We start from the raw sequence: 72,089 nt of genomic DNA, 5'->3' as shown, positions 1-72,089 counted from the left end.
ACAGTAATGAACACTTTACAAATAAACTAAATATAAATGGCATTGTATTGAATGCTCAATCGAGATTATAAACTTATTGAAATAGAAGTGAGACCTATCCACGGCGATGAAAGAAAAAATGTCCAGTACCAAAAAAATCGAATACTTTTAATTATAGCTCGAAAACGCAGGCACATACACACGTCGTTCCTTGTCGAGCCTTTCGACGTTACTTATATGCAACGTTTAAGGCACAACGGGAGCGACACAAAACGTTAGAATACGCAATATTCTCAAATATGTTTAGGACATGGCGATGAAAGGTAGTTCGGGGACAAACGGTTTTTTATTAACCATAAGTTGTATTGTTTAAATATTTGAATAAATGTATTCCGAGACAATACTTTAACTATTCACGAATCAAATAAAACCAAGTTTTAATATAAATAACGATACATTTTTGATCAATGACGTATTTAATACATCAAGGTGACGTGTGGACAAACACGGCGATGAAAGATTATGTGGTTTAACTTTTTTTTTTGGAAAACCTATTAATTCTATTAATAAAATATTTAGTGCTACAGATAGATTTTTATGTCATCTACCTAAAAAAAAATGTTAGAACATTATAACAATGCTTTTTAGTACCGATTTCATCGATGCCACGCAATTTTTGGGTCCGGGAAATTCACTCAAACGCGACATCAAAAACATTAGGCTTGTATTGGCTTTGTCAGCAGGATACTTTATCTTTTTCAATTCACATTGAAGTTCAATGTGAATTGAAAAAGATGAGAAGGTTACCAAGCGCCATATTCTCTCCGTTATAACCCAAATATTCGACCCATTAGGCCTTGTTGGGCCATGCGTTGTCGAAGCTAAGTTAATTATGCAGAAATTATGGGTCAATAAATGCTCTTGGGACGAAGAAGTGCCGTCAGATATTTTACATCTCTGGTCTTCTTTTGCTAACACATTACCCTGTCTTAATAAGTTACAAATTCCTCGTTGGGTTCTTAGTGATCTCTGTGTTAAGATTGAAATCCATATATTCACAGATGCTTCTCAAAATGCGTATGGAGCATGCGTCTATACAGGGTGTAAGGAACTCCGTACCACCAAAGTCGCATAATGACTTTAAAATAACGTGTTAATTAATATGAAAGAAGTCGCTACCGTCGGAGATTAATATTTATAGATTTAGTCATTTTTGAGCACGCAATGAATTGGTTACCGCGCGATCCTTACGCTCAGCGTACGTACTTACACGAACGGTAATGTGGTAGGAGGGCGACACTCGGCGACACGATCGAAACATTCGAAACGCGCGCGCATTTTATAAAAATGTTGTGATGTAACGAAAAACAATCACAAAAAAAATATCAATCAATTTACACTATTCTGACTTCAATCTGTGTCTTGTGTATTATTAAATCAAACCTACTCTTACCTTAATCTCGCTCACTTCTAACCAGATAAGGTTAGAAATGTCCGCCATCTACGTGCACACAAATTTTGGCGCGGCGAAAAATCTGCTGCTGAACCCGGGGCAAAAAGTACCGCGTCCAGTAAATGTTCATCGCGAGACTTGCATTGCCACGTGCTTCGCCATAACACATTAGCATGTTGCCATTCTCCCGGGCGGTAAAATAACCTATCAAGCTACTAGGATCGTAATTTAAATAATACACACACAACACACGCACTTATATCACTTAACACAATAAAATTGTCTGCCTACACGATAATTAGTCCGCGAATTACCCGATTGCACATGCACATTCGATTAGCGTAAGGAACCAACTGAGTAAAAATAGGTACTATTTTGAAAAAAGCCGAACTTTCGGTTTTACCTTTGAGTAGTGTTGGACCTAGGTACCTATGATTCTTTATCGATAAATTACATGAGGTCGAAGTGAATATCGTAAAATTATTCTTGACAATAAAGTACTTAACTTAAACCTTTAAAATTGATTAATCACAAAATGTACTTTTGTGTAAGAACATAATTGTTTTATGTGACTGGAATAATTATTCAGCAGTTCGTAGGAAAAAAAATGATAAAAATTTTTAGGCAGGAATTTCATTAGTAGATGATGGATATTAGTAACAAAACAGAGTTTAATTTTAGAAAAAAATAAATTATTGTTATGTTTTAGAACTACAGAATTCTAAACAATAACAAACTGTTAATAATAAAAGGTTTTAATAAATTTCGTAGTACGATAAGTTGATAAACGCTGAGAAAGTGATTTTTTATTTTATAATATGGAACCCGTGTAACAAAAATCGATGTACTATTTTATCCAGTGTCACAGGTACGTCACTCGCCGATACCGCTGTAGGTGTTTGTCGGCGCGCTGGCGGTGTCGACAAAGGCGGCTAGCGGTGCCTACAAAGCGCGCGGCTTTTTTTAAAGGAATAGTAGGCAGGATTACGAATAATGAGTGCGAGTGCGCGCGCAATAGTTGCACTATCTCTTACGGTTGACGCTCATGTATTGGTTCGGTTTTGACGTCACTTTCGGTTAGATTTGCGAGAGAGCGATGACCGACGAGTACCTTTACGAATCAGCTGATCGGGAGCAGTTTTTAGTGTTTCATTTACATTGCCTTTTTTCGTGAAAACGGCTTAATAATTACTTTCGTTATGAAAATATTATTGAAATACGTAGGAAAAATGATTTTATGACACATAAAATTAAAAAAACGCGAAAAAAAAATGCAATTTTCATGAAAAGACCGATGAAAAATTCCAACGCAGGGGGGTCTGGAATCATGTCTAGAACTCCACGTCCCCATAACCGACACGATGTTCCTTACACCCTGTATTAGGTCTGTGCGAAACTCAGGGATTGTGCGTGTTCAGCTCTTAGTCTCGAAAAACAAGATTGCGCCGATTAAACCTACAACTATCCCACGTCTTGAGCTGTGTGGGGCCTTATTGGGTGCAAGACTGTGTACGAAGGTGCAAAATTCACTTAAATTGAACGTTAACATGTGCCGTTTTTGGTGCGATTCCACGATTGTACTAGGGTGGTTGTCCACTCCCTCTATTCAACTTAATCAATTCGTACGTAATCGCGTTAATGAAATCAAGGAAAGCACTAGTGGTCACACGTGGAGCTACGTGCCGTCCAAGGAGAACCCGGCAGATCTCGTTTCTCGCGGGGTGAGGGCTGATGCGATCAGCGACGCCTCGTTGTGGTGGTCGGGTCCATCATTTCTACTCGAATCAGAGCACAGTTGGCCACAAATTCCTAATGAGACCTAGAAACGGGACCTACCGGATCTTCAACCTTGTCTTATAATAAATAATGATGTTAACAAAAACGATGATGATAAACTATTTACAAAACTTATACTTAAATATTCACAACTAGCTGTTGCCCGCGACTTCGTCTGCGTGGTAAGAAGATATAAGTTATGACTTTTTCTTCGCTCCTATTGGTCGCAGCGTGATGATATATAGCCTAAAACCTTCCGCGATGAATGGTCTATTCAACACAAAATATTTTTCAATTTGGACCAGTAGTTCCTGAGATTAGCGCGTTCAAACAAACAAACAATCAAACAAACAAACTCTTCAGCTTTATATATTAGTATATAGATGCCAACGATATCTTCGCTACGTTTCATCGATTTTTAATTTCTCGCGCGGAGATTTTAATATTACGATAACTCATTACCTATTAACTTTTTTGGTGTAGTGTAAAAGGCAATTTTGTTCTATATTACATGCATAATATATCTAACTTATTTATTTGGATAAGGATTAATACTGTATTGTTAAAAATAGGTTCGTAAATAACCCATAATTTTACTGTATTAAGAAAACACATAAAAATGGTTATTGTGGGTTATCCTTGGAAGATAGACATATACCACCGCGGACTTTTTTGTAGATCTATTAGAGAGGTACAAACCCGCCATACATTGTTTTGTTGTAACTATAAAAGGTTTTGGCAGCGTTCTCGAGGAAAGCTCTCGAATGGCTTAATTTTTTCCGACATGTTTAACTAATATCGTTGTAATATCGTCAGTTTACACAAAACCTAAACTTATTATACACTAAAACCTTCCTCAAGAATTGCTCTATCTATTGTTGGAAACCGCATAAAAATCTGTTCAGTACTTTTCTAGTTTATCGCGAACAGACAGACAGACAGACGCGGCGGGGGACTTTGTTTTATAATATGTAAGGATAAGGATTTACACGTTTACAAAGAGTTATAGCCTATCTATACAGATTTATCCATAATTGCAAAACTAAAACAAACAGACTTCGCGATCACCTTTCTTGTGAAGAATTGCAACGGTCATTCAATTTTATTATACATATTGCTCAGTTAGAAATGTTCCCAAATGAATATCTTATCTTAAAATCAGGTCATTCATTACCGAAGAAAAATAAATTAATATCATTGACTCCATTCATCGATTCAAATGATATTATGAGAGTAGGCGGTAGGCTTGATAATTCACCTTATAGCTATGACACAAAGCATCCTATTTTATTATGTGGAAAACATCATTTAACTAAAATTATATTTCACATGCATCACTTGAAACTTCTACATGCAGGACCTCAGTTATTGTTGTCCAGTATTCGTCAAACTTATTGGCCTTTGGGAGGAAGGAATCTGTCTAAATCCATAACAAAGAGTTGCATAAAATGTTTCAGATTTAAGGCCAGCAATGTTCAACCCATTATGGGGCAGTTACCAGAATTCAGAACTACACTGTAGTTTCCTTTTTTACATTGTTCGGTGGATTATGCGGGCCCGATCATGATAGCTAACCGTAAAGGTCGAGGTTGCCAACTAATAAAATCTTACTTGTCCATTTTCGTCTGCTTAGCTACAAGGGCCGTGCACCTAGAACTCGACACAGATCTGACTAAAGAGGGATTCATGGCCGCTCTAAATCGGTTTGTGGCTCGTCGAGGGAAGCCTCAAAGTATAACCTCAGACAACGGGACTAATTTTGTAGGCACATGTAATGAGTTACACCGTTTCTTACAGGACTCAAGTTCCCAAATCAGTTCCGCAGTCGCTCAAGAGGGTATAGATTTCCTCTTCATTCCGAGCTACACACCCCATTTCAACGGTATAGCTGAATCTGCAGTCCGTTCCACTAAATATCATCTTCGTAGGCTTCTCCAACTTACGCATTTCACGTACGAAGAAATGCACACTTGTCTGACTCAGGTGGAAGCCATTCTTAATTCTCGTCCTATAACTGCCTTAAACTCTGATCCTACAGACTTCACACCTTTGACACCCGCACACTTCCTAATAGGACGATCACTTATGTCAGTTCCACATCCACAGCTGTCAGAAAGGATAACAAGTCTTGAGCGATACAAACGAATCGAGTTCGTCAAGCAACATTTTTGGAATCGATTCTCCAACGAGTATGTCACCACTCTGCAGCAGAAGACAAAGTGGCCTACTGCATCAAGCGAACTCAAAGTAGGTTCTTTAGTCCTTATAAAGGACAAAGCGCTTCCTCCCCTACGTTGGGCCCTGGGTCGCTGTGTGGCCGTTTTCCCAGGACCTCAGGATCAAGTCGCTCGAGTCGCCGATATAAGGATCAAAGGAGGAACCATTATTCGAAGGGCGTTTAATAACATTTGTCCCCTTCCAGAACCTGATTGTTGAACCAGCAGCCTTCCTGCTTCCTTCAACCCGGGGAGTATGTTGGTGACAAAACGTACATTGCACCGTGAGCTACTGCGACGACCGGAGCAAGACATCGGCTTGCGGGGAGCGGGGGACGAGGCGCCGCGAGTTGCCGCCGCCCGCGCCGCGACCTTTCACTGATTTCGCTTATACGACACGGACCATACGCGCGCGTTCTTATTATCCCAATATACGAACCTACAATAGTTACAGTCCGCTATTTTATTTCTACCACATCTGAGTATCGCCAACAATGAGTGTGTCCCAATGCTCAGTTGGCTGTCCCAAGCTGGACAACGCTCTTAAATTTTTGATAACGTGGTCAACTAAAAACCTGAGTGATTTTTCAGACTCTTTATTAAATTGATGGATATTGAACAGTGAATTTAAATGATGATTTACGAGGAGTCTTTTATTATCGTATCGATCACAAAATAATTTCCAAGCCTCCTTATAGTTTTCGGAAGACACTTCAAGATTGGAAATTATTCGCGCCGCTTCCCCTTCCAGGTATGCAATTAAGCAGTGGAATTTATGTATGGAGGTTATTTGTTTATTACCGTCAACTAAACTCAAAAATGTATTTCTGAATTCGAGCCATTTAAAATACGCACCATCAAACTTTGAAATTTGTATACGCGGCAGCCTGATACCAGAATCATTAGATTCATTTCTAGCGTCCTGAGTACGTGAGGCGCAATCTATACTAATATATAAAGCTGAAGAGTTTGTTTGTTTGTTTGTTTGAACGCGCTAATCTCTGGAACTACTGGTCCAAATTGAAAAATTCTTTTTGAGTTGAATAGACCATTCATCGAGGAAGGCTTTAGGCTATAAATCATCACGCTGCGACTAATAGGAGCGAAGATACAATGGAAAATGTGAAAAAACCAGGGCAGGTAAAAATCATAACTTATATCTTCTACCCACGGGAACGAAGTCGCGGGCAACAGCTAGTTGTCTAATAAACCCTTGGCAATGGCAATCGCACTTACCATATCACCTTCGATTTTATCCCGTTCCTCAAGCTCTGATGCCAGGTTCCCACTATTTACGACCTCAATTTGACTTTGCAGCTCATCAAACTTGGCTGATAACTGCTCAAATTTACCAAGCTTAATAGTCAATTCAGCAATCTCCACATTTGATAAAGTTGCCGACGGTGATATTCTGTCTAAATAGTTTTTAAGCTTGGTAATTTGGCCTTTGATTAAGCTACGCCGAAAAGATAAGTCACGTAATGTTTTAGAATCAACTTCTTGCATAATTTTAACTGATTAAGTTGGATTACGGAATAAGAGTGATAATCACAGGCTACCAACGGAATAGCCCAACCTTGTATCAGCGTTAACTAAAAATATATATTATGTATATTTTTTATGTTTTACATAATATAATATTTATTTAATATAATGAAATAATCTCACGCTTCTCAAACCGACGACACCTGCCGACCAGGAAACCGGAATAAGCCGTGAAGCTTGAAATGCCAGACTCTGCCTCTACTCTCGAAGGTTGCTGGCGTGATGTTTCACAGATCTGGAAATTTCAGCGAGTTATGTCAATAACTGAGCGTATCTAATTAACCTTTTCTAGAAAAGTGTGAGAAAAAAACCTTATGTTGGTAGATTGAGTATTCTATAAAAGAAATACAGGTAGTTAATAACTTAAAATTAAGATTAATTGACCGAATTGGCTTATAATAATTATTATAACTTATGCTTCACACTCAAACATTCATTCACAAATGTAAATAAGGTCGTTATAATTTAGCCAGCCAGCCTAGCTCGTTAGTGCAGGGCAAGCGCAAGGTCAACCAATAAATTGAAATTAAGCACAAGTAGAAGGCGAATTTCTTAAACATTCACCAGTACAATCAGACGGGACTTAGGATAACTGACAAGAAATAAGATTTGATGGTAAAATTTGGTAAGAATGAGGAAGGAAGGGCACTTAACTTATGTTGGTCCGTTGTCCGATCCGCGAGAATATAACTTATTGTTGGCGTTCTTCAATAATTCTGGGTCGATACTTAAGCTGCATCAATGCTCCAGACCGCTTACGATTGCTTCCTGTAGATTCACAACGGGTTTCGGCCTTATGTGGTCATGATGAACTCGCAGCGAAGGGCAGGTTCGGCGAACAAATTTTGTATATTTCGTACCGCGCCCACCCGGGGGCGCCAATTTTTCAGACACAAGACAGAGACTTATTTTCTTGAATAAAACGGCTGATTACTCCAATTACAACGTATATTAGGAACAAAATTTTTAGCTACAATGCTCTCGACGGAACGTAGGTGACAGCGAGCGAGTTCTGATAGATATTTTTCTAGTGGTTTCTTAGGTTTACGCGAATGTTAGACATTGAAATGAAACGAATTTTACGGATTTTATCGCGGTTTAATTTTTGGTTTTAGTTCCCGACGTTTCGACACCTTTGCACGTATCATGGTCACGGGCAGACTGAGACGGTGTTCGTCTTGACAGAAGATGTTGCTCGTTCTACCTTCATATTTTTAATTAATTATTTATGGTCCGACCTACGCAGTATGAGCTCACTGTGTCGTGATGTCTTGCAGCGCTGCTCTTGGGTTTAGCCTTGAGTTTTTGTATTATTGGGTCCCAAGTAGGTGATATCTTCCAGCCATCTTCTCTATTGAAATTAGGGTGTTTTTTAATCTCAATAGCCTCGCGAAACATCCTTGGTAGGAACTTGGATTCTTTAGCGAGGAACACATCGCTGACGTCAAACACCGCCGCTCAACGAAGTCTGCAGTCGCTGAACATGCTGAAGGCTCCAGCCATTATATTAGATTTGATCAACCACAGATCCTCGCTAAAGAATCCAAGTTCCTACCAAGGATGTTTCGCGAGGCTATTGAGATTAAAAAACACCCTAATTTCAATAGAGAAGATGGCTGGAAGATATCACCTACTTGGGACCCAATAATACAAAAACTCAAGGCTAAACCCAAGAGCAGCGCTGCAAGACATCACGACACAGTGAGCTCATACTGCGTAGGTCGGACCATAAATAATTAATTAAAAATATGAAGGTAGAACGAGCAACATCTTCTGTCAAGACGAACACCATCTCAGTCTGCCCGTGACCATGATACCTGCAAAGGTGTCGAAACGTCGGGAACTAAAACCAAAAATTAAACCGCGATAAAATCCGTAAAATTCGTTTCATTTCAAAGATATTTTTCTAATTAATTTTACAACCACCGTCATTAGGTAGCGCCTGATACTATTATAATAATAGTTCAAATTATTTGTAACTTATTGCTATTAGGGAACAGTAGGTCGCAGCCGAAACACATGGTTACTCTTTTTCAGTGCCACACAATAATTATCTGGGTTATAATATTAATATGGTTGCATTATATGAGAACCAATATTCGGCAAACAAACAGAAAAAAAAAATAACCAAGAAGGACGCACAAACAATAAATTGTACAGCCAAGAGCTGACCAGTCCCAATTGACGGCGCCCGTTCACGAGCATAGCACGCACACCGGAACCGCTCAACTCAACCATATCACAGGGAATCGAACGATCCAATGCCCCTGCCGCCACCAACGAGACTTTTGAGTGAGCATGACAACTCCAAGCCGAGACAAGTACATTCTACTAGTCTAACTTTATATTAATTGGTAATATGGTACTGACATTTACAATAACAACAATTATATCCATACTTATATAATATACTAGTGGAAAATCCGGCTTCGCTCGGGTGAAATTTGACTCATAATACACGTCTAGTTGCAAAATACAAAAATACAAAAAATACAAAAATGCTTTATTTAGTACCATAAAGTTTACATGACCTTGATTTGTGATAGGCGCCTCCCTTTAAGCAAGTAATGCCTGTGTTAGGAGACGCCGCTCTTTCATATCTAAAAATAAATACATTTATTTAACAATCTTATATGTATGGTGGGTTACATTATAATGTATCGTTTTTATGTTTATTATTTTTACATTTATATATTTTGTTTGCCTTTCATTATACTACGTTAGTTGCGTGTTAGTGTGTGTCATTGTATGTGTGTGTATGAGTGTTGTGTGTATGTCAGAGTGTTATGATGGTGTCAGATATATGTGAGCAGTGTGTTATATGAGTGTGTGTAATATATGTGAATGTGTGAAAGTCTAGATTAAGTCTAAAGAAATTTCATTATATGTAAGTGGTTTTATCCAGTCGGTTATATGTTTTTTACATTCACGTAGTTTTTTAGGATATATGTATATTACTCTATTTACCCTATTATATAATTGTGCAGATCGTTTATTATACTGCATAGTAGCGAATTTTGTATTAGTGTGTGGTAGTGTAGTTATCAAGTCTTTCCGTCTTTTTGATATTATGTTTATATCATATGGAGTTGATTTATGCTTTTTGAGAATAGTGTGTATTATATACAATTGTCTAACCGTAAGCAGGCCACTGATTTCATATAGCTTCTCAGTTGAATATCTTTTTTTTTTAAAGTACATTATTTTTATTAGGGATCGTTGAGCGCGCTCTACATTTATGAATTTTGATTTCCCTGCACCGCCCCAGACTGGGATACAGTAAATCAAGACAGACTGCGCAAGTGCAATATATATTTCATTAAGGATATTTCTATGTGCGCTTGAGTTTTCACTATAATAATTTGTTGGAACAATATGTCTTAAAGATTTAAATATCCAGCCTAGTTTCCTAAGTCTTGCAGAGACGTGTTCGAGATGATCATACCATGTTAATTTTTGATCGATTACTACACCTAAATATTTTGTCTGTGATACTTTCATAATTATAGGGCAGTTACAGTTATTATTAGAAACATTATTACAGGAGTGTATTTTAATTTTAAAGGCTTCATCCGGTTGTGAACGATTTGAGATGGAGAAACATATATAGTTAGTTTTTGTTGCATTTAAAGTGAGTAAATTATTGTTTAACCATTTAGCAATATGGTTCATACCCTCCTCTGCTTTAAGTTTAACATCGGCCCAGCTGTTCCCGGAAAACACGACAGCGGTGTCATCAGCATAGGCAAAGATTTTAGCATTATTAACTTTAAGGCTACAAAGATCGTTTATATACGCAAGAAATAATGTAGGGCCTAGAACGCTTCCTTGTGGTACACCAAAAGATATGTCAGCGTCTCCGCTGGTATACGCGCCAATCTTAACTCTTTGTTTTCTGTTTGCTATGTAATCTTTGAAAAAGTTAAGCGGAGTTCCCCTTATTCCCATTTTTTCAAGCTTTGCCACAAGGATAGGAACAGAAACGGTGTCGAAAGCTTCTTAAGATCAAGGAATATTGTTAGGCACTTTTTTCCTGTATCAAGATGTTGGGTTACTAACGAGCTAAGGGCAGATATTGCGTCCTCAGTGGATACCCCTTGCCTAAAGCCAAATTGTGTATCAGAAAGTATATTATATTTATTAAAGTAATTTACAAGTCTCGTATTAGTTAACTTTTCTATGATCTTAGATAAGGCTGGTAACACTGATATAGGTCTATAATTATTGACATCGTCTCTGCTCCCACCCTTGTGTACCGGAGTTATGATGGATTTTTTTAGTAGGGCTGGAAAAATTCCAGTTCTAAAACATACGTTAGAAAGGTGAGTAATGATGGGAACGACTACTACGTTACAATACTTCAAGAAACTAGTTGAGATACTGTCCCATCCGGGAGCACTGGAAGATTTCAAATTCATAAAGTTTTTTCGACTTCCTTGTGGTCAGTTTCTAAGAGAACAAAGGAATTAATTTGTGTATTTACAGGGCATTGGTGATTAGAGGGATTTTCGTTATTATTAGGTTGAATTTCAATTTGTTGTGCTAATTGTTTTCCAATATTCGCGAAATAATCATTTACAAAATTAACAGATTCCATCGGAGATTGTCTAATATTTAATAACTCAATGCTTTGATTTTTAGGCTGATTTGTATAGGTTATCGATTTTATGTTTTTCCATAAAAGTTTAGTATTTGTAACAGATTTAGTAATTAGTTCTCGTTCGTACTTTTTTTTTAGTTTTTTAATGAGATTATTGCAGTAGTTTCTGTAACGACAGTACGTAATTTTTAGAATTGTATTATGTGGGTCAGCACGTGAATTTTTTTGTAATTTGTTTCGGTTTTTAATGCAGCGCATTATTCCCTGGGTTATCCACGGCTTGATTATACGTTTACTGTTTGGGATGTTTTTAGTTATTGTATTGTTTATAATACAATCGGTCAGTTTTTGAATAAGTAGTTCGGGTAAAAGATTTGGGTCGTGACAAAACAATAACTCTGCGATATTTTTTTCCTGTAGGTATTTTAGTGCTTGTTCATAGTTTAAAGTAGTAACAGTTTTGCTTGTGACTTCACTATTTTTTATTTTAGAAAGTTTTAAAAATGTAGTGTAGTGATCAGTGATTGTGGTCTGGAGAATAGCAATCGAAGCAGATGTCTTTTTTTTATGAAAACGTAACATAAAGTGGTCCAAACAGTTTTGTTCTCTAGTGGGTAGTGTGTGTCCAGGTAAAATACCAAAGGCCGATAACATATTGAGGTAGTTATTCCGGTTTCTTTGCTCAAAAGATGTTTCTCTGTCTTTGGGTCTAATATTAATATTAATATCTCCCGCTATTATTATATTTTTCTGTGGCGCTAGTGTGTCTAAGTGTAAAGTGAGTGAGTCAAGGAATTTGTCATGATTCGTGTTCGACGGGGAACGGTAAATACCCAGGACTGTGTTATTTAGTATATCTACCTGGAGACAGGATGCCTGAGACAATTGTATTTCAAGAACTTTTGGTTTTAGCGATTTTTTAACATAAATAACTATTCCATCATTTTGGTTCATTTGTCGCGTTGTAACATGAGAATGATAATTTGGAATCTGTGGTATAGGTTTGTTGGTATTTAATCTGCATTCTGTTAGTATTATTAAATCTGCTTCGAATTTGAAACTAGAGAGCATGACAATAAAGTTATCAAAATTGGCATATATGCTCCTAATATTTTGTGAGATAATAGTCAAGTCATTTTTTTTAATATAAATATGTTCCGACAGGTTTGAGCAATCACAAGCAATGGATGATGCAATTTCTATGTTGTCTATATCGTTCACAGTTTGCAGTGTGTTATCCATTAAAACTTTTTTCTAATAGAATATAAGTCACATCTAGATAGTCGTAAGTATCATCACTAGGCCCATTAACAATATTTATTTTATATCTGAGTAACTGATATATTAATAAATGACATTTTAATTCGGTAAGAATGAAAGTGATTATACACTAACATAACCCCGTCTGGGTTATGTTAGTGTATAATTTTGAGTTCATTAAGTTTTGAATGCTGGGTATGTGTTTATTATCGCAAATCTGCGAGTTGATGTTAACCTCGTGGGGTATATATATGCAAGGGTATGTGTCTGTTTTTAAAAAATATGTTATATGCCGACTGAACGAATGAGAATTTTCTATGTTATGTGTTTGTGTTGAGCGGTTAGTGGAAAATTTGTGTATGAGTGTATCTGAGAAAAACAATATGTATATAATACAAATTAAATAGTACCTTATTTCTATATCCATGCGATTGTGGTAAAATGTAGGTAGAAATTTCTGTAGTCATCGGTTCTCAAGGAATATTAAAGGAATAAGCAAGGCATAGATATGTATAGCTTCGTTCGTTATGTTTAATAAATATAATAAATAAAAACTCCAAAAGTTTTTACACAAATTATTTTTATTTCAAATTAACATTCAAAACAAACTAACACAAATTAACAAAACATATCATTTTTAAGGTTTACTCTGTGTAAACCTCTTTGTTTTAAGCACTCAGTCTTTTTCTCTACTATGACAGGTAGATAAGTACTTACTAATTTTAAAAATAAAAAATGAAGTTGTGGTTTTTATCCAAATTGGCTAAATCAAGAATAATATTAGGAAGTATGTAAACTGTAATTTTACAATGAGTACTTATCCGAGAATTTGGCAAAGGTACTTATAAAAAAATATTCTCTATTATACATCACAAGTTGATTATGACAAAATTTCTCTATATATAACATTTTTCGATAATTATTTATCACCTTTCAAGCCTTGTTCAGTGGTATTGATAATTTGAATTTTTACATCATCGAATCTTCGAACTCGAGAGAAGGCAACATAGAGCTGTCCATGGGTGAACACAGGATTAGGTAAAAATATACCGATTTTGTCGAAAGTTTGTCCCTGACATTTGTTGATTGTCATAGCGAACGCTATGCGAATGGGAATCTGAAGCCGACAAAATTTAAAAGGCAGTTGACTGTTAGATGGCTGGAGACGAATTCGAGGAATAAAAACTCTGGTTCCCACATGGCTACCACATATAATTTCGGCATCAATGACACGTGAAGCTAACGCTCTAACAATAAGACGGATTCCATTGCACAACCCATCAGTCGGGTTTACATTTCTCAAAAGCATTACTTTTAATTTTAGAATGTGTGGTGGTAGTCCTGCAGGCGTTATAGTATTTAGAAATTCTACGGGATAGTTTAAAACATCATTATGGTCGTCCTCAACCACAGCGTCAGAACTTTCATAAATTTTAAGCAGGCCGGGGATTTTTTCGACAACTTGGTCGTTCAATTGAAAACAATCATCGTTTTTGTGAGTAAGGATAGCTTTCATTGAATAACTTTTATAATCATTTGTGTTCAGGGAAACACCAAAAATATGGAATTATCCACAATGCATCGTTGAGGCAGTTCAATGTGGTCGTCATCATCTTCATTAGCTGATCCATCGCCTACCTTTAATATCCATTGAGCAAACTCTAAATCATCGTGCGCTCTCATATTATGAGCCAATTGGAGTTGAGTAAAGTTTGGCCACATTGAAAATTGCTTAATTGAAGCTTTTATAATATCATTTCGTGGCCCATTAACTACAACTGGTAAAATCTGACGAAAATCTCCTGCGAATATCAAAGTTTTGCCTCCAAAAGGAAATTTATTTTTCATTTCATCAACTACAACAATATCATGACATGTAGTCATGGGTGCTTCATCCCAAATGATTAAATGAGTTTCCTTCAATAAATTAGCTGCTGGTGACCCTAACGACATATGAGACGTAGAATTTACATCTGAATTAATTGGAATTTTGAATCGCGAGTGAGCTGTTCTACCACCATCTAACAGAGTTGCTGCAATACCGGAAAACGCTATGGGTAGGCAAATTTTATTTCCAGGTCTTAAAATATGTAAAATAGTTGTAAATACGAAAGTCTTTCCAGTTCCTCCTGGGCCGTCAAGGTAAAACAGCTTTCTCTCTGTGGGATTATTCACAGCGTTTAGTATTGTATCGACCACACATTTTGTTCGGTGTTCAATTTTTGGTATTTTTCATAGCCATTTGCTTTTTCAATTTCACAGTCATAAACGGGATCAGATAAGAAAACATTATTTTCACCAATATCTGGTTCCGGAAGTCCGAAACCTGTTAGTCTCTTTCCATGGAGTTTCAATGTTTCATCAATTTCTTGTAAAGCCAACTGTTTGGATAATATTTCAGGGCGTGATCTTGTAAAGTCTTCGATAAAATGTGATGCAAACTTTTCCCAAAGAGCATTAGGATCAGTTACTTCACAAAATACGCAAAAAACCGCAAACAGCTGTCGTAATTGCCGAGGAAGTTTAAAATCAATTGCTTCATTCAAACATCTTTCCCATTCTTGATCGTCAAAAAGGAGCCCTCATGCTTGAGCAGATTCTCGAAATGAGTTGTAAATAATATTTTCATAAGTTCTAACATCTCTGAAGAAAGTTGGCCCTTTGACGTGAAGAAGTAATAGCCGGAGATAATATCGTTCCCGATCAGAAAAGGAATAATTATACATTCTTGCAATTACTTTATCAGCCGGTGACTGAGATATTCGTGGTTGCCACTGTCCATGGATAAATCTGAAACGTGTCGGAATTTCAGGTTAAAGATATTGTCGAGCACTTTCTTCTGTTCTGTTTAGTTCAAAAAATGCTAATAATGTTGATTTTTCAGCTGATCTAGCTGCTGCTTCATGAACATTCTGATCTGTAAATGCGACAGTTTGTTGGTATAATTGTGTGACTCATTTTGTATATTTCACACTTTTGACACTTGAACAAATTTCCACATTTATGTGAGCATTAATTTTTTTACATAGATAGGGATTGTAGTACCCATCCGTTATCACACTCGAAATCCTTCTTTTTTATTGTTCGTCCGTCGTCTCTTCTTCTCATTATAGCATAACCTCCATTTTGGGTACCATCTCTAGTTTCTCCGCAAAATGTCTTTGGGTAGTTTTTAGAACATTTAGAGGCAGTTCCATCATTTTTCATGCAGGGTGAATTCATATATCCAGGGCCACATGGTCCCCCGCGGTCGGTGTATGAAGGATTGCAACGCATTGCCATACACCGACACAAAAACGCGGATGACGTAGCACGGCGGTTCAGGTTTAGTCAGTAAAAGTCTGACGCTAACCATTTCCTCCCCCGAGGGAGTGGGTGTCCATGAGGATTCCGCCGCCTTAACAAAAAAAAAAGGGCCACATGGCCCATGGATCATGTTTTTTGACACTGTCTGAAAAAGTTCCTGGTCTTTTTCTGGATCAGGTATTTCTGCACACACAATTTTAACGTAATCTACTACTATCTTGGTTTATCTTCATTTCTTAGAATAATAAGCATATGCGCATGTGGAAGCCCACGTTTCTAAAATTCAATGGTGTAAAACCACGCACTCGGTATTCCAAAAATATGTTTCCTTGTAATGTCATCTAAAAGTTCCTCCAATTTTAGTTAAAGAATTCTGCCAATTAAATCGGGTCTATGTTCTTTTTTAGTGCCTTGTAAATTATCTAAGATTTTCTGCCAACTGGGATTGCACGTAAAAGTTATAAATAAGTCTGGTTTACCATACTTGCATACAATTGCCATGGAATCCTGATAATTTTGCACCATATGCCTAGGACTTCCCACATAAGTTGATGGCAATATTATCATTTTACCAATGCCTTGACCCATTTCTCTATCATTATTGTACAGGCTATCCATTAAATTGTTATAATTGTCAGCTCTGAGCTGTTTTTGATTCAATCGACACAATATTCATGAAAAAGTTTTTCGGCGTAAAATAATGGGCTAAATTTTTTACGAACAGCAAGTCTAAACTGATAAAATTGTAACATTGTAAGACGGCTTCGAGCAGTTCGACTCTCTTCTCTGTGTTGAAGATTTTCATGCCATCCGAGTTCTCCATTAGGAAAAAGTAAAGGAAAGGCTAAAGGGTCAATATTGGGACTGGTTGATTTGAGTGAAGTTAAATGTTGAGAATATTCTTGTACAAAGAAGTCTATATTTAATGGAGGTTCACCGTTTTCTCCTACAAAGATGACCGCTACCTCATTATTTGATGGTGTGTTATACCGACGTAACTCAAGAGATTTACGTTTACAAAAATGCATTGATACCGAATATTTGGGTCGATTTTCTGAGGCTGCTTTTAACTCCTCTTCAGCTAAAATTGCAGCCACTCTTTTGTATATTTTGACAAAAGGATTGGATTCATTGAGCATTCTTTGTAAAGACCTCATTATATTGCTTCTACATATGTTATTTCTAGAATCAGATAATCGTTCATTTAATGCTGCTTTATCTTCAATTATATACAATTGGTTGTATTGTGGTTTATGACCTTGCAACGGAAACAAAGATCCAGTTTTTATACACACTTGCCCTTGTACCCTTGTATAAGTGAAAAATCCTGGAGGGAGTGTGTTCAAGTTTGAATTTATGGATGCCATTGCAAATACTGAATTATACTGTCGTATATTAGCTTTACAATAATTAGCATCAGACGTATTGCCTTCGTATAAATCTAATAATATATCTGGAATTGGCTTTAATGTTTTATCTGGGTCTATGTATACCTTCCCATTATGACAACAATTTTTAAAATGATTTTTAATTTTTTCACCTAAAAACTGAAGTGCTTGACATTGAACACATTCATAAATCATAGAACCAACTGAATGTACTGATACTTGAATCGTGTTATTTGAAAGTGCTAAATATACATAGTTAGTCCTGGGGGGCTGATGTTCTGTACTGAACCTGCTTGAATATTTACGCTTTTTCGGGGGTCTGCCCGCCATTTGATATATTTTCTTTCTCTTCTTCTTCTAAAGAAATAAAATCACTGCAGACTGACAGCATTGATTTTTGTTTTTTCTCGTTGTCCGAAGAAACATCATCAGTCACCAGCGACTTTTCGACTATCGTCAACTCTTCGTTATCGACCTAACTTAAAGGAGAAAATATATTAGATAAATATTCAAATAATAATAACTATTGTGAATGTAAGTAGGTATATCCTCACATCTCTATCTGGTAATAAGTATTATTTTTCATTTTACTGTACTCAGTGACCTACACCATTAACTTACCCAAAAGTCATTATCAAATAAATCTTGGGAATTGTCAGGTTGTATTGTAGAGGCAGCTAGTGATTCAACAGATGCAACAGGAGCAGTTTGATTTTTTGGAAAAAGGTTTGAAAATGTCCGAGCTATGGTTATTCTTAACTGCCTAATTGTTTCTAGGCCACAGCACTCGCAATAATTGAAATTATCTGCAAAAATATATTATACAATTAATAATGTCTATTGTATAATAAGAGGAGCTCGTGGCTAAGCTATAATCACATAAGTGATTCGATCACAGGTTAAGCTATGCTTGACGCGGTTGGTCCGTAGATGGGTGACTATCTTTGTCATAACGAGTTCCTCCGTGTTTCGGAAGGCACGTTAAATTGTGGGTCCCGGCTGTTATTCCTACATCTTTGACAGTCGTTACAGGTAGTCAGAAGCTTGAAAAAGTCTGACAGCCAGTCTAACCAAGGGGTATCGTATTGCCCAGGTAACTGGGTTAAGGAGGTCAGATAGGCAGTCGCTCCTTGTAAAACACTGGTACTTAGCTGAAACCGGTTGGACTGGTAGCCGACCCCAACATATGTAGTTGGGAAAAGGATAGGCCAATGATATTGTATAATAAGAGCCAGCCAAGTTCAAGTAGAACTTGCGCATGAAGGGGTTCATTTAATTATCGAGAAAAACGGTGAAAAAATCGTGTCTGTTTCTGTATGTGTTCATGACACCTCAACAGAACACATGTGGTCATTTATTATTATTTGTCAAATTATATAGAAAAAATATTGAGCCGCTTACCGAGTATAATGTTGTCGCATTCCACACATCGATTGCACATTTGCTTTTGTTTGCCATCTCTTGCAAATATTTTGCCATTACAAAAATTGCATGTCACTGGAAGTAAATAAGTACTTATTTTATTTTTAAATGCAGAAGGCTTACAATCCACACTTTAAGAAAAAAACAAAACAAATTTGAACAACTAAATGACATTTGAACTAAAATTTCGACTTTAAGGTTATGGTTAGTATTCTTCTTTCTATGGTTTTTATCGCAATCGGCCAATCTTAGGTTTAAAGAAAAAACATAACAAAAAGTATATCATAAAAAAGTGTCAAAAACAATATTTTCGCGAAACGTCAACGACTGACGAAAAGTATTTTTTGTTATGATTTACTAAACGTTGGCGTGGCGTATCTAAGCGCTAGTGTGAAACGGAACGTTTATTAACTACCCAAGATGGCGACTGTGGTTTGCTTGTCAGTGCAAACGAAATTCTCCATAATCTGAATTTTGCGGATTTATGTTGTCGACTCAAAATTAATATTTTTTTATGTTTTGTTATTCATATAAGGTTTCGATCGAGTCTACTGTACCCTTTGACGAAATTATTAATATAGATTCAAGATAAATTTTAAAATTCCGCCATGAATTTGGTCATAACTAAGAAAGAAGTAGAGAACGTTAAGGATTATTTAAGACAACAAGAGCTTATTCGTAATTACCACGAAGGAAAAACCAATCACCGCGGTATTACAGAATGTTTTCTTGCTTTGTCTCACTATTATTATTTGCCTAAAATGAAAGAAAGTATTACATCGAGTGCCGGACCCTGTATCCGGCACTCGAAGTGTAACCAATTTCTGACCGCTCGCGCAGCTGACGCATGCGCATTAGCTATCTGTTACCTGAATGACAGTTCAGAGTATTGTTTACAAGCGCGCGAAAGCATTTTGCCGAGACTGAACACGAAAAAAGAAATCAGTAAAGGATTTTAAACGTAATAGTGTAATTGCATTGTAGTTAGCTGGAAAATCACAACCAGAGATTATTCGAGAGCTTAAACACCTTAAAGTGAATAAAGTTTTCGTTTATCGCACCATAACTCGTTACGATGATACTGGTAGCATTGCAAAACGTCATGGAGGTGGTCATCAAAAGATTGCAACATCACGTGAGATGGTTCAGAAAGTGAAGAAGCGACTTGAGCGTAATCCTCGACGAAGTGTCAATCAAATGGCAAAAGAATTGAAAATATCTGACCGTAGTATCCGCCGCATACTGAAAAATGTTCTCAAGATCAAGCCATATAAGATCCAAAAGGCGCGAGACATCACGCCGAAGCAGCAACAAGTCAGCCTTGAGAGAGCGAAGGAGTTGTTTCGCTTGGCCGAAAGTGGTCAATTTTCGAACATTGTGTTTTCTGACGAGAAAATTTTTACAATTGATCAATTCGTAAACTCTCAAAACGATAGGGTTTACTTGACCGACCGTTTATAGGAGAATTTGTGTCATCGATTGGCCACCAGGAGGCAGCAACCGCCACAGATAATGGTTTGGGCCGGTGTAACCGCAGATCTCAGAGCTCTCCAATCGTTTTCATCGATCCTGTCGTCAAAGTAAATGCGCAATATTATCGGGACAATATTCTGGAGGTTGCTTTGAAGCCGTGGGCAGACGAACATCTCGGTGACGGACCATGGACGTTTCAACAGGACTCGGCACCGTCTTATAAAGCTCGAGTGAACCAAGAATGGCTGAAAAACAACGTTCCGAACTTCATAACGCCCACACAATGGCTCTCAAATTCACCAGACGCGAATCCGATGGATTATCCTCTTTGAGCCATTTTGGAGAGCAAGGTCCGAGCTAAAAGATACACCAGCCTTGAGGCGTTGAAAAAAGCCATTGTCCGCGAGTGTGCCTAAATACCTGTAAGTCACATTCGGGCAGCTTGCGATTCCTTTTTTGACCGTCTCAAGGCCATAGTCAAGGCAAAAGGTGGTCATATCGAGCAAAAGTAAATTGTTTCTGAATTTTGTATGAAGTAATTTATGACCTTTTTAATTGGTTACACTTCGAGTGCCGGACCCTGTATATAAATGAGTGTAACATCTGTGCACAAGCGAAATATGACAGGAACCCTATTAAACAAAAATTCTCTATAGTTCCCCCTCCAACCAAACCCTTTGAAATTATACATCTTGATCTTTTTACAGCTCAGAATGAGAAATTTCTTACCCTAGTAGATGCCTTCTCGAAATATGCACAAGCATATCATCTCAGGGATGGCACAGCTTTAAGCGTCGTTCAAGCTCTTCTAACGTTTTGCACCCATCAGGCGTTCCATGCACTATTATTACAGACCAAGGATCTGAATTTACTAACGCACTTTTCTCAGAATTTCTACGTCTTCATAAAATACTGCATCACAAGATCCTTGCGCATACTCCAAAAGATAATGGCATAGTAGAACGATTTCACTCCACTATTTTGGAACACTTGAGAATTCTGAAATTAGAAAAACGCAAAGAACCTGTCATCAATTCAAGCCCTACGGAATATTAGGTTATAACAGTTCCATACACAGCTTCACTAAATATAGACCTTTAGATTTAACTAGCTTGTGCCCGCGACTTCGTCCGCGTGGAATAGTGACTTCCGGCAGAAAAGTATAGATAGCTGTGTCCGCGACTCCGTCAGCGTGTAACTCCTTGTGTATTAAGTTAATGTATTGGTAATATTTATTATTATTATTTATATTGGTAATATTGTTTAGATCACGTTCACATAAGGCTTAACCCTTTATAAGACACAGAACTTAAAAATATTTATAGCTTTTAAACTTTATAATAATGTGTTAAGGTTCAAATTCTGGTGGCAATATAAGTACCACTGCCTTATAAAGGTAAGGTAAAGGTACCTATAAAACGAAAATACTTTAGTGCAAAGCTTCCGGGTAAACTATATTGAAAGTTGACCCGTCCGGCACGTGAACATAAAGACTTTTAGAACTGCTAACACGGGAAAGAGCAACATACAACTGACCATGTGAGAAACAACTGACACTGAGATCTACTCCAGCAACACGAAAAGTCTGCCCTTGAGCCTTGTTAATTGTCATTGCATAACACACCGATACTGGGAATTGCGTCCTTTTAAATTGGAATGGAAAATTATTTGGTATTAAGGGTATTCTGGGAATAAAGACGGTTTCTCCTGCACCGCAACCTGTTAAAATTTGAGCCTCGATTATATTTTGTTGCAACTGGGTTACTTTTAGTCGAGTTCCATTGCAAAGTTGTGGTGGTTTTAAATTTCGGAGCATAATAATCGGTATCCCAATTTTTAAACAAATTTCATGAGAGGGAAGTCCGGGCATATTTAAAGAATTTAAAAATTCTATCGGGTAATTAGTGGCTTCTTGTTCATCGACCATTCTATTTATTGATCTATAAACTTTGCTTTCCCCCTGTATATTCGACAGTATTTTGTTATTGATCTCAGATGCCTGGTCATTGCGAGGAGTTAAAATAGATCTTTCGCATAGCCAAGAATTGTCCCTATTTAATATATTTGTTACGTCACCGTAAACCGACGATATAAGATGTGGTTGAGATTGCACCATACAACATAATTCAGGCGTCAGTATAAGTTTTCCTTGGTGTAGTTGTGGATAGGTACCTTCACCAATCTTTAATAATGTGTCAGAAAATTGACTATCATCCGGGTTATCTCCAGTTCTCACTCGCATATTTATAGTCAAATGCACCGATTGTATATCTCGCCATAAATAAGAGCTTTTCAGGCAAGCCCTAACCTCATCAGCTCGGGTTCCCCGTGGTATTACCGGTAAGGTTTGTCGGAAATCACCACAAAATAAAACCGTGATACCGCCCATTGGTCGATCATTTTATCTTATATCCCTTAAAGTTCTGTCTACCGCTTCTACTCCTTTTCGATGGGCCATCGTACATTCATCCCATATGATTAAACTACACTCGCGTAATACCTTAGCTTTGTCGCTATTTCTTGAAATACTACAGGTTGGATTTTCCGTGCGATCTAAATCAATTGGTATTTTAAACATACTGTGAGCAGTTTTACCTCCTGGTAGCAATGTTGCAGCTATCCCTGATGAAGCTACGGCAAGAGCAATTTTACGCTGATTTCGAACATAAGCCAATATTAATTTAGTCAAAAAGGTTTTTCCAGTTCCTCCAGGTGCATCTAAAAACCATATTGTTCCCAAATTATTTTGAACACTATTGCACACGCGGTCATAAACTGAACGTTGTTCTGCAGTCATCATTGGGACACCGTTTTCTAATGTTGTCAGCAGTTCCGTTAAATTGTAACCAATCTCTGCGGAATATTCCCTATTAGTTACCTCTCCGACTGAGGTTGGTGTTGGCAAACCATATTCACAGAGTGATTTACCGCCTACTGCTGTTAAGTCATCCTGAAGAGCTAATAAGCACTGATTTATGGCAAGATCACGGAAATTATCATTAGTTGTGCCTTCATCATTGTTAGGTATATTTCTAAGAAAGTCTTCTGAAAATTTTTCTTTATATTTTTCCCATAATGTTACAGCATCTGACAAATTACAAAATGTGAGTAATGTTACAAATAAATGGCGTAACCGTCGTGGATTATCACTAACACAGGATTCTGCTAAAGCGTCATCCCAATGCTGATCATTTTCAAGCAAATGACGCGCTTGGCAAGCTGTTTGATAAGTGGGATAAACAACATCGTCTACTTTTCTCAAATCTATAAATGAGGTTGGTCCTCGCACGGTATGTAATAATAATCGCAAATAGAAACACTCAGCGTTGTTAGGATGAACGGTGTACACTCTACCAAGAACATGTTCTTTAAAAATACCTGACTCGCCATCTACAGGCCTGCCACGGCGTCTTCGATTAAAGACACCCCGTTGCTTATCGTAGGTATAATACGATGGAACTTCCTCATACAAAAGAGATTTTGCAAAATCATCAGTTTGGCAAAGTCGAAAGAATGCTAATAAACTTGTTTGTCTAGGGTTCTCTAACCGTTCTGTGACATTTTCGGCGTTGAAATATATACGTTGGCCGCCTTCAAGATGAACATCCAGATGAGTCACAGGTGGATATCTTTCGTGAATGTTGAAACTTAAGATCCGCCACACAGCTTCTGAAGAACTTATATATCTGCCTGACTGAAATCTTGTAACTTCATCATGTTCATTTCTCAAAGCAAATGTAGCTTGGTCACTGCCCTTATTAATATACTTACAAATATATTTTATTGACTCTACACTATTACACATTTCAACATTTATGTGAGCTTGAAATGCTCTGGACAACACAGGAGAATACGGAACGACCCACCTATTATCTAAAGTAACTTGTTGTCCAGACACTCGTTTTTCAACAGTAAAACCATCATTATCTCTTGAACGGCGACGATATAATGGGTATCCATCATGTCCTGTTACAGTGCCATCCACTAAGGCTTTTGGATATCTTTTAGTGCAACGACCGTCTTGCATGCAAGGAGAATTCCCGTTAAACGAACCACATGGACCATGTATCATATGAGTTTTAACAATGTCGTATAACACGGGATCTGCAATCGGACTTGGAATTTCAGCACTGATTAAACTGTCTACATCATTAGGTCGAACCTTATCTTTTAACCAAAGCAGGATATGTGCGTGAGGTAAGCCGCGTTTTTGCCATTCAATACTATACATATAACACAATACTTCTCCAAAAATTTTATCTTTGGTAAGTAGATCTATCATTGATTTTAATTTTAAATGAAAAACTCTTGCTATGATATCATGGCGGTCATGCGGTGCTTGACCCTCAAGAAGCTCCCGAGTAATTTCATCCCACTTAGGATTGGTAGTTACTGTAATAAATAAGTCGGGACGTCCATATTTTCTTACGTAACAAAAAGCATCTTGAGTACGTTCGTGCATGTATCGTGGACCACCAGTAAAAGAAGAGGGCAAAATAACTAAACGACCCATATTCACCGTATCGTTATCTTGCTGCATGGCGTCGCGAAGGTGCACGTATTCTTCAACGCGCAGCTGCCTTTGATTAGATCGTATATAAACTAATCTTTCGGTTTCAATTTTTGCGTACATGTCTACAATAAACTGATTGAATAAGCCACGAAAACGTTGAAAGTATACAAACCTATTCCGTCTTACTTGCAAGTGGTAACAGTAAAATTGAAGGCATGAAATCTTTTTATTATAATTAGGTGCGCCTGTACGCGGATCAGTTTGGTATAAAGCAAAATTATAACCATCTTCCCCTCGACAGTATATCAAAGGATATTGCAAACTGTCGTAAGCCCTGTGGGTTTCATAAATACGTTGCAAACGATTATCTCTGGAACGGATAACGATATCACGCCTATCACATTCCTGGTCGACCAATACCACAGCAACTTCATTCGTGGATGGAGCATTATAACGCCCAGGGTGTTCCTGAGTTGGACGCCTATCGGCATTTATAACAATTTTATAATTGTTATCATCATCTCGAGGAAGAGCTTCTAATGCCGATTTAAAACTGCATACATACGAATTAACCTGATGCAACATGTTCTGAAGTTGTGATATGAGTTCAGTATTTAAATTCGGGAAATATTGATTTCTTATATTCGACTGTTCGTTGTAGTCGGATACAAAATATATTTGAAGAAACTTAGGTTGGTTTTCAGGCAAAAGGGATCCTATCAAATGGTAAACCTGACCTTGTATCTTAAAAGTAGGCATGAAATGACCTTCTGAGATTTGTTGAGCGCCAAAGGATGTCATTTGAAATGCACTATTATAAGTGCGAATATTATCTAAAAACTGTTTAGATTGTATATGTTCCCCTAAAAGTAGTGATTTCAAAGGTTCCGGTGGGTCTTCGAATGAAGGCAAATTTATTTTACCTGTAGAACAACAGAAACCAGCTGACTCCTTACTCCACTTTGAAGCATTACAAAAACGACATACCACGTTCATATCGCCTATTACAGAAGATGATCCATAATCAATTGTGAGGTTATAAGCAAACCCACTTTTATATTTGTCGGACCAAGCCACCGAATTTCTAGATTGATCTTCTATGTGTACATCTAAGTTATTAAGGCTATGTCGAAATCTGTCTGCAGTAAGACGGGCCTCTCGCTGTTCGTCCGTTTCAAGAGACCGAATATTTTCGATTCTTAATCTTTCATTAGACAAACTTACTGATCGTTCTTGTCTCAAAGAATTATAATATTCGCGTACCGACTCTAGTCGTTGTTCATGCTCATGTGCGTCTTCGAGAGATCGAATAACATTATGGTGCACCCTATCATTTGTCAAACGGTCTTCATATTGAGTTAAAGTTTCAGATTCTCGAGATAAAATATGACGTTCGCGGTCAGCTGTGAGACGCAATTCCCTCTCAGTGTAGGTTTCTGACTCGCGAGACAATATATGACGTTCGCGGTCAGCTGTGAGACGCAATTCCCTCTCAGTGTAGGTTTCTGACTCGCGAGACAATATATGACGTTCGCGGTCAGCTGTGAGACGCAATTCCCTCTCAGTGTAGGTTTCTGACTCGCGAGACAATATATGACGTTCGCGGTCAGCTGTGAGACGCAATTCCCTCTCAGTGTAGGTTTCTGACTCGCGAGACAATATATGACGTTCGCGGTCAGCTGTGAGACGCAATTCTCTGTCAGTGAAGGTTTCTGACTCGCGAGACAATATATGACGTTCGCGGTCAGCTGTGAGACGTAATTCCCTCTCAGTGTAGGTTTCTGACTCGCGAGACAATGTATGCCGTTCGCGGTCAGCAGTGAGACGCAATTCTCGTTGTGACGCAGTTTCAGCATCTCGGGATAACACATGTTGTTCTCGGTCAATGGTAAGCCTCAGCTCTCGTTGAGAAGAGCTTTGAGACGCCCGTGATGTAGCTCGTCTCGCTCTGTCAGCTGCTAATCGCATCTCTCTCTCTGGAGAGCTTTCATTGGCTCGAGAGGTTGAGGCACTAACTCTCATAGAGTTTAACCGATGTGCTCTTTCCTCTGCCGATTCTTGAGAACGCGCATTTCTCATCCTTTTAGCATCTCTCGAATTTCGAGATAAAGATGGTCGTTTTTTAGGTGGCATTGTGTATTTTTAATCGACGGTAACTGAAGCTACCTTACACTTACAATTATATATAGTTATTATGTAATAATTACGAAAATAAACTATTAATATAATAAAACACTACCAATTACGAAAATAAACTATTAATACAATTAAACACTACCAAAATAACTAATATAATAATAACGAAAATAAACTATTAATATAATTAAACACTACCAATTACGAAAATAAACTATTAATTTAATTAAACACTACCAATTACGAAAATAAACTATTAATTTAATTAAACACTACCAAATTACGAAAATAAACTATTAATACAATTAAACACTACCAAAATAAATAATATAAAAATTACGAAAATAAACTATTAATATAATTAAACACTACCAATTACGAAAATAAACTATTAATACAATTAAACACTACCAAAATAACTAATAGGTGTACCTACTACTAATACTATTAATCTAATACCTATTATATAAACTAACAACAAAACAATTCTAAAAATAAACTATTCAAGTCGTGCTGATAAGCACGGTTTGCAAATAACAATTATTGATTGTCAATAAGGTCGAACAGTCTGAACGTCTATTCGCATCAACAGCCAAATATTGTATGACGCTCGAGCGCGGACCCCCCGCCTTTTTACACCTCCCGCCACGACGCGCGTCGAGCGCGGCAACCGATACACAAAAATAATCCTTATAGCATGACTCTGTATTCACGCGCGATTTCTTATTATTTCATGTATAACTTTGGTGTTTCTACACCGATTTACATGATTCTTTTTTTATTGAATAGGTAATAATGTTAACTTTTTTAATTGGGGATGAGTGATAGTGTTGTAAACGTTAGAGTAGACAAATACAATCAGAAATCTCCGAATTGCTAAGCTATCGGGAGTTTCACGTGTTATTGTGAGTCAACCATAAAAGTTAGACATATGCTGTCGAGGAATATTTTTTATATAATTTTAGGGAGAATATTTCCGTCATACATGATTTCTATGTAGCTTTAACCTATAAGCCTGCACACGTGACGGAAGCTTAAAAAATGGAGTAACTTACCCCGTTTTCCCAATATTTCCCTTCACTGCTCTGCTCCTATTGGTCGTAGCGTAATGAAAAGTATACTATAACCTGCCCAAGAGTATGAAGAATAATTGTGCCAAATTTCGTTAAAATCCGTCGAGTAGTTTTTGTTTCTATAACGAATATACAGACAGACAGACAGACAGACAGACAGACAGACAAAAATTTTACTGATTGCATTTTTGGCATCAGTAGCGATCCCTAACCACCCCTTGATAGTTATTTTTTAAATATATTTTATGTACAGAATTGACCTCTCTACAGATTTATTATAAGTATAGATATAGAAGTATAGATATAGATAGATTACAGGACACTTTGATCCCCGCGACTCGTTAGACGTTAACATGTCCTAGCACTTACTGCAACAGTATTTACAGAATCATAAAAAGCGATTAACCCAAGTTTATGAAATAATTAATGAAACCCCTCTCCATAACCGTACTGAACTTACTAAGAATAAAAATAAAGACCGCGAGACTGAAAAGGAATACAGCCCTGACCAAGAAATATTTGTTCGCAATCCTTTAGCTAATAGGCAAAAATTAGCACCGCGTTTTACTCAGGATACAGTTCTGGCCGATCTTCCTATTCACATATATACTAGAAAGAAACGTGGTCCTGTTGCAAAGTCTCGTCTTAAGAGGAGCTCTAAAGATTCCGTATTGTAGTAGCAATAGTAGCATCCTGTAGATCTAAAGCGAAGTACAGAACTCAAAACGAACCAGACTGCATCCATCCTGTAGATGCTACTATTGCTACTACTCCAAGTGATTCGAGGACAAGAAGTAACGATTGAATCTCTAGAAAATGGCTCTGGTTTGCTCCCGTTTAACTTAGGATCAACACGCATCGTCTCTCATTATCATTCCTTTCTTAACTATGTTGATCTCGACGGTATTCAATCTCAAATCAATTAAGTTAGCGGTAAGTTAGCTGAAATTAGGCCTGAACTAAATAATAAAACGACTTTTTTATTTGAGACACATATTCATTATCTTACGTCAAAATTAACTAAAATATCTATTCAACTAGAGTCATTTGAACAACACCGTAATAAAAGAGGACTAGTTGATGGACTCGGTTCAGTTATTAAGAGTATATATGGTAATTTGGACCAAACTGATGCATTTAAATACAATAACGCTATAAAGATCCTTCAAGAAAATGAACATAAATTAGAGTTACAAATAAATGAACGTGCTAGCATATCGAAAATTAAAGACTTTAAATAAAATGTTAATATTAAAAAATAATGCGGATTTATTAACTAATATATCTAAAAATCAAAAACGAATAAGACACATGTATTAAATCAGATAATTAAAAATAAAAACTCACTCCTTCACTATGCCCATATGGCTCAATACCTTATTATCCTAGGTGACAATATAGATAATTTATTTGAAGAACTTCTTAAACTAGAATATACTTTGGCTTTTATTGAATATTTATTGGCTTTTATTTGGCTATTATTGTATTATTATTTATAAAATATATAATAATGCATTTAATCGAAAGTTTTTGACATGTGAGAAAATACCATAATTATTTCCAATAACATGAAGTCTACAATTAGAAAGTTTAATATTTTTGTCCAAAAACATGTGTCGACGACTGTACCCCATTTTACGTTAGTATGTAGAAGTTTACAATCAAATTTAATGGTTTTCTAAGTCAAAAGTCAAGCAAAAATTGGACTGATATTGGGCACTATTTCAAGCACAATTTTTTGAGACGTAAATTATACCTATAGCTCGTTCGATATTCGCGCACTGAGGTGAGTATGCTGGGCGTAGAACCTACGCCCAGCATACTCACTGAACGAAGCCTATAACTCCGAAGTTATTCGAGCACTGTTTTTTCTTTTTGGGCACCGTTTGGCACTATTTGGGAACTATTTTTTGAAGTATGAATTATGTTTGAAGCGTATACAGATTCTCCGGACGGAGGTGAGTATGCTGGGCGAAACCTTCGTCCAGCATACTCATCGAACTATGGCTATAACTTCGCAAGTACAAGAGCACTATTTTTTTCCTTTGGGCACTATTTAGCACTATTTCAGAACAGTTTTTTGACATTCATGAAATATCAGGATTCCATGGTGAGTATGCTGGACGAAGGGACACTGCAATGCGGCTCTAGATTTTTATCGATAGATTTTTTATATTTTTATTTTAGAAAGGTAGATGCAAGCACTATAAAAATATATAAATAAAATAGATTTTAATAAAGCACCTGGAATAGATAGAATTAGAGTACAGGATATTAAACAGGTCATAAAACAAATATGCCCAGTATTAGCGAAATTTATAAACATGTGTGTGGATAAAAGAATGAACCCGGATATTTTAAAGAAATCTATCATACGTCCAATATATAAACAGGGGAGCCACATAGACTATGACAACTATAGGCCAGTCGCGATATTATCTGTATTACATAAAATAACAGAAAAAGTAATTTTTAATGAAATAAGTAGGTACTTAGAACAAAATAATATAATATCAGAAGCACAGCACGGGTTCCGGCGCGGACGCAGCACCGCCACCGCGCTCACGCAGTTCACAGACTACGTCAACAACAGTCTCAACGAGGGTAAGTTTGTTGCTGCTCTGTTTATTGATTATAAAAAGGCCTTCGACACTCTGGACCACGAGGTGCTGCTACGAGCAATGGATGAATGTGGCATCAGAGGCCCCCTCAGCAGGTGGTTCAAGTGTTATCTAGAGAATAGGACTATCCGCACCTCGATAGACGGAACCACAGGAGAAGAGGTAAGCGTGAGTCTCGGTGTGCCGACCGGCTCCGTGTACGGCCCCGTTGGCTATATTATGAATATCAATAGTGTCACTAACGTAATAAAGCATTGTAAGATGTTCATGTACGCGGAGGACATGTGTTTAATGTATTCGTCCAATAACACAAAAGGTGCACAAATGCATATACAGGAAGATTTTGAAAATATCGCCATAATATTTAATTTCGCTAAGACAAAGGTAATGTACATCAGTTCCCCGTACAGTCACTACAATAAACAAGGTAAGTTAAGTATACCTATCTACGGATATACTTACGAATGTCTGCACCACAACAAAATAGGATGCCAGTGCGTAGCTATAGACGTAGTAGATAAATTCCGGTACCTAGGTTTGACAGTGGATAGTGAACTTAACTGGAAACTTCACGTTAATGATGTGAAAAACTCAGAAGGGAAAGGTCGGAAATCAAACACGGAACACATTAAAATCAATATATTAACAATTAAATCACAGAAAACATTACTTACGTTATTGCACGTTCGACGGCGTCAACGAAACTGAGTCTTATTCAAATTGACAATTGACGTTACATTGACATGACAGATTTGACACATGAGAAATATGACATTAGGGATGAACGAATGATTGACTGTTGGGATCGATATGCTAATCGATACCAACTTAACGTAACTTTGGATATAAAACTATAACCCTAAAACATAATGCATTTTACAGTCGGCCATCCTTCACAAAACGTGTCCTCACGTTAACTAAAATATATGTATAATTTGCTATGAAAGAAACTGTTTAACACTAAGGGAATCAATACAGAATAATATAAATTCTTTGACATGTACTTGAGATCCTATTATATTCATAAGTTATTACTGCCGTAGTGCTGTGCAACAACTCCTGGGCGGCAAGATCATATGCCTCTCATGCCCGCTACACAACACATCACTATAGTGGTGCGGGAAGGCAGCTACTTCTTTCCCAGCCAGCCCGCTGTCACTGCGAAGTCACGCAACAACTCCTGGGCGGCAAGTTCATATGCCTCTCATGCCCGCTACGTGACCCCCGTCCTACTTATCTATAGTGGTGCGGGATGACAGCTACTTCCTTCACCATCACCAAACTACCACTGCGATGCCACGCAACATCTCCTGGGCGGCAAGTTCATATGCCTCTCATGCCCGCTGTGCGACACCCTCACTTGGTAAGTTCACATAATATATTTTATGCTCAAATCAGTAATGTAGGTACATAATTATATTGTTTATTCGTAATCAAATCACTTGATGTACCTATACATTCAAATCAATCATTTTAAACTCTTTCACTCATTTTTGCCTATCTAATTTAAATTTATGTTTTCACAATTACAATCAATAATGTAATCAACTATTTAATCAGACTATAATTATATAATGTTTTTTTTTTTGTTGTATTCACTTTTTACCATTTATTTTAGGCCTTTGTGTATTCTATCATGATTGATTTAATAATTTAAAATTATAGACCTTATTCTTATTACCTAGTACTTTTATTTACTCAATCGAACCCCTCATTATCACTACAATCACTACTTTCATGTGAATGACAAGCAGCTTCATCAAAGCTCAACCATGGAAATATTTTGTCAGCTGCAACGACATTTTCATATCGTTGTCCCTTCCTGGTCAACGGGGTATCCTCCACTAAATAGCGGTCATTCGGTAAAACCCTTTTAATTCTATAAGGTCCTTGACATTTTGCTTCTAGCTTTTTGGATTGACCTGGGGTAGTCACAACTGCTCTGGCTATACGGACTAGATCGCCTTCTTTATACTTTCTACTATCCTTCCTACGTTTATCAAACCTACTTTTCATAATTTGTTGATTTTTTTTAATAAGTTCACTAGCCTCAGAACGGATGTTATCTAATGTCTTACTATTTGTTCCTTCGTCTATATCATCAACTATACCATTAAGTAAACCTTGAGCTGGGTTACCGACTTTCCTACCGAAAAGTAGTTCGGTTGGCGTTTTCTTAGTAATTTCGTGTACAGTCGAATTGATACCGAGCTGTACATCAGGCAATAATTCGTCCCAAGTACTGTTGCCTTTTCCGTGAGCCATTGATCCTAGAGAAGCCAGAATCGTACGGTTGTACCGCTCGACTTGGCCATTTGCCCGGGGAGTAGCCACAGAGTTCAAGGTATGCTTAGTTCCGATTGAATTTACAAATGACTTGAAGTTTTTACTGGTGAAGCTGGTGCCTCTATCAGTAATAATGCGCGTGGGACTACCAAAGTAGCTGAAGAGATTCTTAAATGCTTTAATGGTCTCTTTGGATTTTGTGCTTTTGACGGGAGTCAGACTCACATACTTGGTGTACGCATCGACAATGACTAATATATATGCATTACGGCGTTTGCTTCGTGGGAAGGGGCCAAGATGATCCGCATGTAGTGTGTGAAATGGGATCTCGATCTTGGGTATTGGGTGGAGAAACCCTTCCTTCGCTCCTGATGGGAGTTTGTGATGGGCACACTGAAGACAAGCCCCGACGTATTTCTTAATAAATTTACGCATCTTCGGGAACCAAAAGTGTGACCTCACTCTTTCCAGGGTTTTCTCAAACCCAAAATGTCCAACGTCATCATGGTTAGCCTTCAGTATTTGCCATCGAACCCCACAGGGTACCAACCACCTCAACGTCCCATCGCCAAGGATGCGGAACACCCGGCCATTTTTGATTTTGTATTCTCTATAAACATCCGCAATCTTAGGGGTTTCAGGATCCTCTAGGATGTCCTTAATACGCCTAACTTCTTCATCGGATGACTGCACTGTAGCGATCCAATCTTCGGAGCCCACTGAGAGAATGTCAAGTGTATGCACAGTCTCGGCACACTCACCTTTGATAGGGCCTCTGCTGAGTGCATCCACGTGAGACATTCTCTCTCCTGGACGGTATTCAATGTCGCAATCGAACTCCAAGAATTGAATCCACCACCTAGATATCCGGGGAACTAAGTCTCTCTTGGTGAATGTAGACCGGAGAGCGTTACAGTCCGTAACAATAGTAAATTTAATTCCGATGAGGTAAGTGCGAAACTTACTGAGTGTACTAACGACTGCCAACGTCTCCAGTTCAAACGAATGGAGTTTCATTTCTTCTATGGTCGTCTGTCTGCTAAAGTACGCTACTGGGCGCCACGGGTCATCTCTAGTTCTTTGGAGCAATATCCCGGCTACTCCAAATTTGCTGGCGTCCGTGTGAACTTGTGTTTGTGCACCATGGTTATAAAGGGCTAGTACGGGTCTAATGATTAAACAGCTCTTGCGGGTTTCAAAGGCATCAGTCTCCGTGGTTCCCCATTTCCACTGCACGTCCCTTCTCAGGAGATTTGTTGAGGGCCTAGCTATCATCGCAAATCCCTTGACAAACCTCCTAAAGAAACTGGCTAGGCCAATGAACCGCCTAACTTCGTGCTGATTTCGAGGTTCAGAAAACTTAGCGACAGCCTCAACCTTTTGAATCCCTGGTCTAACACCGGTTCCATCTATTTGAAAGCCAAGGAACTCTATCTGCTCCTGGAAGAAACTACACTTCTCTAATTTTAAAGTAAGCCCAGCCTGTTTAAGGAGGTCCAAAACCTCTTCAATTCGTAATAATCCCTCTTCGAAATCTTTGGAGGGGATTAAGATGTCATCCATATATATAATGACATAACCGGTTTTGGATTTACTTAAGATTTTTTGAATTGCACGTTGAAAGACTGCAGGGGCATTTGCCAACCCAAAAGGCATACGTGTACTCGTACTGGCCATCGGGTGTGACGAATGCCGTCTTTTCACGAGATTGCTCCGCTATCGGTATCTGATGATATCCCGATGCCAAATCTAAAGATGTGAACAAGCAACTTCCCGATAGTTGGTCCAGCAAATCCTCTATCCGAGGCAGCGGGTAATGGTCTCGTTTGGTGCGACTAATTAGGGCCCTATAGTCGACACAAAGCCGTTTTTCTCCTGACTTCTTCTGTACCAGCACTATGGGGCTAGCATACGGGGAGCTTGATTCACGAATAATACCATGGGTCATCATGTCACTCACCATATCTCGAACCAATTTACGCATGTTGAGGCATATTTCCATCTCGGTCACGGTTGTAAATCCTAGATCGTGCATACCATTGGAAAAACAAGATTTATATTTAGCTAACAACTCGGTAAATTGTTGGACTTGTATATCAGTTAATTGTTGGCCATATTTAATAGTTGCGATTTCAGAATTACTTTCATCCATTGGATACTCCATAAATAGATATATCAGATTCAATAAAGCGTGCTCTAGTGATGAGCGTACCTTCGCGGTTTACCACCAATATTTTGCAGTAACAATCGGCAAGTGCCGTCAATTATGTGGTACTCCCCTGGCAAGAGATAATATTCGTTGTCTTCACTGCCCCTAACAGTACCATATACATAAACGTTTCCACTGAGATTTGACAGAGACACATCCCATCTGGCTTATACCTATTTCTGCGTCGCTTTCGGACGAAAGAGGTACTTTAATTGGTGGCTCCTTATAAACACGTTCAAACTTGAGGTCCGCAGTTGTCTTTGTGATTTGTACGTGAGGCCTTTCAGTAAAACTGTGCCCAAGTAATACACTATGGCTGATTAATGCGTCATCTATACCCTGAACTTCAATATCTACTCTAGTACTACCTCTAGGTAAGTATGGGATATTTCCTAACCCGCGTAAGAATGGACCGTCGACATTTTTCCATTGTAACCCTATCATTTTAGCGTCACTCTCGCGTATAACTGTCGCTTCACTACCTAGATCCACTAAACAATCAATAGGACTCCCGTTGACCTTTATGATTAATTTGTATTTGTCACTAGACTCGTTTTGAAGTGAAACCTTAAGGACACTCTTGTCTTTCTCACTCAACTGTTGATCCTTAATTTTATTAGTACAATTAGTAGACGTGTGGCCCATAAAGTTGCACTTTGTACATTTAATTATTGGTTTTGGGCACTTAAAACTCGGATGCCCTATCTCCCGACAATTAAAGCAGGTCATAGTGTTCGGTTTACGACTGTTTTTGTTCAATGTAGTATCTCCAGAATTGTTAGTACTATTCGGTAAGCGGGTGTCACGATTATTACGTCCTTTGGACTCCCATCTGTTCTCGCGAAAAGGGCTTAATAGTTTTGAAAAATTCATGTATCTCCTCAGGTTTTTCAAATTTAGCTACTTGGGCCCATACTCTAACACTTCTATCATCAATTCCATGGACAAGACAGTCCACTGCTTGTTTATCAAAGATCTTACAGCGATTTAGAATGTCCGTATGGATTGAGGAGCCACTTTCGATTTAAAAAGGAAGCTCGCCCCCTTATTTAGCAGGGAAATCAATAATTTTGTAGACCGAATTCTGAAATTTGTAGTATAATATGTCTAAAGTTATGTAACTGTGAATGTGGCTCCTCAATCCAAACATCTGAATTGAGGAGCCACCTGAAACACGGAAAGTATTCAATGTATATTTTTGAAAATAATCAAAAATATACATGGAATACTCCTCAATTCAGATGTTTGGATTGAGGAGCCACATTCACAGTTACATAACTTTAGACATATTATACTACAAATTTCAGAATTCGGTCTACAAAATTATTTACTTTCCTACTAAATAAGGGGGCGAGCTTCCTTTTTAAATCGAAAGTGGCTCCTCAATCCATACGGACATGATTTAGAAGGTTTATTTTCGCGAAATAATAAACTTCCAAAGATTCTCCGGGTCGTGCTCTCCTATTAAGCATTTCCATTAGTAAATCTGCGTAGTTCTCGGTTGCCGGGAAGGAATCTTTGAGCATTACTTTCCATTCGCTCCACGTATGCTTTATAGAAGGCAACCCTTGATACCACGTACGAGCATGTCCAGTAAGCTTAGGCAGGGCATAGTGAATTTTCTGTTTTTCATTCCAACTGTAAAGGATTTGGCCGGATTCTGCCCCAGAATGTACAAGAACCAAAATAAAACCAATAATTATAAAAAAACGAATAAGGAATTTTGAAAATAGCTCAATGTACTGTAGCAGCGGGAGAAAAAAACATACAATTAAAAGATTTTCTTCGTTTGTACTCCACTCAAAAGTACCCTTAATGTTGCCATATAATATTCACAAAGAACAAAGTAGGGAAAGTCCGTCACTATAATCATCGAGCTTAAAATGTAAAATGTTCATAATTAATTATAACTTACATAACATATACATTTTTTTAAGCTTACTGATTTATTTAAATAAATGAAACCATAAATATTATTAATTAAATAAAACTAAGTTCGCGTACAAAGGTAGATAGTCACTTTTGTGCTGACAACATTGAAGTGATGAATATCGAGCGTCTAATGTCAATGTCAAATCACATTGTCACTTTGTAAACAATAAACTGTCATTGCGCCGGTTTGTTTTTTCGTTTATAATATGTTTTAGAATAATAATATGTCGTAGCCCCACGCGAGTGCTCCACTAACTAGTCGTACTGTGTATACTTAAGGAAAATGGCCCTTTTACAACCGGATCACAATCGGAGAACGTATCAGGAGACATGTTTTATCATCATTACCTCCCGATATGACTGTTCTTTTACCGGAGTGGTTAACATTCGAGGTATGTTGTAGTATCATTAAATCTTTTTTATACCTACAGCATTCATATTATTCAAATACCTATTTACAATTTCAAGACTAATAAAGATACTTATTTTACCTTCACAGTTATCATCTCATAGCCATGTCTGTGGTGCGTGTTATGACAAGATATCAAGATGTCTTGCAATGAACTCCAGGGAAAGACAACTCGGTCATATCAATGTTTGTTGTGGTAAATCAGTTACACATGAAATTCTGGAGGGAAGCCCTCTCGCCTCACTTGTATCACTGTGGCAGTACTTACATGATGACATGTAAGTAGTACGTTTTTAAATATCTACATGTGAATAATTGTTACAGTTTTTATAGTGCAGTCAAGACATTAAATAATTTAAACTTATTTGAAGTTCTAATTCAAAATGTTACAGGCGAGTCAATATAGTTACTATAAAGTAATATTTAATGCTGATTTAATATTAATTATTATTAATGAGGAATATTTTTAATTAAGAATCAGTTAGGACAAGTCTTTACTTGCCTTATTTAGATAACTAGTGATTTACTCTGACTCCACATGGATTTTACAAATCTTTGGAACTCACTGTATTTCTATGCTATAATATGGATGTATAATATACTTTCACCTTCCACATTAATCACTCTATATATTGGTAAAAACTGTATGAGTATCTGTTTGATTGACAGGGATGAGATGGGGTATTTTATTTTGTAATATGTGTCTTGCTTTGATGTTGGCAATAAAATAATAATATTGTTATGTACATACATTTGAGTTTACAAATATAGCAAGTTAAGCTATTGATTGTCAAGTGTGAGTGGTATTAGTTTCATCTTTTTTTTTCAGGTTAGAGCAGCCAACTTGTTATGTCATGGTTGTTACATGAGAGCTAACAGAGAAATGAGCCGAAGAATTATTACTGATTCCAACCGTTTTGACGCCTTAGAAGATCACCAACCTGATCAAAATATCCAAATACCGATTCCTCCACCACTTGCCCCACAACTTCATCTTGGCCCAGGTCAAGATGTTTCATCAATTGCCCTACCTAATTATTGATGTTGTGCTAATACATCTAGGCGATGCATATTTGATGGATGTCAGCAAAGTGCAGATTATTTAGTGCCTACCTTAATTAAATCAGCCTTGCTGTTTTATAATAAGCTTTATGCGCATTCTAATGAATGGGAGTTATTATTGGAGAGCTCAAGTTTAACAAATACTTTCGCAGCACTTGAAATTGAAGGAAATCATCCTTTTCTATTAAGAGGACGTATTAAATCGAGACATACGTCCAGGCGTGAATTTTACACGTATTTTTTATATGACGAGCTTCCCTCATTTGAAGACCAACCTAGAAATGGTATCTTAAGTTATTGGTGTAATTGTGTATCTGGCAACCGGACTGTTGGATGTTGTGCTCACATTATGATAATTCTTTGGTACTTGGTATGGACGAGATACCAAGAATCTGTCTTTTCACCAGCCGCATTTTATAATGTTTTATTAATATTAAATGTTTCAACAATTTAATTTCTTTTATTTGCTGTCTAATCCAAAATGTTATCAGTAGAATAATATTGTTCTAACTTCTAATCAATTAGATTTACTCAAATTGGAACATAATGCTGTTTTCAGTGTTCAAGTGATTGTATTATGAATATTAAATGTCTAGATTAAATATTTATATACCAGGAACATAAAAGTGCTTTAACCATAGTTTAACTTTCAACCTAACCTTACTTAACTTTCAACCTTCATAACTCTTGTCAGCGACTGCTGAGCAAAATAAATCTTTTTTATTCTTGTTTCTGACGATGTTTGCTATTAATTGACGTAGATTTTATTCGTATACATGCTGAGTCACAGGTTCATACAATTTCCGGCCATGTCCTTTGGAAACGCGATATAACCGACCTCGACGCGGGCGAAAAGCTGGTAAAGAATAATACTACCTACGAGAAGTTGCACTTCTTTGATTTCGAAGAAAGCCGCCATTATAAAGACGTAAAAAAATCCCATCGCACCTGGTACATTTTAAACCGCACCTTATCTATTCTATATCTATACTAATACTAGCTGTTGCCCGCGACTTCGTCCGCGTGGTTACTCTACTAAGATATTAGTCATAATTTATACCTGGCGTCTATCTATCTATCGGCCTTCTATCTATCTTGTAGGATTCAGTCAGTGTTTGCAATGTAAGCGCAAAAAATGTGTTTTTTTACGACCTCACATTAGAAACCTCAAATTTTTTTGCCTATGTGTTATTCTGATGTATAAGCTATATTGTGGTAAAGTTTCATTCAAATCCATTCAGTAGTTTTTACGTGAAAGAGTAACAAACATCCATACATCCATACTTACAAACTTTCGCCTTTATAATAGTAGTAGGTTATAAAGCTGAAGAGTTTGTTTGTTTGAACGCGCTAATCTCAGAAACTACTGGTCCAAATTGAAAAATTCTTTTTGTGTTGAATAGACCATTCATCGAGGAAGGCTTTAGGCTATAAACCATCACGTTGCGAGTAATAGGAGCTAAGATACAATGAAAAATGTGAAAGAAAACCGGGCAGGTATAGGTACCTAAATCATAACTTATTATTACTTCTTCTTCCCACGGGGACGAAGTCGCGGGCAACAGCTAGTGATTACATACATAAAAAGGCAATTCCTTTGTGTTCAGAATTTACCTACGCTCCGTCACAGTTCAATCGTACTATAGTCCACAGACTCCACAGTACCTACTACGTAGTACGTACCTACAAGCAAAGTAAAATTTTAACAAGGTAGGTATTAAAAAAAAAGTTTTAATCCCTACTAATATTCCCTACTATACCTAATATTATAAATGCGAAAGTAACTCTGTCTGTTACGCTTTCACGTCTAAACCACCGAACTGATTTTAATGAAATTTGGTACAGAGATAGATTTGACCTTGAGAAAGAACATAGGACAGTTTTTATTCCGGACTTTTGAAGAGTTCTCTTTCTCGGAAACGCGATATAACCGACATCGACGCGGGCGAAGCCGCGGGCGAAAAGCTAGTAATAAATATATTTTTTATTAACTAACTATTTACTTACGAAATATTACCTAACCTTAATGTATGTACTGTTTAATATAATCTATACTCTATACTACTATACTAATATATAAAGCTGAAGAGTTTGTTTGTTTGAACGCGCTAATCTCAGGAACTACTGGTCCAAATTGAAAAATTATTTTTGTGTTGAATAGACCATTCATGAAGGAAGGCTTTAGGCTATAAACCATCACGCTGGGACTAATAGGCGCGAAGATACAATGGAAAATGTAAAAAAACAGGGCAGGTATGAATCATAACTTATATCTTCTACCCACGGGGACGAAGTCGCGGGCAACAGCTATAGTAGATACGAATATTAGTTTTTTGGTAGTGTTTAATTACATTAGTAGTTTTCATTATATTTCCTTATAGTTGAAGTAATAGTGGATACGAATATTAGTTTTTTGAAGTGTTTTATTATATCAGTAGTTTAGATTCTATTTATTTATAGTTGAAATAATAGTAGGTACGAATATTAGTTACCTTGGTAGTGTTTAATTATATTTAATATACCGTTAATTAAAAATACAAAATGCCACCTAAAAAACGACCATCTTTATCTCGAAATTCGAGATGCTAAGAGGATGAGAAATGCGCATTCTCAAGAATCAGCAGAGGAAAGAGCACATCGATTAAACTCTATGAGAGTTAGTGCCTCAACTTCCCGAGCCAATGCAAGCTCTCCAGAGAGAGAGATGCAATTAGCAGCTGACAGAGCGAGACGAGCTACATCACGTGCGTCTCAAAGCTTTTCTTGACGAGAACTTAGGCTTACTACTGACCGAGAACAACATGTGTTATCCCGAGGTGCTGAAACTGCTTCACAACGAGAACTACGGCTCACAGGTGACTAAGAACGTCATACATTGTCTCGCGAGTCAGAAACCTTCACTGAAAGGGAACTACGGCTTACAGCTGATCGCGAACATCATATTTTATCTCGAGAATTCACAAATGATAGGGTGCACCATAATATTATTCGATCTCTTGAAGATGAACATGAGCATGTACAACGAATAGAGTCGGTACGCGAACATTACAATTCTTTGAGACAAGATCGATTAATAAGTTTGTCTAATGAAAGATTAAGAATCGAAAATATTCGGTCTCTTGAAGCGGACGAACAGCGAGAGGCCCGTCTTACCTCAGACAGATTTCGACATAGTCTTAATAACTTAGATTTACACATAGATGATCAATCTAGAATTTCGGTGGCGTGGTCCGACAAATATAAAATATGCTTATACCTCGCAATTGACTACAGATCATTTTCTTTAATGGGCAATATGAATGTAGTATGTGTTTTTTGTAATGCTTCAAAGTGGAGTAAGGAGTCGGCTGGTTTCTGTTGTTCTGGAGGCAAAATAAATTTGCCTTCTTTCGCAGACCCGCCGGAACCATTGAAATCACTACTTTTAGGGGAACATGTGCAATCTAAACAGTTCTTAGACAATATTCGCACTTATAAAAGTGCGTTTCAAATGACATCCTTTGGTGCTCAACAAATCTCAAAAGGTCCTTTCATGCCTACTTTTAAGGTACAAGGTCATGTTTACCATTTGATAGGATCCCTTTTGCCTGAAGACCAACCTAAGTTTCTTCGAATATATTTCGTATCCGACTACAACGAACAGTCGAATATAAGAAATCAATATTTCCCGAATTTAAATACTGAACTAATTTCACAACTTCAAGACATGTTGCATCAGGTTAATTCATATGTATGCAGTTTTAAATCGGCACAAGAAGCTCTTCCTCAATATGACGATAGCAATTATAAAATTGTTATAAATGCCGATAGGCGTCCAACTCAGGAACATCCTAGGCGTTATAATGCTCCATCCAAAAATGAAGTTGCTGTGGTATTGGTCGACCAAGAATGTGATAGGCGTGATATTGTTATCCGGTCCAGAGACAATCGTTTGCAACGTATTTACGAAACCCACAGGGCTTATGACAGTTTGCAATATCGTCTGATATGTTGTCGAGGGGAAGATGGTTATTATACCAAACTGATCCGCATACAGGTGCACCTAATTATAATAAAAAGATTTCATGCCTTCAATTTTATTGTTACCACTTGCAAGTGAGACGGAATAGGTTTGTATACTTTCAACATTTGCGTGGCTTCTTCAATCAGTTTATTGTTGACATGTACGCAAAAATTGAAACCGAAAGGTTAGTTTACATACGATCTAATCAAAGGCAGCTACGCGCTGAAGAATACGTACACCTTCGCGACGCCATGCAGCAATATAATGATACGGTGAATATGGGCCGCTTAGTTATTTTACCCTCTTCTTTTACTGGTGGTCCACGGTACATGCACGAACGTACTCAAGATGCTTTTTGTTACGTAAGAAAATATGGACGTCCCGACTTATTTATTACAGTAACTGAAATGAAACTACTTTTACGGATTTTATCGCGGTTTAATTTTAGATTTTAGTTCCCGACGTTTCGAAACCTTTGCAGGTATCATGGTCACGGGCAGACTGAGATGGCGTTCGTCTTGACAGAAGATGTTGCTCGTTCTACCTTCATATTTTAATTAATTATTTGTGGTCCGACCTACGCAGTATGAGCTCACTGTGTCTTGATGTCTTGCAGCGCTGCTCTTGGGTTTGGCCTTGAGTTTATTTATTATTGGATCCCAAGTAGGTGATATCTTCCAGCCATCTTCTCTATTGAAATTAGGGTGTTTTTTAATCTCAATAGCCTCGCGAAACATCCTAGGTAGGAATTTGGATTCTTTAGCGAGGATCTGTGGTTGGTCAAATCTAATATAATGGCTGGAACCTTCAGCATGTTCGGCGACTGCAGACTTCGTTGAGCGGCGGTGTTTGACGTCAGCTATGTGTTCTTTAACGCGGGTCCCTATGCTTCGTTTGGTTTGACCGATGTAAGAGAGGCCGCAGTCACAATCTAGTTTGTATACTCCTGCATCTTGTAGAGGTATGTGACACTTGACAGATGGTAAGGACTGGCTAATCTTCTTGGGCGGCTTGAAGTATGTTTTAATTGAAGCTCGCTTCAGGATGTAACCAATCTTGTCAGTGACTCCTCTGACATATGGTAGTACAGCAGGCAAACGATCAACAGTGGCTGGCTTCACTCGGTTTCTGTGACGGGGCCGTGGAACTTGGAGCTTGTTGTCTCGCAGTACTTGCTTGACGTGTTGAAGCTCAGCGGCAAGGTGTCTGTCATCACAGAGTCCGTGTGCTCTCTGAAACAAAGATTTTCCCACGGTAGCTAACTGTTTAGGGTGGTGGTGAGATGCACCGTTTAAGTACCTATCTGTATGGGTCTTCTTTCGATACACGGTGTGACTTATGGTCTGATCAGGATTCCTTTTAACTAATGTCTAAGAAGGCAAGAGATTTATTATCCTCCAACTCCATAGTGAATTGAATTTTGTTATTGATGGAGTTGAGATGTTTTAAAAATGCATTTACTTGACTAGATGGTAAAACTGTGAAAGTATCATCTACGTACCGTTTGTAGAACCTGGGAGTGAAAGGAGCTGTTTTTAAGGCTGTCTCCTCGAAGTCTTCCATGAATATATCGGCGACTACAGGGGATACAGGCGAGCCCATCGCTACACCATCTACTTGTACATAGAATTTATTGTTCCACAGTAGGTAGCCAGATGTGAGGCAGTGCTCGAGAAGTTCTGCATATTCTAGAGGTAGATTGTTCTCTGCTAGCTTCTTGGAAACAATTTCAATACAATCCTTAACTGGTAGGCATGTAAACAAGGACTGTACGTCGAAATTAACCATAAAACATCTCAACTCCATCAATAACAAAATTCAATTCACTATGGAGTTGGAGGATAATAAATCTCTTGCCTTCTTAGACATATTAGTTAAAAGGAATCCTGATCAGACCATAAGTCACACCGTGTATCGAAAGAAGACCCATACAGATAGGTACTTAAACGGTGAATCTCACCACCACCCTAAACAGTTAGCTACCGTGGGAAAATCTTTGTTTCAGAGAGCACACGGACTCTGTGATGACAGACACCTTGCCGCTGAGCTTCAACACGTCAAGCAAGTACTGCGAGACAACAAGCTCCAAGTTCCACGGCCCCGTCACAGAAACCGAGTGAAGCCAGCCACTGTTGATCGTTTGCCTGCTGTACTACCATATGTCAGAGGAGTCACTGACAAGATTGGTTACATCCTGAAGCGAGCTTCAATTAAAACATACTTCAAGCCGCCCAAGAAGATTAGCCAGTCCTTACCATCTGTCAAGTGTCACATACCTCTACAAGATGCAGGAGTATACAAACTAGATTGTGACTGCGGCCTCTCTTACATCGGTCAAACCAAACGAAGCATAGGGACCCGCGTTAAAGAACACATAGCTGACGTCAAACACCGCCGCTCAACGAAGTCTGCAGTCGCCGAACATGCTGAAGGTTCCAGCCATTATATTAGATTTGACCAACCACAGATCCTCGCTAAAGAATCCAAATTCCTACCTAGGATGTTTCGCGAGGCTATTGAGATTAAAAACACCCTAATTTCAATAGAGAAGATGGCTGGAAGATATCACCTACTTGGGATCCAATAATAAATAAACTCAAGGCCAAACCCAAGAGCAGCGCTGCAAGACATCAAGACACAGTGAGCTCATACTGCGTAGGTCGGACCACAAATAATTAATTAAAATATGAAGGTAGAACGAGCAACATCTTCTGTCAAGACGAACGCCATCTCAGTCTGCCCGTGACCATGATACCTGCAAAGGTTTCGAAACGTCGGGAACTAAAATCTAAAATTAAACCGCGATAAAATCCGTAAAAGTAGTTTCATTTCAATGTCTAACATTCGCGTAAACCTAAGAAACCACTATATTACAGTAACTATCAATCCTAAGTGGGATGAAATCACTCGGGAGCTTCTTGAGGGTCAAGCACCGCATGACCGCCATGATATCATCGCAAGAGTTTTTCATTTAAAATTAAAATTAATGATAGATCTACTTACCAAAGAAAACATTTTTGGAGAAGTATTGTGTTATATGTATAGTGTTGAATGGCAAACACGCGGCTTACCTCACGCACATATCCTGCTCTGGTTAAAAGATGAGGTTCGACCTAATGATGTAGACAGTTTAATCAGTGCTGAAATTCCAAGTCCGAATGCAGATCGCGTGCTATACGACATTGTTAAAACCCATATGATACATGGTCCATGTGGTGCATTTAACGGGAATCCTACTTGCATGCAAGACGGTCGTTGCACTAAAAGATTTCCAAAATGCAGATTTAAAACTAAAGAAGTAAATGAATGTTATACGGATAAAAACCCTCAAGGTCAACGACCTCTACTTGTATCAACAACTGCAACAACTAAAGGCTACGTTACCCTGAGTGCATCATCTCACACCGGTGGAATTACCAGCACGGGTTGCAATGCGGATAGCGGCGCGCAAGCGTCCGCGCCCGTGCTTGCGCCCGCGTTGCCGAAACCAGCGGTAACCAGTTACGCATCGGTGGCCAGTAAAGTAGCGGATACGGGAGTCGGCGATATTAATGACAGCGACTGGATCGAGGTTCGAAGAAATAACAAGAGGAGTAACCCTATATAAAGAGGCGGTAATAAAACCATCTCTTCTCTTAAAGCAGTAGAACGGAGAAAATTTTTACATGTATGGAGGCTAGATAAATCCACAACTGTCGACAATTTAAAGGAATACATCAAGCAGTAGTAACTGTTGAGCAATTAACACCGAAAACGGAACGAGATTACGCCTCGTTCAAGATTGGGGTTACAGTGAGTAATTTTGAAAAACTCTGTGATCCAGAGGTATGGCCAGTAAATGTCGAATTCAGCGAATGGATTTGGTTTCGTCGCGGAACCACGCCAAACAATTTGCAACTGCCAACAGAGTAGACTTAGGATCAAGGCTGCACAATTACCGTCACCAAAAAACAATTTGATAACTAACACAACTATTCAAATTTACTACCAAAACGTGATAGGTCTACGTACAAAGTTAGAAGAGTTTTGTGCAGGTGTGTCATCATCTGAAGCAGATTTATTTGTCATTACTGAAACAGGGTGCAACAAATCTATTCATGACGCAGAAATAGTTCCACCCGGGTATACAATATTGCGTTGTGACCGAGCGGACGGGAGAAAGCAAGGCGGTGCGTGTCTCGTGGCCACACCGCGTTTTGAGCTGCGACGACTGTCCGGCCCGAGTGACGTAAACATTGACGATAAGGTGTTCGAATTGGTCTGTGCTACCGTCTATTTACAAAGTAGAATTTTATTTTTACTGTGTGTTGTTTACATTCCGCCAAACAGTTGCGAGAATGAGTACATGATATTGTTTAGAATAATAGAACAGCTGTGTAGTAAATACAAAGATTTCGTCGTAATTGGTTAATATGCATTCCTGTTCGATAAATGTATGTAATTATTTTGAATATTTCTCATCATATTGTGGATTTACTCAGTGCAACACGATCGTAAATTGTAATGAACGATGTCTAGATTTAGTGCTAAGTACGCTTCCGAAGGGAGAGAGTGTGAATGTGTGTGCGGCGGGGGCCCCCCTCGTGCCTGTGGATGCGTACCATCCACCGCTCGATGTGTTGATCGAACTGCGAGTCGCAGTTCCCGTGCAAGTCGAGTACTGTACCCACAGGTTGGAATTTTAATAAAGCTGATTTTTTAAAATTGTACTTATCTATAGCGGCAATAGATTGGCGTGATATCTACGAACTTGATTTGGAAATGAGTTTAAATTATTTTTATGAAACAATTAATGCAAAAATAGATGACTGCGTCCCCAGAAAACAGCGGAAGTGTGTAAGCTCGAAGTACGTTTACCCCGAGTTTTACACTGCTGAAATTATTCGCAACATACGGTATAAAGCTTTTCACCACAAACGGTATAAGGTAAGTAAGAACCCGGGTGATTACGGGGCGTTTGCTCTGTATAGGACTAACGTAAAACAGTTGACTAAATTAGCACAAGAACAACATATTAACAGGGTACAAAATCAATTGAAAAAAGACCCCAAATCATTTTGGAATCATGTAAACGCTAAAAGGTGTAGTCGAAATCCACAAGATATTTTAAAAGACAGGGCGGTCTTGTCTAATGAGCAATGCGTGGAAGAGTTTGCTCAGTATTTTCACTTTGTCTATAGCACGAGACGGGCTGAGTTAAATGTTACCACGGCGATAGAAGAGGCGGGTGATGAGAATGGAGCTGCTCGGATTCACCTGCAGGAATTACAGTTAGAAGAGGAGCGAACTGCGCTTGCACAACTTAAGCCGAAGAGATCAGCAGGGCCAGACGGTATTCCGCCTTACATATTCAGAGACTGTAGACGTGTGTTAGCTGAGCCGCTGCTACATATATTTAATAAGTGTTTCAAGACAGCAGTATTTCCAGAGAGATGGAAAACGACTCGTGTCGTACCCGTACCGAAAGGCACTGGAAATATAAATAATGTCAGTGGGTACAGACCAATTGCAGTACTATCATCACCGGCCAAAGTGTTAGAGAGCGCTATTCATAGCAAAATTTTTATGCAAGTGAAAACGCAACTCTCAGATGCGCAGCACGGCTTTCCACCAATGAAGAGCACCACCAGTAACTTACTGAGTTACATGGCTCATGTAGTGCCGATTGTAGACGGTGGGGGTCAAGCTGACGCTGCATATTTTGACTTCAAAAAAGCATTCGACCTGGTCGACAATGACGTGTTGCTCAAGAAGTTAGCAGCTGTTGGCTTCACTCCGCATTTACTTCAATTCTTTGCTAGTTACATGAGGGACAGGCAGCAATACGTAGAGTATGGGGGACTCAAGTCAAAGCCCTACTTTACATGGTCTGGAGTAAGTCAAGGAAGCAACCTTGGACCTATGCAGTTCATAATTATGATAAACGATTTGTCCAAAGTCGTTAAAGACGCAAATTGTTTATTATTTGCAGACGATCTAAAACTATCCCTGGTGGTGAGAAGTGATGACGACTGTAAACGTTTACAGAAGGACATTGATAGTGTAGTTACTTGGAGCAAGGAAAATCTCCTACAATTCAATATCCAAAAATGTATCACCATTACCTTCACGCGTGTACGTAGGCCTATTGTACATAATTATAATATTGATGGACTGCCGATGAATAGGGTCACAGAAGTAAGGGACTTAGGAGTTGGTCTTAACACGGAGCTGACGTTTCGTGATCACATAGACAAGTGCTGTAAAAAATCCTACAGGAATTTAGGGTTTTTATTACGTACTGTTCGTGGTTTCACAAATGTATCAGCAATTATTATATAACACTTTGATGAGAAGCCGATTAGAATTTAATGCAGTCATCTGGGCTCCACATGAGACTAAATATAGTCTTATGTTGGAGCGAATACAGAATAAGTTTGTTCGGTTTTTATATTTGAGGCTCTATGGAGTATATCCCTTTTACCCGTTTATGTATCCAACCCTGTTTATATTGGGCATGGTTGGATACAATGAGCTTAGAGTTAGGCGTGAATTCGCATTGGTGTCATATTTATTTAAATTAATTAGAGGCAAAATACATAACGCCAACATATTAAATTTAGTGTGTCTGAATGTGCCGGATAGGCACGTGTGGCGGCGACGTCGACCTCATCTATTGGCCGTACCTTGTGGCCGAACTAATCTATTGCACGAGGCGCCACTGACGCGAGCGCTTCGCACTCTTAACCTGGTAGCAGAGGAGATTGACATTTTTGCGTGTGCATTGAGTGAATTCACAAAAATAACATTCCATGTAATTAGTTATAACATTTAAGTTTAGAATTAGGATGGCTCCACTATTGTATTGGGTTATACCTGTAAAAATTGTGTAAGTTTTGGTTGAAAAATAAATAAAAAAAATAAAAATTTACTTACCGATAGTATGTTATCTATTTATTTATGTTATTACACGATGCAGATGAATTTCCAGCCTGAGAAACGCCGCAAAACACCATTTTTAGTGGTTCTTGCTGTGACAACGTTCCGCGAGCGACTGAGCGTAAGTTCGCACGTTGGTGTCGTCCGAGACACCAGTGTGGCGACAAGGTCACGCAGCGTTGGCACTTCTATTACCTTATTATTTAGATTTCTATGGTTATCATAATAGTATTGTTATCATAATAGTATTTATAGTAGCCCGACTAGTTTCGGACCCAACCGGTTCGACTCGCGATCCCACCGCGTCTGTTCATGATTAAGGACTCCGGTTGGGTCCGAAACTAGTCGGGCTACCCCGATAAATACGCGTGAGTAAACCGTTACATCATTTAATAATTTCACGTATTACTAAAAGAAAGCGGTAGCAATGGCTACCGTTTACTTTGGCTGATTGCATTGGTTGACTAACGGTCGTTTTCTATAACTATTCAATTTATTGATGGATTTGGATGCTGGAGATAGAATTATTACATTAAAATTTTGTATAGAGATTATGTCAAAATTACATCTCTAGTGGCCAAATCCAGGGATAGATTGAATATGTTTCCATATTCAATCTATCCCTGGATTTGGAAAGTGAAATTTATATTATCACCCCTTAGATCAAATTTGAGTCGAAGTACTCTAGAAAACATTATAGTGATTAGATATAATCAGGATTTGTTTGATTAAAATTTGACTAACAACATTTATACATTTCTTTAAAATAAGAGTCTTAGAGACTACAATTGCCAGCGGGCGTTTTCCATATTCAATCTATCCCTGGATTTGGCCACTAGAGATGTTATTTTGAAGAACTATGTTTTGTTTACCGAATAAAATAGCATCAATAAAGTCTCTAAGACTGAAATTGAGTATCATCAAGGAACTTTCGAGAGCGCTAAATGTCATTAATAAGTGAGTTATTTTTTCTAATTTATTGGCATTAGCTGAAACAGTGTCTGAAATCTTACCTAAGTTCTTAATATTGTCATTAAGAATGTATTCGTTTTGATTTAGTTTAGAAATAGTATTGTTAAATGATGAAATAGTAGAAGTCAATACGTGGACATTATCTTTCATGATTGAGGCTAGATGTCTTTGATCATCTTGGATAGCATTAATGGCATCCGTGAATGTTTTAGCATCATCTTCGTCAAGTGAACCAAACACTTTTTTTAACATACTACCTCCTACTCCGATCCAAGCGGATCTTTAACCTATCTTTATGTATCGTTAAAATTAGTTAAATGAGAGAGAGACATGTAATTATTTTCAACATTGATAATTATAAACAGAGTTTCTAAAGGACTTAGAAACTCTGTTTATAATTCCAACAATCGGTTTTGACCTTAGTAGATTGATGATTATTACAAATATGTTTGCATGTTTCTAAAACATTTTTAAGCGAATTAAAATGAGGCTGGATATAAGATAAATCAGAGAAAGTTACAATATTCCAATAGTCATCATAATATTTTAGAGTTCCTAAAGCGTCATAAAAGAGACCAGTACTATTAACTATAGGTGTTGTGAAGTTGGTTCTTGAAAGGCAGAGGGCTGGCGCGATGGCCCTGCAAGAGAATTATCATGAGCCAATTTTATTTCATCAAAATGATATCTGACATGTCTACGATTCATAAAGACAGTGACATTGTTATTATTATGAACCATAATTACTTTATAGGGCCCTTTCCAGATATTAGAAAGATCTTTGCGTAATCTATGGTATTGTTTTATGTACACCATTATAAGATTTGGCTCTAGCGTTTTTATCGTAATATGTGTACGGTTTCACAACCGCACAGCGCATGTTTGGTTGACGCAGCAATATCGAATGCGCGTCAGCCAATGCATAGTATATAATTTAACTTATTATAGCAATTAAGTCATTAGTACTTTTTCAACCGTGAAAACGTCAAGTAAAGAAACACTGCAAACTTTGCTTGTAACTCTTACGAATCTTAATTTACGCAACTAAAAACCATAACTTGTGATCTTTCCGTGTGCTACTCCAACTTCTACTACTAAAAACTTTCAGTGTAAGGATCTAACTGGACCTTACATTTTATGGTCCTTCGAGCCGGATACTCAGTGTACAGAGTTTCTATTTAAAATAGCGAATCGGTTCAGCTGGTCTCCCACAAGCGGGTCGCCCCAGTTGGATTGAGAAGGCGCATATATTGTAAGTAGTTACGAGGATACTGAGTATCGAGAAGTGACTGGAAGAAGGTTGCAAACTGCGATCTTCTAGTCGCGAACCAACGCTATACTCAACTACTAAATATCAACTGACTACGTGAGTGATATCGTGAACTATAACTATGGAAAAACTTCAACTTCAATCAACGTACTTTGAAAGCATCAAGAACCTGTGCAGTAACTACAAAAAGGATAGCCTATCACGTAAGAGCTTGGACTACTTGATTAAACGACTCGATTCTTTGGAAAACCAATGGAGTGATTTTGCCGAGAGAATCTTGTATTGTTACAAGAATTTGAGGACAAAACTATCACCTATTTCAGTGAAGATATTTTCGGGAAAACTAAAGCAATGTACGAAGCAACGAAGCAGGATATGTTGGCTTTGCGATTCCGTCTTCAGCAACAGCAAGAAATTGAAGTTAAGTTCGACTTATCTGGAATTGAAGAAAACGCCGATGATTACATCAAACGCATGCAAGCTCGGCAAGAAATGAACTTCAAAGCGATAGATAGAGCTATGTCTAAAATAGAAATCCATCAAATTCAGGAAAAATGGGAACTAGAAGATCATCTGTCCATACTTAAATCGAAATGGGAGACGATTGACAAACTACATTGGGAATTGGAACCCTTACTAAAGGGCTCAGAGGGCGAGAACTATTACTCTATGTTTTTAGACATTGAGCACAAATATGACGAGCTGAGAAGAGAGCTTAACTTGTTACTTAAGTTTTTGCGAACATCAACATGGTTTCTTGAGAGGCCGGTCTACCACAACTAATCTCATAATCTGTAGTAACTTCTTATCAGAATGCATGGCTCAGCGGTCTCAGGTCGACGTTGTTTACACTGACTTTAGCAAGTGTTTTGACCGGATAGATCATTTTATTCTTATTAAAAAAATATTTTTAATGGGGATAAGGGGTAATCTTTTTCGCTGGTTCTCCTCCTATGTTGAGAACAGATGTCAAATCGTTGTGTTAAACGGTTACTCCTCTAGAGTCATGCACATTCCATCTGGCGTGCCTCAGGGCTCGCTGCTCGGGCCACTGTTATTCAACATCTTCATCAACGACGTTGCTTCCTGTTTCAGTTACTCCAAAATTTTGCTTTATGCGGACGACATGAAGATAATGAAACAGGTTTCCACTACATTCGACGCGCTTCTCCTACAACGAGACTTAGATAGGTTTCAACTATATTGTGAAGCTAATAAATTGGAACTGAACGTCGCTAAATGTTATGTGTGCTCCTTCACTCGCAAACCAAAACCTATTTGCTTCACATATAAGTTCTTGGATACTAACTTAGCCAGAGTATCCAGTATTAGGGACTTAGGAGTAACTTTTGATTCGAAACTTATCTTTGACACTCATATAGATAACATAGTCAAAAAGGCTTCGAAAGCGTTAGGTTTCATCTTTAGAATCTCGTCGGAGTTCAAAAACATTAAGACAATCAAAATACTATATTGTTCCTTCGTTCGTAGTCACCTAGAGTATGGCTCTCAAATCTGGAATCCTAATTATAACGTTTACATCAATCGGATAGAGAGCATACAAAAGAAATTTCTGAGGTACATTCAATTTCGGTCGAAGCTATATCTTCCAAATTATTTTTTAAGGTGTAAAAAGTTTCACATTCTCCCGCTTTCCGAAAGCAGGAATATTGCAGATCTAGCCTTCTTATTCAAAGCGATGAATGGACACTCAGATGTTCCCGAGTTTGTAGGCAAAATGGGATTACGCGTTCCAGGAACCTTTTTACGCAATCTTGATTTACTTTATACACCGGCCTCTAGAACCACCTACAGGCAAAATTCTTATCTCATCAGAGCGTGCCGGTCGTATAATGCAACCTGCAGGAAAATTGATATTGATCTGTTCAATACAGGGTTAGGTAAACTTAAAAGAACTCTGTGCAAGCACTTTTTTGCTCATAATCCAAACTGATTATTTAATATGTCGCTACGTGCTTTTGGTTTGACCGACATACTGTCTGTATTTTTTTTTTGTTATTTTGTTTTCTCTCTACTATCAGTGGAAACTTTTAATTGGCTTTAGTTTTGCTATAAGCTTGTTCAATCTTTGTTATTAGCTGTAAGTTTTCCTAATATAATAAAATAAAAATAAAATAAAATAAATAAATAAAACAGCAAAATTTGGGCAACTGCACATTACCAGCGAACAGCTCCAAGAATAGAAGTACCAGAATTTTCGGGTAACTACACCCAATGGATTAGCTTCAAGGATCTTTTCTTGGAAACGATTCATAACAATCCTACAATCAACAAGGCACAGAAAATGCAGCATTTGAAGACCAGATTGAGAGGTGAAGCGGAGCGATTAGTGCAACATCTGACTATTAGCGCGGAAAACTACGCTCCATGCTGGGAAATGCTAACCCAACGCTACGACAATCGCCAGCTGCAATTCACGTCGTACTTGAACACCATGTTTAACTTAGCAGTCATTCAACAACCTGACGCTTACAATCTTAAACGGATGCATGATGTGATCAAAGAAAGTCTCAGCGGATTGTCAATCATCACCAAGGATGCGCCTTTGTGGGGCCCAATAATTGTGCATCTAATGTCGCAGAAACTGGACTCGACCACTTACGCAGAATACATAAAAGACCTTCAAGATCATCGGGAAATACCTAACCTGGATGACTTTATATACTTCCTGGAAAGCAAGTTTCTGGCTTACGAAACCATGAAGAGTCCTAAGAAAGAAGTCTCCACATTTCAGAAGCCAACATTATCGAAGCCTTTCAACAAAAATAACTTTCATCGTCCTAACTTTAACTACGAACAAAGGAAAAATTATACCCGAACTTATCATACTGGTTTCGGACATTGCCCCCATTGCAACGGCAGCCACGTTTTAATGCAATGTCCTAAATTCGTAGATATCGATGCAACGCAGCGAAACGCGCTTGTTTACAAACTGCACGTTTGTAAAAACTGCTTATTTAGCCATGGCAACAAGGCATGTAACTCGACGAAAGCGTGCAAGGAATGTAATAGGAGACATCATACACTTTTGCACTATTCGAAACAAACAGCTGGGACCGGAAATGTTGCAACTTCCAGCCAATCTTCTACAGCTATACAAAACCCGAATTCTCACCATTTATCTACGAATACTTTGGAAATTTTACTTACTACAGTCCAACTGAAAGTAAAGACAAGCGATGGAACTTATCTTACCCTTCGAGCATTGCTGGATCAAGGCTCCCAAATCAATTTAATCACTGAAAATGCGGCGCAGCTACTACGTCTGCCGAGAAAGAAGTTCAACGATGTCCTCTCTGGAATAGGATCAGGATCTGAAGAATGCAAAGTAGCGTCCAACTGACCTGCAAGTCACTCTACTCAGAATACAAGTTCGACACACAAGCTTTGATTATGAAAAAACTAACCAACAAATTACCCAACTCAACGTTCGAGAAAACAAACTTACCACACCTAGAAAATCTTAAATTGGCCGATCCTGACTTCAACATATCTCGCCCGGTAGACCTGCTCCTTGGGGCGGATGTTTACTCAGAAATCCTATTGGACGGAGTACTCAGAGGCAAACAATCGTCTCCTGTTGCGCAAGAGACGCACTTAGGGTGGATATTATGCGGTAAATTGAAAACGTTCAATTGCCACGTCACCTTATGTGAACTAACTAAGTTCTGGGAGAGCGAGGACATTATCACCAGTAACAAAGGTAACAACGATGAAGACGTATGTGAAGAATACTACAAAAACACTGTAAAGAGAGACTCGGAAAATAAATACATAGTAAAGAAGCCATTAATTCCTAACTTTGAAGAAAAACTAGGAACATCAAAATCAACTGCCATCTCTCAATTCTTGCAGTTAGAAAAACGACTCAACAAAGACAAAAAACTCTCCATAATGTACCGGGACTTCATTAACGAATACATCAAACTGAACCACATGAAACCATCATGTCCAGCATCACCTTCGGTTCCAGAGTGCTATCTTCCGCATCACGGTGTTCTCCGAGAACACTCTACTACAACAAAACTACGGGTTGTATTCAACGCATCGCAAAAAACCTCCACTGGGTTTAGCTTAAACAATTTATTGGAAAAGGGGCCAACTTACATCACGATATTCAAGCCCTTCTACTAAGATGGAGATCCTATCAATATGCATTCACGGCAGATATTGAGAAAATGTATAGATGCATCTGGGTGGCTGAAGAACAACAACCCTTACAGAAAATCGTTTGGCGGAACTCACCCAATGAAAAAATACAAGAATATCAACTTTCCACCGTTACCTACGGAACAAAATGTGCGCCGTGGCTAGCTATGCGTACATTAAAACAATTAGCTCATGATGACGGTCACAAATATCCTACGGCGGCAAAAATCTTATTGAAGGAATGTTTCGTCGATGACGTCATCAGTGGCCATCACAATTTAGAGGAAGCAAAAGATCTGCAAACTTCTCTTATCAACTTACTTAAGGGTGGCGGCATGAACTTAAGAAAATGGTCCGCCAACCACCCCTCACTTTTAGAAAACTTACAGGAAGATCAAATCGCAACAAAGCACATCTTTGACTTTAAAACTGAAGACACTACGAAAACGCTTGGGCTTGGATGGAACCGCAACAAAGATACGTTCGTTTTCGATTGGAATCTGGAGTCAACAAATGAACATATATCTAAAAGAAGGTTGCTTTCAGAAATTTCAAGGCTGTATGATCCACTAGGATGGTTAGCGCCTATAACTATAACTGCAAAACTATTGTTCCAAAAGGTCTGGACTAGCAACCTTACGTGGGACGAAAAACTACCAAACTATATGCTACAGGAATGGAATACGTTTAAGTCGGACCTGCCAACGTTAAAACATATTGAACTAAATCGATGGATTGGAACGCCATCATCAATCGAACTGCTGGGATTCTGCGACGCAAGTGAAAAAGCCTTTTCATGTGTAATATACAGTCGAGTTAATGACAGACAAACCTCGACGCCGTCGATAACTTTGATCGCCGCGAAAACTAGGGTCGCACCTCTCTCACAAAAAACAACTTTGCCAAGATTGGAATTGTGTGGAGCGCTGCTACTGTCAAAACTAATGGAGAAGGTCATGGCAGTCTTATCTGGATATAACTTGACAATACAAGCATGGTGTGACTCTCAAGTTGTTCTGGCTTGGTTGCAAGGAGATTCAACTAGATGGGAGAAATACGTGTCAAATAGAGTAAACGAGATAAAACGAATCATTCCTGCAGATAAATGGCGATACGTAAAGTCGGAACAAAACCCTGCCGACTGTGCATCTAGGGGGATTTTACCGTCGAAGTTGGTGAATTTCAACTTATGGTGGCACGGACCAGATTTCCTGAAAAATGCAGAAGCCCAAGATCAGAATAAAAACGTTACTTTTTTTTTACAACAAACGTAGGCACGTTGAAAACGGAGCCAACCCTAACAAACAGCAATAATGAACATTTTATAAATCACTTACTAAGCAAGTACAGCACCTTGACTAAAGTAACACGAGTAATCGCTCACGTGCTGCGCTTTATCGAGGTGGCAGCTCCAAAATGAAACCTGAAACTTACTACCTAACTACGAGGGAAGTTACGTTAGCAACAGAGCAACTAATAAAATATGTGCAGCGTACTGAATATGAAGATGAATTTAAACAATTATCAACAAACGCAACAATACATAGAAAGAGCCCTATCTACAATCTTAACCCTTTTTTAGACAACAAAGGAATAATGCGAGTCGGTGGAAGACTAAACAAAACCAACTTGCCCTTCGAGATGAAAAACCCTATCATTCTATCTCGAGGCGGACGACTGACAAAATTGTTGATTCAGCAAACGCATAAAGCAACGCTTCATGGGGGTGCACGTCTCACATTAGCTCAAATTCGACAACGTTACTGGATTATTGGTGGGAATCGAACAGTGAAAGCTGAACTCCGGCGTTGCGTGCGATGCCAGCGCTATACACCAATAAATAACCATCAACTCATGGTAGATCTACCTCAACAAAGAGCCACCCCATCCCGGCCTTTCACTCACACCGGTGTAGACTTTACTGGTCATGTGGAGATCAAGCTAAACAAAGGGAGAGGAGTCAAAACGTCGAAGGGCTACGTGGTTGTCTTCGTGTGCATGGCTACTAAGGCTGTGCATCTTGAACTCGCGTCGGATTTAACCTCGGAAACTTTCCTTGCTGCCTTTCAACGAATGTGTGCCAGACGTGGCACACCGAAACACGTATACTCCGATTGTGGAACTAATTTTATCGGAGCATCAAAGATATTACGTAACGAATTCGAGTACTTTCAACAAGAACTATCGCCGGAATTCTTCACTGAAATAGCAAAAATGGAAGTGGAATGGTATTTCAATGCTCCCGGATGGCCGAGTGCAGGTGGCTTATGGGAGGCGGCCGTCAAAGCCATGAAACATCATCTGCGTCGCGTACTGGGTGATCAGAAACTGACATTCGAAGAGTTCACTACTCTATTAGCAAAAATTGAAGCATGTTTGAACTCGCGACCACTTTGCCCACTCACTGAAGACCCCAAAGAATTCCAAAATTACTTGACACCCGGGCATTTTCTTACCGGTAGTGCCACCTTATCACTTCCGGTAGGCGACTACAGTGTTGTCAAAATATCGATTTACGTCAACGTTGGCAGCTAATACAACATATGCTACATCAGTTTTGGAAGAATTGGTCAGATGACTACTTAACTCAACTCCAATCAGGAGTAAATGGAACACGCCAAGAAAGAACATTCAAAAAGGAAACATCGTACTGGTAAAGGACGACAACTTGACGCCTGGGAAATGGGCAATGGGTCGCATACTTGAAGTTCATCCAGGGTCTGACGGCCACGTTCGGGTGACAACTGTAAAAACCCAAGCTGGTGTTATCAAACGTCCTATTGTGAAGTTGGCACCATTACCAGTCGAAGACGAACCCCAGGAACTATCAAAGAAACAAACATCGCCCTCATCTAACGGAAATAAATGTTTCTTCAGTTACTTGACAGTGTTATTGACATTGTTTACACTTATGACTGGAACATATGGTCAAGCCGTGACGTCAGGCACTCGTATTACAAACTTCGAACCCGACCGGCCGATCTATTATGACACGATCGCAAACGTACAGCTGATTCATGATGAGTGGACATTACTTATGTATTACAATTTATCAAATTATTGGACAGGTGTGCAGCGAATAACAACTTACCTCAACGGACTGAACGAACTATGCCATAAAACTGATCCGAGATACTGTAGGACAACTTTAGAGCAACTGAATCATGAAATGGAGATACTGGAGTATTACAACACTGTATTATTGGCCCCGCAAAAACACTTGGGTGATCGCAAGAAACGAGGACTGGTTGATGGAATAGGATACGTCGCTAACAGCCTTTTCGGTTTATTAGACCAACGGTTTGCTGATAAATACCAGAAGGACATACAAGCTATTCAAAATAACGAGAATTATCTACTGGAACTGTTAAGGAACCAAACTTCAATCGTTGAACTTCAGAACCAAGTGCTGAAAAAGAACGAACAGAATATACAGCGTCAGTTTGCCTTAATAGATGTCTTTATGAATGAAACTGATTCGAGCTTAGCGAAAGTTGAATCCGAAATAGAAATCATGATGGCCACAAATTACTTCAACACGGCGTCTCTCACTGCATACCTGCTCATCAGCAACCTAAACAGAATTCAAGAAATGTTATTCAAGACATTAACCGATGTCTATAAAGGTCATATAGATGTCCATTTGATTACGCCAACAAACTTGATTGAACAACTATCGAAGATTGCCAGCAAGCTCCCGAGTACCTCATATTTGCCTGTTAAAAATGTCAGAGAACATCTAAAGGATCTGTATAAGCTGCTGTATATGAGAGCGAGAGTCACGACTAACTATTTCTTATTTGAAGTACATGTGCCACTGATATCAGATGAAGATTTCACACTATATAAAGCCATACCACTACCTACGAATTAAATTAATACAGAAACGATTATTGTACTAGTGTCTGCACGGTACATAGCTGTCAACTTCAGGAAAAATAGTTACGTATCGATGAATGAAGAGGACTTGAACCTTTGTATCCCTTTTCAACTTGGCAAACTGCTATGTAACAAAAATCTGCCTATATACATTGTTATTGTAAACCTTTACAATAACAATGCTCCATGCGGAGCAAAACTATTGAGTCACCAAACTACGTCACCCTGTGACGTACAAGCAACGTCATGCAAGGAGGAGTGGATTCCATTGCATACTGCGAATGCTTGGTTAGCAATTTGTTGCGAAACTTGTACGCTACGAACTGTATGTGAGAATGATGTTACGTCACACTCAATGACGACCGGGATAGTGAACCTATCCGAAGGGTGCTCGCTGCAATCAAGGGAACTTACCATACACTCGCATAATCAATACAATAGCCAAATGACGATGGATTTTAAAATAAATGTTCCGACTCTTAACTCGATGGTGAACAACATTATAAACAAAACCTATCATAACCGTTCCCGTGTGACATTTAACACGGAGGGGGATTTAGATAAACCAGACAAGCAAATAGCCATCCTTCAAACCCAAGAAGAGCAGCTTCCCTCTACTGTTACCAATCATGACATTCATCAGTTCGCCATCTCTTACACTATAGTTGGTATCATAGTAATGCTAACGTTGTGGTGGATTATAAGGAGATACGGCCCAACTTGTTGCATAAGACAAAATAAGAACAGGGCCGCCACGAACCAAGTCCAGTTCGAAGACATAGAGTTACAACCGATACCAAGAAGACCTCAAGAAGAACTAACGTCATCAAACGTCACTCAACCGGAGCAGCGAGCCGAGCAGCCACGACGGAGACCTCAAGCTACAGACAACTTAGCGTTCAACTTTGATTGATACAATCTCGATACTTTTAACTTTGTAACGGTGTTTCTTTGCTCGACAGTATCTATCTATACATATATTTGTTGCTAGTTTTCTTTTGGGTTTGCCAACATGTACGGTTTCACAACCGCACATCGCATGTTTGGTTGACGCAGCAATATCGAATGCGCGTCAGCCAATGCATAGTATATAATTTAACTTATTATAGCAATTAAGTCAGTAGTACTTTTTCAGCCGTGAAAACGTCAAGTAAAGAAACACTGCAAACTTTGCTTGTAACTCTTACGAATTTTAATATACGCAACTAAAAACCATAACTTGTGATCTTTCTGTGTGCTACTCCAACTTCTACTACTAAAAACTTTCAGTGTAAGGATCTAACTGGAACTTACAATATGTTTTAGATCTTTCCTTGCTACGTAGGATGTTTTCTCTAGCTATATGGCGAGTATTCATGAGCCTTTGTTTAATATAATCGGGATACGTGACATTCGGCTCAATATCATAGATGGAACTTGGCATATTTGGTTTACATCCAAATAACAATTCGTAAGGCGTGAAATTCGTAGAAGAATGAACAGAAGAATTATAGGAAACTAGCTTTTCGCCCGCGGCTTCGCCCGCGTCGAGGTCGGTTATATCGCGTTTCCAAGAGAACTCTTCAAAAGTCCGGGATCAAAACTATCCTATGTTCTTTCTCAAGGTCAACTCTATCTCTGTACCAAATTTCATTAAAATCGGTTCAGTGGTTTAGACGTGAAAGCGTAACAGACAGACAGACAGAGTTACTTTCACATTTATTTTATTAATATTATAATATTATATATACATATATTAAGTAAGGATAATAGCTGTTGTGAGATATTTATAACATAGTAGTTTCTTAGGTTTACGCAAATGTTAGACATTGAAATGAAACTACTTTTACGGATTTTATCGCAGTTTAATTTTAGATTTGCATTTTGCAGGTAGCAAAGGTGTAGAAACGTCGGGAACTAAAATCTAAAATTAAACCGCGATAAAATCCGTAAAAGTAGTTTCATTTCAATATTTATACCAATCATCCTGATTATTATTAACATATGATTTGAGGTATTCTTTAAGGGTGGCATGGCTTCTATCTAGAGTACCATTTGTCTGAGGATGGTAGGTAGTAGAAAATAAATGTTTTATTCTAAATAGACTAATAATTTATTTATAAACCTCGGCTATGAAATGAACACCTTGATCAGATAACAGTGTTTTAGGGATACCAAATTACAAATGAACTTGAATCAGCTGTTTGTTCGGCTTAAGAATTAGTAATAGGATAAGCCATGGAATATTTAGTTAGGTCGTCCTCAAAAGTTACTATGTACCTATATCTTTCAGAACCAGATTCAGGTAATGGACCGACTATGTCAGTAAACATTCTTTGAAGGGGTTGTGAGAAGTAGAAGTTATTTCCATAGGTGCTTTATTACAAGCACGTAAGGCTTTATTTTGCTGGCACTGTGGACAGCGTTTAACATATGATTCTATATCATTTTTCATACCTTTCCAATAGTAAGAATCTTTTAATTCATTGTATAGACGGGAGGAACCTATATGACCATCAATAGGAGAGTCATGATTATCTTTTAAAATAGTTGGTATTCCGTTAGACCTAGGATAAATTAGTTTGTTGTGATAAATACTTATATAATCAATATGTCGGAGATGAGCATGAGAATAAATAACTAAATCATAATTAAAACCTTATTGGTGATAAATAGTTCGCAACCTCATTCATAAAACCTATATAGTTACTGTTCGCGCCAATACTGGCTGGTTGTAAAATAGATGCGCGGGTATATTTGAATTTAGAATAGTGGATTATAAGTTGGAAGATGGTCGTGTTACAAAGTGATTATTAAAGTAAATAATCGTTGAGACGTAATTGATGATTGTGTTATTAATATTGTGAATATAGATTGTGTGAAGTAACTTAATAATGTGTAATGATTGGAGAGCGCAAGGCCGGGGAGTTTGTTGCGCCGGTGGTTCTCTCCAGCGCGCTTAGCAAGCGGTGACGGGCGGGCGTTGTTGGGAATATGTCCAGATAGGGTTAGGATTAAACGATAAGGAGATAATGAGGCGTGAATGTGTGTTTTATTGAATACTCTATCCCGATGTCGGCTATCCTGACACCCAAAAGAGAGCCACGCCGAAAAATATATATACATATATATGTATAGTAAATGATTATAAAATTAAGATTATCAAAGGGACTGGAAAAGTCGGACATAAAAAAATTCTTGTATATCTGAATGAAACATAGTAAGTTCATTACGTAAATTATTAAGAACTTTAAGTATTTCTCTATAACTACGAGAGTCATAGTGATGAACTTTGATGACCATGTGAACGTATAGCTTATTATTAATGTTCGTTTTCTTAATACCACATATTTCCTTTTCGGAGTTCATAAAGGTTTCTTTGTCATGTAACAGTTCGAGGATTTCTTCATAATAGGGATTAGAAGAATCTAGATTAATCGATGTAGAATAGGCAATAGTAGAACAAGATGATTTTAAAAGACTTTGATTGAATTTAGAGATTATAGTAGCGAACATAGTAGGGCTAGAACGCGATTTAAGAAATTTTCCATGAGTTAAATTATCAGTAAGATCAATGTTAGTTATATTATACATAGGGGGACGAGATAAGGCATCAGCATTAAGGTTCGTTTTACCCGTATTCTTTTAATTTAAGCTTTTATCGAACAAGTTTACTGCAGTTGAATAACCATACGAGAGGACGATGATCAGTCACAATCTTGAATTTCTGGCCGTAAATATAAGATCTGAAAGTTTGAGCACCGAATAGAATCGCGAGAAGTTCCTTTTCTGTTGTACTATAGTTGCCTTCAGCCTATTGAGAGTTCGGGAAGCATAAGCGATGGGCAGATCTTTGCCTATTTCGCCTGGAGAAATAATTGCACCTAAGGCATAGTTAGATGCGTCATTTGTGAAAATGAACTCTTTAGAGTAGTCAGGGTGTTGTAGAATAGGGGCAGTTGTAATGTTTTAAAGGAATTGAATGCGTTTTCTTGATCATGAGACCAATTGAATTTAGTATCTTTGCGAAGCAGTGAGGTAAGAGGTTTGGTAATTTTGGAGAAATCTTTAATGAATTTTCGATACTATCCTATCAATCCTACAAAAGATTTTATTTCCTTTGGATTTTTAGGTGTAGGGTAATTAGAGACGGCTTTTACTTTATCAGGATTCAGAGAGACACCTTTGTCGGTGATGATATGGCCGCGATATGCGACTTCTCGTTGTAGAAATTCACATTTATCTGGCTGTAATTTTAAATTTCGTTTCTAAGAGCTTGAAATATTTATCTGAGCTTGTCAATGTGCGAGATGAGACAGTGGGAAGTAGCAAATGATATCATCAAGATAAATAAAACAGTGGAGACCTGAAAGAACATTGTTCATCAACCTTTGAAAAGTGGCAGGCGCATTCTTTAAACCAAACGGCATCCTAGTGTATTCGAAGTGACTATTAGGTACAGAAAAAGTACGATTTTATATGCATCCTCGGCGCTCATACAAATCTGATGGAACCCTGATACCAGATCTAGAGTGCTGAAATATTTACTGTGACCTAGCTGATCTAGGATGTCTATGATATTAGGAATAGGACAAGCATCTCCGACAGTGATGGCGTTGAGCTTCCTGTAATTAACAACGATTCGCCATTTCTTTTGGCCAGAAGGATCTTTTTTTTTTTTTTTTGGCGGGGGAATCCTCATGGACACCCGCCGGGGGGGAGGACGGGTAGTGTCAGACTCTTACTGACCAAAACCTAACCGCCGGGTGACGTCAGCCGCGTTTGATGCCGGCACGTGGAGTTACGTAAATATCACTACACTGTGCCGGCCGCGGGGATCCGCCGGCCGTTGAGTGGGGCCGGCGGCTCGCTTTCGCGTTGTTTGTGGAGGCCGACGTGTAGAGAGCGTCGGCCTCCTTGCCTCGTAATGGGGTCGCACCCGTCACACCGAAATGCGACCCCCCGTCGCGGGTCTGTTTTGACGGGCGATATGCACCCCCGTGTCTATCGCCCAGACCCTAGCTAGGGCGGCAAGTTGCGCTCGTGCGCAGCACGTCGCCGCCCCATACGACGTCGGCGTATGGCGGGCGCGCTGGGATCTTCCTCCCGAGCGCGCTCCGCCGTCTCCGTCGCTGACATGACTGTCTCTGCGAAGGAGGCCAATGCATTCCACGCTGCGCGACTGCTGATCGATGCAGCCACAACAGCCGGCAGCGCGGACAAATCAACAGAACCAAGAGTCGTCAGGAGTTCGGAGCGTGCTTCGGCAAAAGCCGGACATACGGCCAGAGTGTGCAATGCGGTGTCATCATCGTCATCGCACTCATGGCACGCAGTCGACTCCTCCCTCCTGACGACGCGACACAATAAGTGGCCAAATGACCCATGGCCAGTAAAAATCTGCGTGAGGCGGTAGGTCAAGACACCGTACCGCCTCTCCGCCCACGGTTGTAGTTGTGGGCGGATCGCTTCACAGATGGCCCGCCCCGCCGTCGGTCTTGAAAGACGTATCTCCCAATTTCGATACGTGACGAGGCGGGCTTGTCTTTTCCATAGCTCGCGCTGCCTCGGCGAGGGTTCGATGCCCCGGGACCGGAGCTCGGTGATGCCCGCAAGCACCTTCGCTTCCAAATCCCAAGGCGGAGTCCCCGCCAAGGCAGTCGCGGCTTCATGCCCGACAGTGCGGTATGCACGGACGATCCTGTTGGCGACAGCACGCTGCGCGCCAAGCAGGACCGCCCGACTGTCGGGCAACATCTTCTTTGCCCATATGGGTGCGCCGTAGAGGGCCATCGAGCGAATGACCCCCCCGTATAAACGGCGGCACCCTACGTCGGGGCCCCCGACGTTCGGCAGCAGCCTCCCGAGAGCAGCTGCGGCAGCCCGGAGTTTGGGCGCCAGCCTTTTGAAGTGCTCCCGGAAGTTGAGCCTCCCGTCGAGGACCAGTCCTAAATACTTCATGTGGCCTGACAGTGGGATACGGACACCTTCCACTGTCAGGCACGCATCTTGTCCGGTGTGTGGGCTCCGGGGGCCGTGCAGCAAAAGAGCTTCGGTCTTCCCCAGAGCCACGTCGAGTCCAAGCATCCGGATGCGACCTTTTTTTTTTTTCGAAATCCTCATGAACTTCCTCCGCCAGGGGAGAGGCGGCGCACCGAGCGTCCGGCTCCCTGTTTATGCGACACAGGTACTTGCCGAAGCAGCCGTGCCCCGACAGCACCTGCGTCACCCTGAACGACAGGGAGCCGTGCCTTTTCCCGAGCCAGTCGTCGAGCACTGGCCGGATCGCCTCGACGGTTGCGAGGCCGGCGGCAGGGCGCAGAAGCCTTTGCCGCCATTCCGCCACTAAGACCTGACGGAGCTCAGCTCGGCGCAGTGCGATCTGTCGCTACGCCGGTCTCGAGCCCCGTGCCCGCTCTTCCTCGCGCCATCGGTACAACGACGCGAGTACTTTCGCCTCCAGGTCCCAGGGTGGGGATCCGGCCAGTACGCAAGCCGCCTCGTAGGAGATCGTGCGGTACCCGCGGACGACTCTGACGGCCATCGCCCTCTGCGGTTTACGCGGAATGGCGAGTGTGCCGGCCGTCAGGTCCATCGCCCACACAGGGGCCCCATACAGGGCCATGGACCGCACGATTCCCACGTACAACCGCCTACAGGCGGTGCTCGGGCCCCCCATGTTGGGAAGCAGCGTTGAGAGCGCGCCCTCCGCGCCCATCAGCTTGGGCGCCAGGCGCCGGAAGAGGGGTCCGAATTCCCATCGGCTGTCGAGCACCAATCCCAGGTACCTCATGGTGAACTCGACAGCTATTCGGGCCCCACTGACCACGATGTGTGATCCCGGCGCCGGCGCACGTCGGGGGCCATGAAACACCATGGCCTCCGACTTATTCAGGGCCACTTCTAGGCCCAGGCGCCGGATGCGGTACACCACCTGTGACACCGCAGCCGTGGCTATCAACGCCGCCTCCCTGTGCGAGCTCCCCCGGGCTGTGACTAGCGTGTCGTCCGCGTAGCACGTCAAGTCGGCGCCCGACGGTAGCTCGCCTCTCAGCACCCAGTCGTAGCCGATGTTCCACAGGAGCGGCCCCAAAACCGATCCCTGCGGAACACCGCACGACATAAGGTGCCGACCAGCACCGTCACGTCCCCGATAGGTGACGCACCTATCCTCCAGATAAGCCCCTACTGTACGACGGAGGTAGGGAGGCACACGATGATATTTTAGGGCCTCCCGAATACAACTCCAGGGTAGGGTGTTGAAGGCGTTGGAGATGTCCAACGACACCGCCAGCACCACCCCACCCCGGGACACTGTCTCCTCCGCCAGGGCCCTCACGTTGTCGTCCAGGTCCGGCCCCTCTCTGCACAAGTGGCTGACGAGGCGATCTGCGATGATTCGCTCGAACAGTTTGCCCGCCTCGTCTAGCAGCACTATGGGCCGGTATGCGGACGGCGAGTCCGCGGGGCGCCCCTCCTTTTTGAGAAGGACCAGCCTCCCCTCCTTCCACAAACTGGGAAACTGACCCCGCTCGAGGCATGCCGTGAAGAGCCCCCTCAGCTGGGGCTCTAGCTCCTTCAGAGCTAGGACGAGAGCACGACCGGGAACTCCGTCGGGTCCGGGCGCCGTGTTCTTCGCCCGGAGTCGCGACACGGCTGCTCTCGTCTCTTCTTGCGTCACCTCGGGGACATCGGTGCTCTCCTCATTAGGAGAGTCTGTGGCTGAGGGCGATGCCATCGCCGGGGGAACGTGTCCCGTCCGCTCAGGGAAGAGGGCCGACACCACCGCCTCTAGCAACTGGGGCTGCATGCCCTGGACCACTGGGGGCGCCCAGGGACGCAACTTGCTCCGTACCCAACGGTAGGGGCGCCCCCACGGATCCCGGTCCAGGGACCCCAGCAGCTCCTCCCTGGCACGCGACTTCGAGTCGCCGATGGCCAGCCACAGAGTCTCCTTGGACGCGCGGTACACCTCATACAGCGCGCCCTCCTCGACGGGATCCCGTCGACGTCGTCTCCGGTATCGAGTGTACCGGCGGCGAGCTGCGACGCACTCAACGCGCAGCCGCGCGATCTCGTCGGTCCACCAGTACACCCGGCGCCTTGCGGACCGTTGGCTTACACGGGGCATGGACGCGTCGCAAATCTGCGTCATCGCCCCGCAAAACCACAGCGCCACCGCTTCGACGTCGACGGGGCCGTCCGTCGCCGACTCCCAGATCCAGGACTGGACTAAGGCAGCTTCCTCGAGTAGTTCCCTGTCGATGCGCTTGAGCGCCCATCGGGGGCCGTCGTTGATCGGGGTTGTTGGATGGCGGCCGTTCGCGGTCTGGGCGGAGACGTCGAACCGGATATAACGATGGTCCGATAACGTCTCCACCTCCACGGCGACACGCCAGTCGCGGACTCGGCCGGCGACAGAGGGGCTTGCGAACGAGACGTCCACAATCGACCCGCCCCGCTGCCGCACGCACGTGTATTCCGAACCCCGATTCAGGACGACCAGACCGGTCGTCACCGCCCACTCTTCCAACACCTCGCCCCGAGAGTCAGTGACCGGAGATCCCCACGCCGATGACTTGGCGTTGAGATCCCCGAGCACCAGAACGGGACGAGGGTGGTAGCGGTTCACGACGGCGCCCAACTCGACAAGGAAACCCTCGAAGTCGGCGAGACTCTTGTTGGGGGAGAAATACGACCACGACGGCGATGCCGTCCGAAACCGCGGCAACCCAGCCGCGGCCCCTGGACGGGTCGATCAGAGTCCCACCAATAATGGCCACCGAACCGTCAGCGCACCCCAACCAGTTGTCACGGGCGGGGACGAAGTACGGCTCGGCGACCACAGCCACGTCGATCGACCACTCTGCCATGCTCTGGAGTAGAAGATCCTGAGCTCTGGCAGAGTGATTGATGTTGTCCTGGAGGAAATGGAATTGCGCTATTATTGACAATCCATTTCCCCGGCAACAGTCCCGGACCGGGAGTTGGTCGCGGAGCTACCAGCCTGCGGGAGCTGCGAGGTTACCCCGGCAGGCTTGGAGCTCCTCTTCCCTGCCTTTTTGGCAGTGCTGGTGGGCATGGCACAAGCTCCCCCGCCCAATCTGTGTCCCGCCGGCTTCCCCGCGGCCAGAGCGTCCGCCTTTTCGGCGCTGCCGCTCGCAGCACCGGCCACCTCGAACAGCCGCGCACTCGTGACGGTCTGCCTGACGGTGACGGACTGGAGGCCAAGATCTGACAATTTGATCTTGGCCTTGGCCTCGGCAATGACCGACTGGTACGTAACACCGCGCTCCGCAGCCCCGGGCTGCAACGTCAGCGTGACGGCCTCGGAACGCGGGGCACGCACCGTCGGTCCTTTGCGACCGCCTTTGGCAGTCCGTCGCGCAGGCTGCGTAGCCGCCTTTGCCCTTGGCTGCCGCTGAGTCCGCCTTTGCGGCTTTGCGGGCCTTCTTGCGGCCCACGACTGTCGCCCAGCTCTCACCCTTAGAGCCGGCTGTCGTGGGCTGAGCACTTGGCGGGGCTCCCTCCCCGGGCTTTTTGACGCCCCCCGTGGGCTTCCCCTGGCGAGGCGCAGGCCTCGGCGGCTCCTCCATCCCCCGTCTTGCGTCGGCCGCTAGGGGCGGACGGAGGGTTTCCGGAGGGAGGCGCCGAGACACCGCCTCTATGCGGGCATTGACCATGCTCCCGCACTGGAGCATGCAGGGCCGGACTATGCGCTCGACCTCGTCGTCGGAACGAGCGCTGCCCGGTCTCGGTGCGGGAGACGGGGCCACCACCGATTCGGCGACAGTGGGCGGCGTGCGTCGCTGCTGCTGCTCGCTCAGCGCAGCGACTTGCCGCCGGAGGTCCTCGAGGTCGGCACGGAGGCGGCCGTTCTCCTCCTGCAACTTCGCGACCTCGTCTGAGGCCGTCCTGTTGAGGAGGATACCAACCGCCTCCGTAATATCCGCGGCAGCCTCTTTCAAACCGCGAGTGAACGTGCCCTGCGCGTCTATCGGTAACAAATTTCACACTCACAGGCCCGGGTACCTGCGAGCGCCGGGCCTCAGCCGGATCGCATGACACAACGCATTCGCTCGTGTCCGACATTTCATTTTTACAAATGGGTGGTACGCACATCGCTTCCCCAAGGCGATGCGGCCGCTCTTTTGGGAGGGTATTTGATCCTCCCGAGGCCCGCGGATGCCTCTGGTGCAGGATATTCCGCCCGCTGCTCGGTGTCTACAAACTAAATTCTTTTTGTTTTATTTTCTGGGTTTTTTTTTTTTTTAGTCCTATACCTAGCTTAACCTATGTACATCCGTGGCTCAATACCTCGCCACGGATGCGTCAGACCGCGGGCAGAGGAGTAGCCCACGGTCTTACCCGCCTCGGTCACCGCGATCTATACGCCGCGGCGACCGCTAGACCACGGGCCGGAGCGTCGGCCCGCGGTCTACCCCACCTCACTCCCTAGTCATGCACTCTGCAGCTGCAGAGCGCAGCCAGGGAACCTTCGGGAGCGACTCCTCCGCTCCGGCAGAAATTCGCCACGCACAACAATTGCCCCAAGTCGCGAGACGATTGTTATGCGTGCCCAGGGTGCACCGGCCCAGCGACTGCTCTTCCCCCCGGACGTATCCGTAAGGGACCAGCAGCCGCCAGGCACACGAGGAGGTTTTCTGCCTGGCACCCCGCGCTTGCCCCCCTCGTCCAGCAGGACGATCGACCTGTAGCCGGACGGTGAGTCTGCCGGTCGTCCATCCTTTCGTAGAAGGACGAGCCGCCCCGTCTTCCATGTATCCGGGAATCTGCCCTCCTCCAAGCAGGAGTTGAGCAGTCCCCGGAATCGACTTTCGAGTGGCCCCAGTGCCAGCGCAAGTGCGCGCGCCGGCACTCCGTCGGGGCCTGGGGCGGACTTCTTTGGGCGAAGGCAGGCGATGGACGCCTCCATTTCTCCCTCCGTGATGGCCTCCAGTGGCCCCGGCGCCTGAGGCGCGACCACCACTGGAGGCACTATATTTGTCCGTTCCGGGAAAAGGGACGAGACTACGGCGTGGAGCAGCTGGGGCTCCATGGTCTCCGTGATCGGGGGCCCGTTGGCGCGAAGCTTGTTCCGCGCCGCGATGTATGGGCGCCCCACGGATCCCTGTTGAGCTCTGGCCAGAAGCATCTGCCTTCCTTGGAACAACCCAAATGGGAAAAGACCAAGGGGATTCGGAGGGCTTTATGATCTGTTGATCAAGCATTTTCTTTATTTGTTTATCAACTTCTTTCTTAATTCGGGATACCTGTAGGTTTTAACGTGAATTGGTTGAGAACTAGTGGTTTTTATTTTATGTTCCAAAGTATTGGTACAAGTTAGAGTATCACCTTTTAAATAAAATAAGTCATGGTATTCGGAACATAAATTAAGTAAGGCTTCGGATTCTTTAGAATTGAGATGTGAGCTCCTTATTTGTTTTCTGACCAGTTCACATCTGTTTATGACATCACGATTTATCGTTGAATTTAAAGAATTAATTGAATGTAAATAGTTATCTAATAAATCAGAGATTTGATGATGACATCTTTATCAGTAGTGTTAAGAACGGAAATAGAGACGTGATTATTGTCTTTTAAAGAGACGAGACAGCTAGATAAATATAGGCCGTTCTGAATTTCTGTTTTATTTATATACCCAGTAGTTACTTCAGGGTTTAAGATATTGCATTCAATGATCATTTCAGATCGAGCTGGAATTGTATATTCAGGCTTATTAAAATAGACTGGTAACTGAAAACCGTTTATGTTTAAGATCTTATTCTTGTAATGTATATTGATATTGTGTGAACTGAGAAAATCATTACCGATTATACCATCAAAATCTATATCAACATAGTCAGGTATGAGATGAAATTTTCCTATGACAACATTGTTGTTGTCAAATATAAAGTCTAATTGGAAATAACCAATGCTTTTGGAATAATCAGTGCCTCGGTCAGTCGATTCCCTTGAATTGAATTATTTCAGGAATTAATGCAGGTTGTATTTGTAAAGAAGATCTTTTCACGAGAGATATTCCTGCACCGGAATACCGAATACCGAATAACAAAACTAGCAATGTTTTGGAGTATTTTGATCTAACAGAAACGTGAGGCAAATGTATTTTTTTGTTATACCTAGTTAATTTCATAAACATTAGAATACACATCTGAATTAGATGGACTTTCCGTTGTTATTTTAGTAGACATAGTAGAGCTTGTTGAAGCAGTTGA

At 40.4% G+C, this 72,089-nt stretch overlaps 2 protein-coding genes and 2 pseudogenes across 2 annotated transcripts; 3 read left to right on the top strand and 1 right to left on the bottom strand.

The window, feature by feature from the left end:
* Positions 1–43,249: 43,249 nt before the first annotated feature.
* Positions 43,250–44,450, bottom strand: LOC113506101 (annotated as a pseudogene).
* A 4-nt stretch (positions 44,451–44,454) lies between these two features.
* Positions 44,455–45,311, top strand: LOC113506103 (annotated as a pseudogene).
* A 9,853-nt stretch (positions 45,312–55,164) lies between these two features.
* Positions 55,165–55,977, top strand: LOC113506021. Its single transcript, XM_026888883.1, has one exon. The coding sequence runs from the start codon at positions 55,165–55,167 to the stop codon at positions 55,975–55,977; it is 813 nt and encodes a 270-aa protein (XP_026744684.1).
* Positions 55,978–57,846: 1,869 nt separating this feature from the next.
* On the top strand, positions 57,847–58,527 carry LOC113506020. Its single transcript, XM_026888882.1, has one exon. The coding sequence runs from the start codon at positions 57,847–57,849 to the stop codon at positions 58,525–58,527; it is 681 nt and encodes a 226-aa protein (XP_026744683.1).
* The last annotated feature ends 13,562 nt before the right edge of the window (positions 58,528–72,089 follow it).

This window comes from Trichoplusia ni, chromosome 28 (assembly GCF_003590095.1).
Source record: "Trichoplusia ni isolate ovarian cell line Hi5 chromosome 28, tn1, whole genome shotgun sequence".
In the NCBI taxonomy this organism is placed as follows: Eukaryota; Metazoa; Arthropoda; class Insecta; order Lepidoptera; family Noctuidae; genus Trichoplusia; species Trichoplusia ni.
This window is presented reverse-complemented; position numbering and strand designations above follow the sequence as displayed.

Coding starts and splice junctions, on each gene's coding strand:
- LOC113506021 (XM_026888883.1), top strand. CDS start 55,165: ATGCAAAGTAGCGTCCAACTGACCTGCAAGTCACTCTACTCAGAATAC.
- LOC113506020 (XM_026888882.1), top strand. CDS start 57,847: ATGGTAGATCTACCTCAACAAAGAGCCACCCCATCCCGGCCTTTCACT.